A 72,089-nucleotide genomic window follows, 5' to 3' on the forward strand; every position below is an offset into this window, starting at 1 on the left:
TTGCAATATGACATTACACTAGATGTTGTCTGAGGCTTCAACAGCAAGCAAGTTTATTAAACAATGGAAGAACAAGTAAATGGTAGCAGTAAGAAAACATGCAGGAGTTTACAGTACTTTTTTTCCAGCTTGCAATGGAAAATAATAATTTATAACTAGCATATTAAACTAAAAGTAATTCTTTTACACGGCATGTTTTTTCTCGTAAAAATGGAAGTTATGAGGCCTAACTACGTCTCTCCATAGTCTCCAGATAGACAAACTGATCTGAAAAGGATAGGATAATAAATAATTTCAAGATACTGAAAGGGACCTACTGATGCTAAATACCAGTCCTAAAAGGAGCTGCCATTCAAAACGAAATTTCAACAGATCACATGTTTGTATTTGAACTGAAAGCTTCTCTCCTCCTGTGCGCACAGCCCTTAAATCAACTGACAAACGGGCATTACAAATGTATAACGTTAAGCTGACACAAGAACTTCTGAGAGTGAAGCTCGTTTTTAAACCCCTTATGCACACCGACAGAAGTAAGCAAGCTAATATTACGCTAAATCTGAAGAGGGAAAAAGTCTTCATTTTGTTAAAGGTAATCCTGGCAAACATGCTGAGGAAACCAAATTACCTAAGGGGGTTGTTAGCAGTCAACAGAATGTTAAAAAAAAAGTGGAAGGACAGCACAGTGGTTAGCACTGCTGCCTCACTGCAAGGGCAGTAAGAAGTTTAACAACACCAGGTTAAAGTCCAACAGGTTTATTTGGTAGCAAAAGCCACAAGCTTTCGGAGCCTTAAGCCCCTTCTGCAGGTGAGTGGGAATTCACTCAGCCACAAAAGCTTGTGGCTTTTGCTACCAAATAAACCTGCTGGACTTTAACCTGGTGTTGTTAAACTTCTTACTGTGCTTACCCCAGTCCAACGCCGGCACCTCCACATCATCACTGCAAGGGACCAGGGTTCGATTCCGGCCTTGGGTGACTGTCTGTATGGAGTCTGCACGTTCTCCCCACGGCTACGTGAGTTTCTTCCGGGGGTTCCGGTTTCCTTACACACTCTAAAGATGTGCAGGTTAGGTGGATTGGCCATGATAAAGTGCACCTTAGTGTTGCCAGATGTGTAGGCTAGATGTATTGGCTATGCTAAATTGCCCCTTAATGTCCCAAGATGTGTAGGTTAGGTGGATTAGCCGTGAAGTCTTTAAAGTTTTTAAAAAAGTTTAGTTATTAGTATCACAAGTAGGCTTACATTAACACCACAATGAAGTTACTGTGAAAATCCCCTAGTCACCACACTTCGGCACCTGTTCAGGTCCACTGAGGGAGAATTTAGCATGGCTAATGCACCTAACCAGCAATGTGAAGCTATGGAGGAGAGGGCCTGGGTAAGATACCCTGTCAGAGAGTTGGTGCAGACTGGATGGGGCGAATGGCCTCTTTCTGCGTTGTTGGGATTCTATGACTAAGGAATGCACAAAATGCACCTCCTAAAAACTGGAATGGCCTAAATTCACTCAGCACTCTGCAGATGTTAAAGGAGACATTGACCCATCAGCCGTGGAACAGGCTCAAATCTACAGCTTTAAATAGGAAAGGCTGGTCTGGCTTCAGCACTTTCACCTTATTCATTAAAGTCACGGAATAACTCATTTATAATGTGTGCATATACTGCAGACTTCTTTAAAAATTCTGCATTGAGAGGAATTAAATTATATTGTGGCTAGAACATTTCATTCCTGTCCTTAAGATGCTGATAGAAGACCACAAATTAGGTAGTCAATAATCGAAGCATGTGTACCAGTCTGTTTAAAGATTTACCACTCTTCCTGTATAAAAAATGGTGATATGCAAGAGGACGTCAACTGTTATGTAACTGTAAAGCCTGTTGATTTTTATCTTGCGTAGCAGGTTAGATGGGTTTAGTCATTTTCATGGTCTAGCAATATACAGAAGACAAAACATTCAACGAATACGTTTCTTTATTAACAATGGTGAAAATAATAGACATAAGGTACATTAAGATGAAGGCTAAATTGAATGGTTTTGACCAAGAACAACTTATTGCCCCTTTGAGTTTTTACTTGATTGTCAAAGCATGAGGAGTTATAGCAAAGAATCACTTTTCCAGTGGATACTTAACCCATTCCTCCCATCGCTGGTCAACCCTTGTTATTATAATTCTCATCCAACTCTATTATCTAGAACTCCCCCTTTCTCAAACAGCTAACAGGCTAAATAAACACAGTGTGGTTAACTGTTTATCATTGACCTCCTGTGTCTCTTTCCTTGGTGCCTTATAGCATTTCTGTCTGACCAAAAGACATCATTCTATTCGGCGTATCAAAGTAAAACCGGTGTTCTGACCACATGAATAAATAAATATTTACAATTCCAAACCCCACATAACATTTACTTGCTCAGTATAAGAACAATGACACTGTTTGAGAGATACTGAGTTTCTGTATAAAATTTTATCTTAGCACCAAGAACATTGTTATATGAGACTTGTTTCAATAATTTTGCTTTGTAAAAGATTAACCCTAACGTTCCAAGTTCTGGATTGTTTTAGAATTATGGGGTTTGTTTTTAAATATTAAGACTGTAAACCGTTTTCCAAAACTTTCCCATATTTATTTCCATTGAAACTTATCCTGTCAGTAACAATTGATTCCTCTGAAATGCAGTTTTGCAATCTGAGACGTGATTTGCATCACCATGAAAATTATTTTATCTCACCTAGAATTTAGCTAGTGCAAGTAAGAAAATCATTTGCCATTTTTCCTGGTTATTCAGTATGTTTATACAGAGGCTGTCTCAGTATGCGTGCATTATTAACATACCTTTACTCCACTTAAGAGGTTGTGCGAACATTCCATATTGATTCTCCTTGGTGAAATGATATGGTTATATCTGGCTGAGATGGGAAACTCTGCAACAGTATCCACAGAGTATGTAATCAAGTAGATGGGTGCTAACAGCTTCAAGAACTTGATAACTCAGTGACCATCTTATTTTGTGCTGGTCAGATTTCTATTTCTCTGCTGGAGCAGATTGAGTTTTGGATCAGAGCAGCAATTCCTCGCTTAATGTTGTAGTTGCAATTCCTGAAAGTGCAACTTTAAATGAAACAACTTTAAGTGAATCAGATTTTCCTTTTACGACCAATGTAAAAGATGCAGTTAGGTCTGTAAGACTTTTCTCAAGAGAAAAGCATTAAAAATTATCCCCTACAAGTTGAAATACTGCACATCCCTAAATTTCTACATCAACACATGAAAAAGCTTATCAAATCAACTTAAAAGTATTGAAGAGATTTGCTAGTTCTTTCTACTTACCTCCTGCTCACCATTCCTTCCACTGGCCAACCATCCCACTTCCTGACTAGCTCCTGCTCGATGGCCTTTCTCACTCACTGCTTCCCCGTCCTGAACCCTCACTATGAACGGGGGCGCAGGAGAGGGATGGCAAAAGCGAGATGAGGTGCGAGCCAGAGGGTTTGCGGAAGGAAACGGTGACAGGGAAGGTTGGGGAGTGAGAGAGTGTCTGGGAGCAGCAGAGAGTTTGGGAGCAGAATCGAAAATGGCAGCAATTGGGTCACAAGATGCTACATTGGTCCCAGCACAAAATGAAGCTAAAGCAGAAGTCTCAGCACTAAGTGCACATACCAGTAGCATTACATTCACGATGCTAAAACAGAGCGACTGTGAATGAGGCAACGTACATTGGGGACTTAATGTATTTTCATACGCTGCAGAGAAGACTATCTTTATAAGTAATTTGTACAGAGAATCTGAGAGAGCTACATATGGTAGCTTGTACGTAATGTAAACGTTGCAGTGCTGCACTGTACCTTTACTTTTATTTATCATTTTACCTGCAGAAAGTGACTTATTCAATATAAATTAGTCTAGTGATATGGGCATTTTTCTCATCTAATATGATAAGAGACATTGTGGGTATCTTGTGTATTCTGTAGTAAGTTACAGGCCGTAATTTTACCACCCCGCCCACCACAGGAATCAGAGTGGGCGAGGGGCAGACCATGGAAAGGTCCGTTGACCTCGGGCAGGATTTTATGGTTTCGGGATAAGCGAGGTGTTAAAATCCCACCCACTGTGTTTGGATTGTACTAACTAATTCACAGAATCACAGAATTTTTACAGCACAAAAGGCCATTTGGCCCATTGTGTCTGCACCGGCTCTCCGAACGAGCATCATGACTTAGTGCCAATCCCCTGCCTTTTCCCTGTACCTCGCACATTGTTTCTGTTCAATTCTTTTCTATTCAGTAATGAATAAAAGGCCGATTTTAACTTGGATGGGAATCAAGGTTAAAAGGGGCTAGATTGTTGCAGCATGAGGCCTGGGAGATTTTAACCGTGGGCCCAGATTTATACACCCTATTAGGGTTCCCACCTGGAGCCAGGAGCCAAAGTTGGTGGCTGGGGGTGCATGTGAGGGTGAGGCCACTACATCTGCTAGGACCCATCCAAACAGATCCAGCTGGATATGTAACAATATTAGTGAAGTCCAAGGATTCACGACTGAATGAAAGGAGTGGGGAAGCCCATGGCAAGGAAGCCCCTAAAGCATCCATATCAGACCATCCATAAGAAACCGTAAATATTAACAAAAAAATACCAAAGTTTCCTTTTGCCAGGGTCCTTTTTTGCCACCTGTTTTTAATGGCAGGCAGACAGTGTGATGCTTAGTCTGGTCTACCATGGTTAAAACGCCATGCACATTCAGGTGATGTAATTGGGATTGATGTAGTCCTTTGAATCTGGCACTTTGCTGGCTTTCCATGGCTGATCCCAGTAAAAATGGAGAGGGAGAGGGGACACATTGGGAATGCGACACAAAGATTTGCTCCACCATCTTTACCCTTCCTCCCACAATGTTCCTACTGAGGTCAGGGTGCAAGTTAAACTCAGCTCTACAATCTTCAGTTCATAAGTGACAACTTATGGAAACTGTCAGTCTAATCATCTATTTGAGCAGAAGTGTTGAGTAAAGTCTGTAGTGTAGGAACTATTTCAAGTAAAAAGAGGCTTAGTTAAATTATTACAGTCACCACTAAATTTGAAGAGCTGCATTTCAAAGCATTTACACTGCGCTCCTGTTCAGAGTTCATTCTTAACCAAATAAAAATGGGTGGGGGAGGGAGGAGGGGAATCATTTATACTTTTAACAGAGGCACACTCTACTATCAACAATTCAGCTGCATGCCATTTTCCTTCAAGGGAAATAAAATTTGAGTATTTAATTTATAAAATTTAAGTATTTAATTTATGGCTTTTAGTTGTAAAACAGTCGAGAGAGTTATTCCTTTGCATCAATATCGCGAAAGAAACAGTTTCTTAATTAAACAATTTATGATCGTGACATAAATTTCTTACTTCCCAAACAAAAGACCTAAAAATAATAGATCACATGTCTGAAACTTTACAATGATCTCTAAATACTTGAAACGTTCTTTTTAAATTTTAATAAACTAATATTGTGGGTAAATTGATGATCAAAATTAGTTTCCACAATTTTGAAATTAAAGAAGGGCCTTGGGATGTTTTACTTTAAAGGCACTACATAAATATTTATAAAACTTTTACTGAAAGATTTTTTTGCACTTAATACAGAATTAGATTAATTCTGTGCTTTTAGTTCTTTTTCTTCATTAAAAGGCAAGTCTGTTCAGACAGACCTGCATATGGATTAGCAATAACTTGAATCTTTATTATAATATTTACCTTTACTGTAAGTAATATTTCATATAAATCACTCATCATAATTAGAGGACAGACCTCTGAGTAATACTTCACAAAAGACTGGAGGTTTAATAGGAGAGAAAGATTCAAAATATTTCAACCTAAAGCAATTCCAGATCAGAGCTTGCCTAACTCTGTCTCCTGCACCCCACAATGTTCTTAGATGCAAGCACCATGTGATAAAGCAATTTTTTCAGGTTACCCACGGTAATTGGAAAAAAATATGATAAAAGCATCATGATTATGAAACGTATACAGTTTAGGAATTGCTGAAAAAAGAGGCATGTTTTTCATCTTGTGCTCATCAGGACAGAATCGCAAGAATTCTAAATTTCAAAGAGAGCAACAATTCATGCTGCACAAGAGAAGAGTGCCGATTGGCAACTGGACTCTGATTGGTTGACATTGCCATAGAGAATTGAATGAATTTAAGCAAAAGTTTGGGGGAATCACAGTTCGCAGGTGCATTCTCCATCGCAACACCTGGACCAGAGTCCATTTGCCAACCAATTAGCACCCTTTTCTTATGCTGCATATATTTGTTGTTCCCTTTGAAATTTAGCATTCTTGCAATTTTGTCCCGATGGATGCAAGATGAGAAAGTTTGGCAGGATGCCTTTCTTTTTCCAAGCAATATTACTAAATTTAGGAATGAAAACTTGTGCCAAATTAAAGGGGAGGTAATGAGAATTTGGTTCATTAATACTAGAAAAGAAAGCTGAGGAAAATACATTGCAATTCCAAATATTTATGACGTACGTTTCACACCCAATATGTAATAGTATAAAATTTCATTGTTTGCCCAAATGCAATTCTGTTCTAAGTTATAGTGCAATTTCCATGTCCAATGTTCTTGGCAATCTGGCAAGGTCGCAACTGATTTTGATATTGAAGTTATATATGTACAAAAGAAATAGAAGTCCAAACATTGATTCCTTTTGGATCTCATTCAACACTTCCCCCAAGTATGACAAAACGCCTATCATCAGTGCCGAGATTACAACTTTCTGGGAAGCTTTTCCCATGAAAGGTGCTACAGAAATGAAAATTGGTAGCATTGATTCAAAATTTCTTCATTGCAATAGAATTAAAAGTCTTTCAAATGGAACTTTGTCAAATTCTTTCAGAGTCAAACAAAATTATATCACTTTTGATTCTTATTATTTGGTTTATTTATACCCTCTTCAAAAGAAATTGAAGAGGTTTGCTTGGGAAAATCATTACTTAAAAAAATTCCAAAATTGTTTAACTTGTCCTTCAAAATGACTTGTCCTACCCAGTCTTTAGGATGGGTTCCATTATTTTGGCTGGAAAGAACTGGCTTTGTATAATACCATTCATAATTTCAGGATAAATAGGCATGTATGGCAGCCAATTTGCCAAAGTTCCATAAACAGAAATGGATAATGAAAATGTTTAAATCTCTGGATTGAGCTTGAACCCACAGTCTTCTGATTTGGAGGAAGGATTGCTATCATTAAGACAAGGCTGAAGTCTTTAACCAGTTATTGTATTAAGGATACATTTTGTACCTTTTAAATATTATTGTCCAATGGACTCGGGTGGGAAATTACTCATTTCTACCAATTTCTTATTTGCTGATGTCCCACTTTAAAGCTAGCTAGGTCAATGGGCATATCAGAGGTGCAACTCCGTCAGAACTGAGGAAACAACATCTTGCCTGTCATCTCATTTTGTTGAGAAACATCAAATCATTAGCAAAAGAAAAAGAATCCAAGGCTGGAGAATGGCTAAGATGCAACTTTCTACACACCAATGATTCACTGCCATGGACAACACCAGCGCAATGCACTAGACTAGTCCCAAGTAACAAGACGTGTAAAAGTTACCATCCTTACAATCAGTTAGAATTTGTTTCTTTTAGTCAGCCAGAGTGGCACAGGGATACTGTAATTTATAAATCAACAAAACTGAGGAAAGAACAACCTACAAAATGTTCCAGCAGCTGAACCTCTGCCACCTCAGGGCTCAGGACTCTGGATTTGCAGCTCAGGACCTGACAAAGGGATCACCAACCTCCAACATTAAGAGTCCTGCGAAGCAGAACTGACCAAACCAACTGCAAAATATCTACCTGTCAACCATGGAAAGTCCTGGAGGGAATAATCTGACTCTCGCAAACGTTTTGGTGAGTCTCTCGAGAATTTAGGTCTTTTTTTTCAAATTGCAGATGGAATCAATGACATATAGGTGTCAGCATCCCCAATGGATATGTGAGTGATGATCATACTTCCTCTTAAGTAGACCACGAGAGCTGTAATGGTTCAAGTGATAAAGACCATTGCATAAGGTCAGTGACAGCAGCAACTGCCCACACCTGACTTTCCACACTTGATGATTCTAACATAAGTAAACATAAGTTATGTTCCAATTACTGGAGAAGGATGTGATTCTTGTCTTGGATACTATCAGTAGAGGATGTGCACAGATGTTTTTATTGTGCGTGTAAGCAAAAATGTGAATCTTGAAAAAACAAGGGAACAAGGGGTGAAGCAAGGAGAAAAGCTCATCTATGGTAATGCTGGTCTGTATTTTATGCGGACTGAACTAAACACAATCAGGCAGTCACTGAGTACAACTTCAAGAACACATAATGTGAAGACGATTTGTTTAAAAAATGGTTAAAAATGTTCATATTTTTCCACACAAACCACTCAATAAACAGATCAAATCAGGCAAGTCAACAGAAATGACACCCTGAGCTTATTATCATCTGTACTCCGAAATTCATCATAATACTGCATCTTACAAATAAAAAGTCAATACGAAATTGTTTTACAAAGATATATCTTTGGGTGCACACTGCATGATGGCAAAAAAATGTGCTAAAAACCAACCTTGCAACCTCACAACAATCACTACAGGTAGGTACAGAATACAATAAAAACACATCTTAAATAAAACAATATATACATTAAATACGTTATAACCTTTTTCTGTCATTCCCCAGGCAAACATTTCAGTGCATATTTGAAGCACTAGCTATATCGATATAAAGAATTTACAGATACATTTGTACAGTAACATGAACTGCTGGTGCCCTGATGACACATCTACTCCATCCTTGGTTAAATACTGTTTATAAAAACTGTACATTTTAGTCTTAAAAAAACATATGTATTTATAATAACACAACATGTATTGTCACTGCATAATGAGGTGACAAAAAATGGATCAAGAGCTGTTGACAGCATTGCAATTTCAGCGATCTTTGCTGACTCCAAGCAATTATAGAGCTGCCAAAATACACACTGTATGGCATATCAGTACCATGTTTCTTGTGCGGGTCTTGTACTCTGAAGGAAAAATGAGTGAAGAATTAGTGTGATTCTTTTCCCTAATTATCCCTAATTTTGCCATTGCTGTCATCAAAAATGTACTGTGCATTTATTTTTCCCATCAAGTACCCAGGTTAAGCACAAACCTTTTAAGTGGCATTTAGAACTTCTAACTTAGAGACAGCAAGCTCACTGATACTTCGTGGTAAAAAATACGCTCTAGAGACAATGAGGAATGGCATTTTAGCAAAAAAAAACATCGGTGACAATTTTACAGTATCTTAAATGGAATACATATTAGAAAGCTTTATACAGTGCACTTTTAAATTTTGAAAGAGGAACCATACTGTTTCGAAAGCGTTAAAATGAAAGATCACAAAATCAGAAGTTATATTTACACTGTACAAACATTATACGTACCAGCTGAATAAGTGCATCCAAGAATCTCATTTTTGTAGCTGTCTAAAAGATGGATTGTGTATGAGAGAAGAGTCAGCATTTTGCAGCCAGTTTTTCATATTTTTTCAAATGTGAATATAGCAACAGCTTCTTCACTGCAGTTCTCAAAGTGCAATTCCTCTGTCTGCATCCTTCTGCTTACCTTCCCACAATTCTTTGTGATTGTCTCTGCAGGAGTCCATCTTAGTACTCTTTAAAGCCGAAATGCAGTTTTCCTGAATAAGTCAGTTCACAACAAAACTCTCCAATGAATTCATGCAGACTATGTGCGTTCCTAATTGCTCCACAAAACCCTTGATCCAATCATCCTGAAAAAATTAATGATTTTACTGTATAGCACGGTGTCCCATCACAGGATAAAAATAACAAATTTACAGTTTTCAAAAATTGCATACATCTAATGTTACAGTCTAATAATAATAGGATAAATATAAAAAAGACAACTAGACTTGCATTTATATTTCTTTCATTACCAATGGGTGTCTCCAAGTACTCTGTAGTCAATGAAGCACAATGAAATGAAGCAATTTGTGCACAGCAAGCTCCACAAACAGCAAGGTACTAATTACCAGATAATCTGTTTTTGTAATGTTAATTGAGGGATAAATATTGGCCAGAACACCAGGGATAACTCCCCTGTTCTTCACTGAAATAATACGAGATCCTTTATGTCCACCGGTGGGGGCAGAATGGGCTTTAGTTTAATTGTTCATCTGAGGGACTGCACCTCCAGCACTTTCTCAGTAATGCACTGGAGTGCCAGCCTTGGTTTTTATACTTAAGCCCTGGACTGGGACTTGAATCTGGAATCTTTTGTATCAGAGGTGAGAATGCTACTAAGTGAGCCACAGCTAACACTTATTTTAACATTAATATTTAACATAAATGACAGAATTAAACTGAAAATTTTAACAACTCCCATCCTTCAAAGGAAATCTGTATAGATGTGAACTGTTCGGTCCAAATGGTCTGGAACCGCTTTGGGGTTCAAGTCACAACACCTACATTACTTATATTTATTCATATTGAGTCAATTTCTGTCTCTCCTCCCACCATGACTATCGGCACGTTAACTTACAATCGCTTCTAGCCAGCAATTTTCCAATAACATTTCCTTGATTCCAAAAATATACCCCCAGCTCTGTGGAGCCCAACATCACTGCCAACGTCATGTTAAATAGCTCCTCCGATGTCCAATTTTAACTGTCAACAACAAAGCTGTACTTTATCACGATTTAAACCAAAATTGCTATGTTATTGATTTGAGCACTTTAGAAACTTTGTTAAAGTTGTTTTTGACTCCACAGAATGGAAGAAAGTTTGTTCAAGTAGCTAGAATATGGGGGTATATCTTGTTATAATTTACTGAAAAAATTATTTTGCATTGGTTCTGAAATAAGCACGCCAGCTTAAATGAAAATACATGGAAGCAGGAGGAAATAGCTGTCAGAATACAAATTTCCTTGCAGGGATGTTACAAGTGAATGGTAGATATGGAAATATAACCTTTTTAGTACAGCAACATGATTTAGTAATTTAGCCTCATCAATGTTGTTACAATGCACCTAATAACTTGTTCTAATTCTATTTGCCTGAATTAACTTTTCTGCACTTCCAGTGACCAATGTCCAAAGATGTGCAGGTTAGGTGGATTGACCATGCTAAATTGCTCCTTAGTGTTCCGAGATCTGTAGGTTAGATGGATTAGCTATGATAAATGAGTGGGGTTATGGGGATAGGGTGGGGGAGAGGGCCTGGATGAGATACTCTATCTGGGAATCAGTGTAGACTCAATGGGCCGAATGGCCTCTTCTGCATGCAGGATTCTATGAAGCCTTATTAAAGGCTACGAGAAAGATCTGTAACTTAATCTTGGGTCTTTGTCAATACACAGGTTGATTTATTCTCTTGTGTACATGAAGTGCCCCTTCCTAATCATCCAAGAAAAACTAGGAACTCATTGCACGAATAAAAATTGATAGTAATAGAAAAAACTGCTCCTCTTTAATGCTGAATTATGAAGCAGTTTCAGCTTTCCATCCATGAAGATAATACTTTTAGAATACATCATTTTCTATTAGTTGGGTTTATACCACACAGACACAATATATTTCATTGCCACAGTAAAATTATATGGTCAGTCTTCCTTGATCAATTAGGTATTTTGATAACCATACTATACTTCACCAAACTACAATCAGGCATTTTATTTGTGAGACATCTTGCTGTGTTATGATGATATTATGGACAAGAGTACAGTATCCCTTTAAAAAGGTGTCTCCAGTTGTTTGTTGATTTATTTTTATCTTCAAAACAAACACAGCCAATGAATCTTGATTTTAAAATGGCAAGTACTTTCTCAAAACAAAACCTGTCAAGATAATTACAACTTTGTAATCATATGTTAATTCTCTGCAAGATGGACAATTTAGGTTTTGTTGTCATTCGTAAAGTGAGTTTCCATTGTAACTCTAACCATATATCAATTCAAAGTTCCACGATAGTCATAAAAAAACTCAACGGTCATTTGCCCGGTAACAAGTGGATTAATAAACAAACACAAATGGAAGAAATTCAGGTGCCATCTTTTCTGGTTACCACAAAGCAATGAAACTGCTGAAGTTTTAGACTGACATCTGTGAGGAAGAAGATATCAAGGGCGATATTTTACTCCGTGTGAAGCTGAATAAAAAGAACCTGAGTAAGCATGGAAACAGGGTAGGTGTAACACAGCAATGGGCTTTTCCTCAATTTTATCACAATTTTTGAGAATTGCACTGTTGCCAAAATCACCTGAAATTTATACCCACTGTTAAATCAAGAAGGGAACAGAAATCCTGTTGCACCATACATCCATTATGGGATAATTCAGCAAGGAACAGTGGTGAATTTGCAACCCCAAAGTAGAGGGTGTCACTGAGTGTATGAATGAAGCCATTAATGCACCAAACAATTATGCAGCATCCTTATAATAGTAAAGGATATTATTCCAATATGCAAATATGTGACCATTACCAAAATGTAATGCACATCAAGATGCACTTCCTGGGGAGTATGCATGATGCTTTGATTCTGAAGCAGTCACATCATCTTAGAAGGAGTTGCACCCTGGAAATAGAAGTGATACAGTGCAACCATGGGCAATAAGGTTTTTGCACAATCCTTTTACTCCAGCTGAGATCAGACACAGCAATGATCAATACTCCAGGTGTCTGGACTGCTTGTGGGGATGGGAAAAACTGCAATCTATTCCAGTGAAGCTGTGCAGAACTATCATAGTGTGGCCACATTGCACATGGAGAGAAGCTTCGTCACAGACTTTGAAGAGGAACAGAACCCAGGCGTGGAAAGCCAGGAGGACAACCCTGTGCAGGAACCACCAATAGTTGATGAGCTGAAGTAGACAGATGCAAGAGGAAATGTAAATCATTTCTAAAAACTTTGTGGTTCAGACAGCAGCTACTATGTTGGGTACATTAATAAACAGGAAACTGATAGTTGATTTCCCTGTTTAATTTTGCTGAAGAACTACATAATTTCTGTTTGGTCTATGTTTGAAAAAAATAATTTCCTGTACTAAGAGACAAAGAGATATAATTTTATTCAGTGAAAAAGTGCATGTGATTAATCTGCCATGTGTTTTTTATGATGTTTACATCTTGTGGTTCATATATTTCTAGACATCATTTTTCCACGTTCTGCTGCTGAAGGTGTAATAGTGGTGGCTTGTTGCTGATTCAATTGATGAGATGCCTGTGATTCAGAAGACCCAGTCCTTGCATCTTGGAATAACTCTGATTGGCCTACTTGAATGCCAGAAATATTGATGTGGATTCATTGCTCTAAGAGGCAATGCCTGGAGCTATTTTTGTAGCCGGTAGCCCAGAATCGCTGTAATTATCACCCTGCTCCTATGTTTTTCTATATATATCACTAATGCATCTGAATATTTAACAGTGGACTCTTCAAATCCCTCAGACACGACAACCATTAGTAAAGAAATTTGTGGACCCTATCTCAATATCACCACCTGCCTCTCTCACAATTGGAGCCAAACCACTAATGAAAATGAGTCTGGTTCCTGCATATTGTCACGAGGACATAAGTTTACATCTACAACATCTAGTGTCTAGAATCACTACACAGCAGGACCTGGGAGCAGTGTTGAAGGAATAGGCATAAATGAATGGTTGTAAAGAGGCAAGTGAAGAATCTGGAAGTTTCATTTTGGGGTGGGGATAAAGAAGAGTTCCAGCATAAATTGGGAAATGGTTATTTTTTTTGTAGGGGTAGGGTCAGTGAGGGAGGAAGTGCAAGCATGAATTGAAGGTGAGAGTGCGCGAGATCGAACTGAGGTGTTACAGGGGCAAGAGCACCAATTTAAGTGACAGAAGAAGAGTTACAACTTTAACCGGGGGAGGTGAGGAATCCAACTTCAAATTTTTAAAAAAAGTACAAGTTTGAGGTAGGTTTGGAGGGGCAGAAGAGTCAGAGGTTAAATGGAGAGGGGGCATAGAATATGTATGCTTTTGGGAGAGTGAAGGAGGAGGAGTTGTTTTGATTTGAGGGCAGACAACTCTGTATACAGTAGGGTTGATTTTAATAAAAGCAAAATACTATGGATGTTGTTGATCTGAAATAAAACAGGAAGTGCTGGACAAACTCAGCAGGTCTGGCAGCATCTGTGGAGTGAGAAACAGATTTAAAGTTTCAAGTCCAATATCACTCTTCTTCAGAACCCGGGTTCTTCAGAAATTAAGATTGATTTTAATTCCATCTTCCTGGTGGAAACTGGGCAAATGGGCAGCTAACAATGAGCATGTAGCTTACCCATACAGATCCTCACTACTTGCAATGCTGCTCTGCAGGATTTTGCAAGCAGATGAGATGCTCACTTGAAGCAAATTTGGTCCAATTAAATCAAAGTAATCTGATGCAATTTTAACAGGGGCATGAGCAGGGTGCCACTGTGACATTTTGAACATTGGTCAATAAGATTAAGGAGATAAATGTGTGGCTCAAAGATTGGTGTGGGAGGAATGGGTTTGAATTCATGGGACATTGGTACCAGTATTGGGGAAGAGGGGACCTGTTCAGATGGGATGGTCTTCGTCTGAATCGTGCTGGGACTAGAGTCCTGGCGAATCGTATAACCAGGGCTGTAAATAGGGCTTTAAACTAAATAGTGGGGGGAGGGTTCAGGGGTATGGGGAATTACAAAATCAAAGGTAAAGGAGAGGGTACGAGTGAAGGTTAATGATGAGGACATTCATCTAGTTAAAGGAGTCAAGGGCTCAGGCAGAGTAAAAAAGGTGACAAACACAAGAAGGGAGGTGGTCAACGCAGTGCAAGGAGATGGTCTGGGGAAGGATAACCAGTTTGCGACAGGTAGGGACAGAGCGTGCAATCAAAAGAATGCACTAACAAATCGGGTCCATATAAAGGCGAGCATAAAGACACTTTACCTGAATGCACGTAGCATTCGAAACAAAGTGAATGAGTTGATGGCACAAATCAGTACAAATGGGTATGATCGAGTGGCCATTACAGAAACGTGGTTGACCAGGACTGGGAACTGAATATCCAGGGGTATCAGACATTTCGGAAGGATAGACAGGAAGGAAAAGGAGGTGGGGTAGCTCTGTTAATTAAAGATAACATCAGGGCAGTAGTGAGAGACGATATAGGCTCTAAGGAGCAGAATGTGGAATCGTTGTGGGTGGAGATAAGGAATAGTAAGGGGAGAAATTCACTGGTGGGCGTGGTCTATAGGTCCCCAAATAATAACTTTGAGGTGGGTCGGGCTATAAACAAGCAAATAATGGATGCGTGCAAAAACGGAACAGCAATAATCATGGGGGATTTTAACCTGCATATTGATTGGTTGACTCAAGTTGGACGCGGTGGACTTGAAGAAGTTCTTAGAATGCTGTCGCGATAGTTTCCTCGAACAGTAGGTTACAGAACCTACAAGGGAGCGAGTTATCTTTGATCTGGTCCTGTGTAATGAGACAGGTAAAATTAATGATCTTCTTGTGAGGGATCCTCTTGGAATGAGTGATCACAATATAGTTGAATTTCTAATACAAATGGAGGGTGAGAAAGTAGGGTCCCAAACCAGTGTCCTCTGCTTGAACAGAGGGGAGTACAATAGGATGAGGGCAGAATTGGCTAATGTAGACTGGGAGCGCAGACTAGTTGGTAGGACAGCTGAGCAACAGTGGCAGATTTTTAAGGAGATTTTTCTCAGTACTCAGCAAAAAATATATTCCTGTGATAAAGAAGGAATGTAAGAAAAGGGATAACCAGCCGTGGATAACGAAGGAAATAAAGGAGAGTATTAAATTAAAAACCGATGCGTACAGAGTGGCCAAAACTAGTGGGGAATTAGAAGATTGGGAAAGCTTTAAAAAACAACAAAGAACTACTAAGAAAGCGATAAAGAAAGGAAAGATAGATTATTGAAACTAAACTAGCACAAAATATAAAAACTGATAGTAAAAGTTTTTACAAATATATAAAAAGGAAAAGAGTGGCTAAAGTAAATGTTGGACCCTTAGGAGACGAGAAGAGGGATTTAATAATGGGAAACGAGGAAATGGCCGAGGCCTTAAACAAGTTTTTTGTTTCGGTCTTCACAGTAGAGGACACAAATAGCTTACCGAAAATTGACGGTCATGGGACTGTCGGGGGTGAGGACCTTAAAACGATCACTATTACTAAAGAGGTAGTGCTGGGTAGGCTAATGGGACTAAAGGTAGACAAGTCCCCGGGCCCGGATGGAATGCATCCCAGGGTACTGAAAGAAATGGCAGAAGTAATAGCAGATGCGTTGGTTGTAATTTATCAAAATTCGCTGGACTTTGGGGAAGTGCCGGCTGATTGGAAAACAGCTAATGTGACGCCACGGTTTAGAAAAGGAGGTCGACAAAAGGCGGGTAACTACAGGCCGGTTAGCTTAACATCCGTAGTTGGGAAATTGCTAGAATCCATCATTAAAGAAGAAATAGCAGGACACCTGGAAAAAATGGTTCAATCAAGCAGACACAGCATGGATTCATGAAGGGAAAGTCGTGTTTGACAAACTTACTGGATTTTTATGAAGATATAACGAGTGCAGTTGACAGAGGGGAACCGGTGGATGTGGTGTTTTTAGATTTCCAGAAGGCGTTCGATAAGGTGCCTCACAAAAGGTTGCTGCAGAAGATTAAGGTACACGGAGTTTTGGGTAAAGTGTTAGCGGGATTGAGGATTGGCTATCTAACAGGAAGCAGAGAGTAGGAATAAATTGATGCTTTTCTGGCTGGCAGTTGGTGACTAGTGGCGTGCCGCAAGGATCGGTGCTGGGGCCTCAACTGTTTACTCTATACATAGACGATCTGGAGGAGGGGACCGAGTGTAGGGTAACAAAGTTTGCTGATGACACAAAGATGAGTGGGAAAGCGAATTGCGTGGAGGATGCGGAAAGCAGCAGAGAGATTTGGATCGGCCAAGTGAGTGGGTGAGGATCTGGCAGATGGAGTATAACGCTGACAAGTGTGAGGTTATCCACTTTGGAAGGAATAATGTAAAATGGACTATTATTTAAATGGTGAAAAATTACAATATGCTACTGTGCAGAGGGACCTGGGGGTCCTTGTGCATGAATCGCAAAAACTCAGTTTGCAGGTGATCAAGAAGGCAAATGGAATGTTGGCCTTTATCGCGAAGGGGATGGAATATAAAAGCAGGGAGGTCTTGCTGCAATTGCACAAGGTACTGGTAAGGCCGCAACTAGAGTAGTGTGTGCAATTTTGGTCCCCTTATTTGCGAAAGGATATATTGGCCTTGGAGGGAGTACAAAGAAAGTTCACCAGGTTGATACCGGAGATGAGAGGGTTAGCTTATGAGGAGAGATTGAGTAGATTGGGCCTGAACTCGTTGGAGTTTAGAAGGCTGTGGAGAGATCTTATAGAGACATATAAGATAATGAAGGGGCTAGACAGGGTAGAGGCAGAGAAATTCTTTCCACTTAGAAAGGAAACAAGAACTAGAGGACACAGCCTCAAAATAAGGGGGAGTCAGTTTAGAACAGAGTTGAGGAGGAACTTCTTCTCTCAGAGGGTAGTGAATCTCTGGAATTCTCTGCCCATTGAAGCAGTGGAGGCTACCTTGTTAAATATGTTTAAGTCACAGGTAGATAGATTTCTGATCAATAAGGGAATTAAGGGTTATGGGGAGCGGGTGGGTAAGTGGAACTAAACCACCATCAGATCAGCCATGATCTTCTTGAATGGCGGGGCAGGCTCGAGGGGCTAGATGGCCTACTCCTGCTCCTATTTCTTATGTTCTTATGTTCTAACTTGGGGCAACCGACGAGGAAGTATAATGCAGGACTCCTACCCCACCTTCTTAATGATTGACATCCCTACAAAGCCTACAATGCCAGTAACTTATGCTTCACATTATGCAGCCCCATCTTCATGACTAAACACGGACTATCTGAGATGCTGCTTGATCCAAGTGTGGGTAATGATGTTTTGTGCTGTACTGTGAAGTATTAGATTCCCCACGCTCTGTAGAGAGAGCAGATGACACATTATTAGTACTCAAGTAAAACCGGCATTTTCGATACATGCACTATGGAACACTTGTGTACAGTGTTCGGACACACTCATGTAACAGGAGAACACAAGATGAAGACAGTACGTACCTTGGAGCTAGTGATCCTCCAACCTTTTGTAAATCTTCACATTCTACAGCCACCCTCCGTGTTATTGCCACCATATAGGTGTCGTTAGTGGCTGCTGTTGCAATTGGGGTCTTGTTCCCTTTGTTACCCTTGTGTTGAGTGCAAGTTTTGCCTTTAAACATAAGAGCAGTTGAATTCAGAAATATTTGGAACGTGCAAGGTTTTCCCAGCAGCACATCCTCTGCCATTCTGGTAGTGTAATGCAATTTGCAATGTCTCATTTTAAGTTGCACCAAATTCTTCTGAACATTGTGAGATTACAGATTTTTTCATCCCAAGTACAAGCAGACTTCTTGTGGCAGGAATCAAAATACAAGCTATTGTATGTCAAGGCGACTGATTCCAAAGTTGCTTACAAATCAAAATCACAATTAATCAACAGCTTATTTGACTAAAAATTGTCTTCTCTCAGGAACTTGTTCAGCTCTCTTAAAAGGCTTCTTAATTTCAAGGATGCCACATTCCCTGGCAATGACTCTGAAAATAAAATATTTTTGGCGTGTCATAAGGAGGCGGCGAGACAGTTTTAGCACTGTTGTAAGAGTGGTGCAGCAATAGTGGAAGAGTAGTTGGGGATGGGTGTGAAGTTGTTTACGAGGTGTTGTGGGGAGGGGGCATTAGAATTTGCAGTATGGCCACATTTGGCGGATATTTGGAATAGTGGTAACTGAGGTTGAGAACATTGACGATGAGGGTTGCTTAGAGTGGGAGTATTAAAAGTTGATCCTAGTCAATACATTAACTAAGGGAGGTTGAGGGGTGCTGCTGTGAAAAGTGGTACAGGCACGTCTGTGCCTGTGAGTGGGACCTGGATATAATTGTTGAGCACTTACAGCATCTTTTTTTATTCCTTCAGGGGATCAGAGTCCTGCTGGCAAGTCCGGCATTTGTTGTCCATCCCATTTTGCTTTTCATGATTTAATGCAGCACAAAAAAAAATCATTCAGGTCATCTTGCCTGTGTAAGCTCTTTGAAAGAGCTATCCAATTAGCCTTACACCCTTGCCCTTTTGCCATAGTCCAGCAAAAGTTTTCCTTTTTGACTATTTATCAAAATCCCTTTCCCAAGTTATTACTGAATTTGCTTCCACCACCCTTTCAGGCTGTGCAATCCAGAGCATCGTAACTCACTGCATAGAAACATACCCTGTTTCTTATAGTCTGCCCTCTTGCCAGAGAAAAGAGTATCTCCTTATTTACTCTATCAAAACCTTTCAAAAAATTTGAACACCTCTATTAAACATCTCTTCAATCTTCTCTGCTCATAAAACAATCCCAGCTTCTCCAGTCCCTCCACATAACTGAAGTTCCTCATTCCTGGTACCATTCTAGCAAGTGCACCCTCCAAGGTCGTCACATTTACCCTATATTCTGGTGCTCAGAAATGAACACAATAATCTAGCTGAAGTCAAACTTCTGAGGCCCTAAGCTTTGGAATTCACTCTGTAAACCGCATTTCCTTACTATCTCCCTTCCCTCCTTTAAGACATTCCTTAACACCAAACTTTTGATCATCTGCCCTGATATCCCCTTATATGGTTTGATGTTAAATTTTGATAGATATGGTACCGATGAAGTGCCCTGGGACATTTTACTACATTTAAAGGTGCTATGTAAATGCAAGCTATTGTTTATAAAGGTTAATAAGTGTACCCATACACTTCACATATGCAATGCTATGGGAAATGATGAGTAATATATTGGATTAAGCATACAGTTCCTGAAATTTTTTTCCATCACCTCACATATGTATTATACTTGTCTCCCAATTATTTACTTCATCAAACTTTGCTTCTGCTCTATGCCTCTATTTATAATGCCCTAGGCTCCTGTATTCTTTTTAAAAGCTTCTCAATTTGTCCTGTCACTAAAGTAGCTGATAGTAGTGATGCCACCTCCCAGGTTCACAGTCAGGATTACGATAATAGGTGATTTTGTCATGGACAGATAAAGAGAGGCACTGACAGCGAAAAGCTGTAAGATAGATCAGTGAGGGTGGAAAGCAGAGATACTTGGGATGGGGGAAAGAATGGCCAGAGGTCCTGGGTGGAGGGGAAGCAGCAAGCAACAGGAAATTATCACTGGAGGAAGGAGCAAAGGGATCTGCAATGAAAGCCAATGGAAAGGGAGGGATGAAGGCAGTCAATTTACAATGCCCCATCCTTCCTTCCCCGAATAACTGAAATGCTTTATCAAAGTCGCAGGGAAGCCCACCCAGCACAGCAATAAAATCACATTAAAAATTCAACTCATGGTCAAGGTCAAAATTGGACAGGCACAATAAGTATGCACGTGGAAGTGTCGGTTTGTCAGGTTGGACTGGGAGAGCAGGGGAAATATCAAAAACTTAGGTTGACATAACAGTTTAGGCAGCAGGAGGATCATTCAGAAACAGACCTGGCAGCTTGAGACAGGTGACACGGTAGAACAGTGCTTCCCAAACATTTTCCCACGGTGACCCCATTTTGAAACTTCTTGGCATGATCCAAGGTGCCAACAAAAACTAAACAGCAGGATCGTAGTATTCAATTATAACATTATTCATTATTACATTTTGCACATTAATGATAAACGTACGATCCATCATGTCGGCTTTTACATTATTTTATGAAAATGATATATTTACTCACAAAGCCTAACTGTTCGACTCCAGATTCGGGAAGCAGCGCACCAGTGAGGAGCTCCCCTCACCTCAACCCTCCAACTGCACCATGACCTCCCTCCCCATTCATTGATCTGTGTGTCAGGGAATCTTCCAGTTGATTGATGTGGCATTGTCATATATGTGGTCATTGGCAGACAAATATAATTTACATAGAGTCATAGGTTTACAGCATGGAAACAGGCCCTTCTGCCCAACTTGTTCATGCCGCCCTTTTTTTTTTAAACGCCTAAACTAGTCCCAATTGCCCGCATTTGGCCCATATCCCTCTATACCCATTTTACCCGTGTAACTGTCTAAATGCTTTTTAAAAGACAAATTTGTACCCGCCTCTATTACTACCTCTGGCAGCTTATTCCAGACACTCACCATCCTGTGTGTGAACAAATCGCCCCTCTGGACCGTTTTGTATCTCTCCCCTCTCACCTTAAACCTTTGCCCATTAGTTTTAGACTCCCCTACCTTTGGGAAAAGATATTGACTATCTAGCTGATCTATGCCCCTCATTGTTTTATAGACCTCTATGAGATCATCCCTCAGCCTCCTACGCTCCAGAGAAAAAAGTCCCAATCTATCCAGCCTCTCCTTATAACTCAAACCATCAAGTCCCGGTAGCATCCTAGTAAATCTTTTCTGCACTCTTTCCAGTTTAATAATATCCTTTCTATAATAGGGTGACCAGAACTGTATACAGTATTCCAAGTGTGGCCTGACCAATGTTTTGTACAACTTCAACAAGGCGTCCCAACTCATGTATTCAATGTTCTGACCAATGAAAGCAAGCATGCTGAATGCCTTCGTCACCACTCTGTCCACCTCTGACTCCACTTTCAAGCAGCTATGAACCTGTACTCCTAGATCTCTTTGTTCTGTAACTCTCCAAGGTATATTAAAAGTATTGGAAAAGGGTTTCAAGAACCGTATGCTACATCCAATAAACTAACTAATGATTTCCAGTAGCATTGCATACCTTAATTCAGAGGAGAAACATTTATTAACATAAACAGCAACTTGCATTTAATGTAGTAAAACATCCCAAGGTGCTTCACAAGTGTGTTACCAATGAGAATTTGTCACCGGCTGCATATGGGATACAGTATTAAGGAAGATGACCAAAAGCTTGGACAACTGGAAGACTCCCTGACAGGGAGATCAGTGAATGGGGGAGAGAAGTCATGGTGCAGTTGGAGTGCTGGGGTGAGGAGGGGTTCCTCATTAGCATGCTGCTTCCCAAAGCTAAGGAACATCTTAAAAGGAAGAAAGAGAAATAGAAAGGTGAATTTCAGAATTTAGGGCCTCACAATTTAAGGTCACAGAGGGATTTGAAAATGAGGGGAAAATTTTAATATCAAGGCACTGCTTGACTGGAAGCCAGTGTAGGTCAGCGAGTACAGGGGTGATGCGCGAATTAGTCAGACAGCATGGTCAGTGCAGGCTTGGAGGGCCGAAGGGCCTGTTCTTGTGCTGTAATTTTCTTTGTTCTTGCAATGACACTTGGTGGGAGTTGTGGTACAGGAAACAGCAGAAGCTTAAGGAGGATGGAAGAGGAGAGACTGTCCATGAGTACACTGGAATAGTCAAATTCTGAGATAACAAATACCTGGATCAGAATTTTCAACAGCAGATGAGCTACAACAGGGCCAGAGTCAGGCGATTCTATTAAGGTGAAAAACGCAGTCTTAGCCAAGGTGAGCTTATATCATTGAGAAACAGAATTATGGTGATATGAAAAAATCAAATTGAATTTCTATCACAGTGCATTGCATATGTGTTACATATTTTCAGTGCTGAAGTCTGAGATTGCATTTGTTGTGTTTTGCACTTTGATGACAATGTCCCTAAAAGCTTGACAGTTGGAATCTTTGAACACCCGAGTGACCAGTGCTAAACCTCAGTGAATTTTTAAAAAATTCATTCATGGACATGGCTGTCGCTGGCTGGCCAGCATTTATTGCCTATCCCTAGTTGCCCTTGGGGGGCAATTAAAAGTCACCCACAATCGCTGTGGCTCTGGACCCACACGTAGGCCAGACCAGGTAAGGATGGCAGATTTCCTCGCCTAAAGGACATTAGTGAACCAGGTGGGTTTTTCTAACAATTGACAATAGATTCTTAATTCCAGATTTTTTTTATTGAACTCAAATTCAACCATCTGCCGTGGTGGGATTCAAAACTGGGTCCGCAGAACACTAGCCGAGTTTTTGGATTAATAATCTCGTGAATTAGCTTGATTATTCTCGGCCATTGCCTCCCCCAATATTCCAAATGTCAACCACAGGAAAATTTTCTTGGACTTGTAGTAGTGCTTTTATCTGCACCAGGGAGCGGGACTGATTTGATTTGATTTATTATTGTCACATGTATTAGTATACAGTGAAAAGTATTGTTTCTTGCACAGTATACAGACAAAGCATACTGTTCATAGAGAAGGAAAGGAAAGGGTGCAGAATGTAGTGTTACAGTCATAGCTGGGGTATTGAGAAATATAATTGAACATTGCTAAAGAGTTTAAAAGAGTTAGAATGGAGTTTAGAAGCATAGAACGAGAGCAAAAGACGGAATTAGAGGGTATGCTGGACACAGCTTGCAAGAAGTTGCCTCGCTTCTGCACCATCTTGGATCAAAGTGGATCAAATTGAACAGGAGGTGAGGCAATATGAGAGAAGTCAGGGAGAATTGAGGGCAGAAAAATCACAGTCAGGACTTGGTGATTGCAATAGTTTCAAAGGACTGCATCTCCCAGGCAGAAGGAAGCATGGAACATTTGGAAATCAAATCAAGTCAATCCTCATCACTGGGGTGGGTCCTTCAGCCTTCAAATCCACTTCAAGCAATGCTTGACACCAGCAAACTGCTGGCCTGACTTGCATCCGCAATTGCTGAGGGGCTAAAAATGAGAAGTATAATGTGTGACATCAGTGCATAATTATGGAGGCTGCTGTTAGTTCTGGCAGAAATTTCCAAATATGCAAAAACAAGCTGAGACTTGGAATTGAAGGTTCCTGATCCACTGTATCCCATGGCCATGGCTGGAGAAGCGGAACGGGTTTAGAAAATCCTTCCCAATGTGTTCTTTGATAAATACTGGAGCATTATAGTATACAATGGTAAATGTGTTACTATAATGCACTATTTTAAGCATTATTGAAAGAAAACAAAATGTAGGCAAAACAGAAAATTGTGGATAAAGCAGAGAAAATGGAAGAGATAAACCATATAATTCTTTTACATAATTGCAGAGGTTTATGAAAAAAAACTGAATGGGATTTATAAGAAACTAAAATGGAATTTGAAGTGTTTTATAATTTTTTTCATTCAATGTACACAACATACATAACATTTGTACACAGTAATTTGCACAATGGCTTCAATATTTAAATAAAGCATTTCATTTGTGGATTGAATGAAAATATGCACCGAACTTGACTGTCTGACAAAGGATGTGTCCTAAAGCTAAAGGTTAGGGGCTTAGTGTTCAAGTTCGAGATCTGTTTTCAAAGAGGATTGGAGTGTTGCAACCTGTTTTGTGAAGTCACATGTGTGACAAGTGGAGATGTGGAAGAGCATGGGGCATAGGGAGAAGGGAAGGAATGGTGCTCTGAGTGTGAGGAAAGGTAATGGTGAATTGGTGGTTAAGAGTTTGGATTGAGTAAAGAAAGGTTAAAAAGCTGATGTCCAGTCAGTATCTCCAGAGAGTTTGATACCAAGAGGTGATACGAGATGAGAGGAGAAAACAGTGGTAGAGAAAATTGAGGCAAACCATTTGGTAGATACTGGAGACAGCAGTCTTCAGATTTAGAATAGGTGTGAGGGCCCTAGTTCAGTTATAGGAAAAGGATTAGGTGGCCCAGTACAAGTGGGATGAGAAAAAAACCTTTTAACCAATTCAACATTCAATGCAATCCAAGAGAAGCCCTCTCCTTTGCTCCTCCCTTTCCACATTCCCACTGCTACTAAAGCTTACCCCATGCCTCATGCATAAATAACTTAACTCAGGGCTGTGCTTTGCAGTTTGCGTCACATGCAACCAAGATGAACTTCCAACGGTATCTTCATGCAATTACTAAGACTGGCTATTTCTACCTCCATTTCGTTGCCTTACTTTGCCTGTCTCAGTTCATCTGCTGCTGAAACCCTCATGCCTTGTTATCTCATGATGCAACTATTCCAAAGCTCGCCTGGCTGCTCTCCAACATTCTACCCTCCATAAATTTGAGGTCATGCAAAACTCTACTCTGTCTTAACTTGCAGCAAATCCCATCCCCCTTCAGCCTGTGCTCACTCATCCACACTAACTCCCAGTCAAGCAACGGATTAATTTTAAAGCTCTCATCCTTGTTTTCAAATCCCTCCATGTCCTCATCCCTGTTTATCTCCGTAATCTCCTCCAGCTTCATGAAACTCCAAGATACCTGCATTCCTTTAATTCCAACTGGTGTATCCCTAATTACAATCACTCCATCCTTGGTCGACACATCTTCAATTGCCTTGGCCCGAAGCTCCGGAATACCCTCCTTACACATCTCCACCTCACTTTCCTCTTTGAGACACTCCTTAAAAGCAATTTCTTTGACCAAGCTTTGGATCATCTGTCCTTGTGTGTCTCAGTGTTATACTTTGTTTTATAATGCTGCTGTAAGCATTAAAGGTGTGATATAAATACGTTGTTGTTTTTGTTGGCAGAGCTGTGATTGAGATGCTGAGGTTTTGCACTAGTGGCTCTGGAATCCAGCAGTCACAAGATGGGTCACCCCAAAGTTCAGAGCAGAAGAATGAATGGGAGTTTGGAGAGCACCATAACTCTGGTGGTGTTGAAGGTGTCCTGGGAAGTGCAGAAAGAGACCCAAGATTTAAGAACACATAGGAGAGAATCCTAAAGTTGGGGCCTCCCTGTCAGGGGCTATTGTCAGCAAAGTGGAAGGAGTCTGCAGTTAGGCAGGACTACTGTGTGGGAGTGTTTTATCGATCTGCAATTACTGCTTGTATTGCAGGATATAACAGCGTTATGCATTGCACTCTCTCAGCAGTAGGCATTAGTGCATGCGGCAATTTTGGGAGAGGCCCAGGATTTGACAATGCAGATGGCAGGATGATGGTTTGGGTTGTGGGGACACAGTGGAGGCTCAGACAGCAGGTGCCCTCCCATTCTCCACACCATCACCCTCCCCAACCACCCCACCCGGCCAATCTCCAACCACTGGCAGTGTAGTGCAGGATAGCATGATAATGACAGAAGTGGGAACTGTGGTCACAGAGGAAACAGGAATGGCTGGAGAGAGACGGAGCTTGGGGTGGGGGTGAGAATTCTAAACGTTGCTGATTGTGAGGATGGGGATCTTCCTCTTACACCCTTCCAGTTTTTTTGTTCAAGCACTGAGAAGCAAGTGTTCAGCTTTTCAGGGTTATAATACCTCTCATCACAATTGTTTTAAAGCACTTGCAATTATTTATGGTCCTTATTCTGCAATTGTAAATAGAATCTAACAAATTGATGCTATTTTCATCAGGAGAATAATCGCAACATGAGCTCCAGTGGACTATATATTGGAATTAAGGATTACATTTAAGCAAGAGGTGTGAGATTAGGCAGTTGGGTCAGCTTAAGGAACCTACATTTTTGCCATGATAACTGTATACAATTGCTGGCAATCAGGCAACACTGCAATGGGGGAGGGGAGGTTGCCATATTGTTTGTGCGCATAAAGCTGAAGAGTTGAAGTTAAAGGCCAAGGGAAGATAAACAAGGAACCAAACTAATATTTTTAGCCACACACATGGGCTGGGACTTGGTCTGTGCTAGCCATACAATAGCAAACACAGTGGGGAACTGAGCAGGGGCTGAACGCCAAGGGAGTTCCACCTACAGTGAAATACAGCAATTCTGCACATATTCTTTCCTTTACAGCAAGTGTAAACTGAAATTGAGATGGAAAGGCAACCGAGAAGAGGACGTGCTCATCCTGCTGCCGCTAAATGTTCAGCAGCATATAAAATCCAATTTTTCATATGGGGGTGGGGGTGCGATTACAGTGTCTGACAGGTGGCTCCCCAGTACATACATGGGGATTGTGAATACACTGCAGTTTGAAGGTGGCACTCATCCAGTTATCAGAAAGCAGGCTTGCTTCTGTTATTGAAAAATAAAAATCACTAACATGGATGCAAAGCAATTGGAGAGTTTCACACACATGAATCTTTTCAGATTCAAATATGTGCAAGTGTGTTACCTCCACATCAGGATGCATTCTATCATTTTTATATTTTGCTGCAACTCTTCCAGTCATCACACTTTGTATTGCTATCTTCCAAACTTTCGTAGTGGTCAAATTTGATTTGGCCAACTCAGTGATGTCTTGCCAAGTTGTTTGTGTCTCTCAAAAAATAATCGATGGCGACCCCAGCCTCAAACAGTCCTTGCTTTTCATGAACATGCTGTTATTCAGGGCCACTAGGTCCCCAATCGCACATTACATTTCAGAGGATTTTCATTTTTTGGTGTGCTGCTGTACAAAATATGTGTCATTGATATTGGTTAAGGAAGGGAACTGTTGTAACGTATGGAAATGCAGCAACTAATTTGCATTTAGCAAGATCGTAAAAACAGAAATAAAATAATGTGTTTTAGCGATTTTAGCAGGACATGAAGTTCCTCTGCTCTGCTGTATTGTCTTGATCTACTTTGAATGGTGTCATGGTGGTATCTTTTGTGTCCACCGAGAGAATATATGGGGGGTGGAGAGAAGCCTTGTTTTAACATCTTACTTGATGCATCAGCTCTGACAGTGCAGCACCCACTCAGTACTGCAGCTGAAGTTTCAGGTATCAGGATTGGGATTTGAACCCCCAGTTTTCGAATTCAGAGGTAAAGGTGCAAACACTGAGCAAATGCAAGCAGCACAAGTGCTAGAGAAGTGTGAAAGGCAACATAATTACACATGCATCCTAACTGACTGATTTACTTGTTGACTGCCGCAGGTCTGTACAGCACAAACTCCACACTCCAAAGATGTGCAGGTTAGGTGGATTGGCCATAATAAATTGCCCCTTAGTATCCCAAAATGTATAGGTTAGAGGGATTAATAGGGTTACAGAAAAAGGCCTGAGTGGAATCCTCTGACAGAGAGTCGGTGTAGGCTTGATGAGCTGAATGATCTCCTTTTGCACTGCAGGGATTCTATGAAAATCATCCATAGCAAAATCATGTTTATCTGCCATTTTGATTTGATCCATGGAAAGTTTACACAATTCACAAAAAGGGGAGAGATTCACAAAAGTCTTACATTTAATATCGCTCAAAAAGGAGTTACATGAAGCACAAATGAACATTGCCAAATAATAACCTTCTATTGTTCCAGTCCATATTAAATGTTTCAATGTCTCTCTTTTAAGACATTTGTTTTTGCAAAAAAAAGGTACTCAACATTTAGGTGTAATACTCTTCAGCCTGAATGCCTAAAGAAAGTGTACTAACACAGGGGAGGTAGAGGGGGCGGGGGGGGGAAATAGCAGGACAGAATTACCAATGGCCATTGCAGTTCGGAACTTTTTGTCCCAACTGCAATAAAACATTCCTTCCTGTTATACTCCAAGATTTCAGAAATTGCACATTGAACATTTTTGGAATAAAATTTAACGCTTTTTTAATTCTTTCCCTTTGCCAGAAACAAAATTAAGAGTTTCCATCAGTAATTTGGTATTCTCCATGACCCAGATTCATTCACTTTGTTTCTGGATCAAATCCAGACTACTCATCACTTATTTACCAGTTTATTATCTATTAATTGTTTTACAACCAAATCATCTTCCATTAGAATGGTGCAGAAAATATACACAGAATTTAGGAAACACTGTCCCTACACCAATTGTTCCCATTTGTTAATGTAAATCTTCTGAGTTGGCCAGAATAGGTCAAAATTTTGATTTGATGAAATTAATTAGATATGCCAACTTGTATCTAACCTTCAAATTAATAACCCACCCAAAGCACTTCCACGGGAAGATTATAAAGAAACATTTGACACCAAGCTGCATATGATCTTGGGGTAGATGGTCAAATGCTTGGCCAAAGAAATAGATTTCAAAAAGTGTCCTAAAGGATAAAGGAAAAACAGAAGGCAGGATTTTCTGACCCCTTCCCTTTCCCTCCACACCTCCATGGCGGGTTTCCCATGGTGGGTGTTGGGGAAGGGAGGGGGCATCTGCCGCTGGCGGGATCCTCCTGTCCCGCCAAAGCCTACGGGCTCCTGCATGACTCGCTTGCCCCGCTGCCAGGGAATCTAGTTGACTTTGATGGGACCAGAAAATCCTGCCAGTGGGAAGTGGCTGAAAATCCCGCCAGTGGGAAGTGGCTGAAAATCCCGCCGAGAGAGATGGTGAAGCTTAAAAGAGTAATCTAAAGTTTGGGACCGAGGTAATTGGAGTCGTGGCCAACAATGATGGGGCAATTAAAACTGGGAATACACAGGAGGCGAGAAATGAAGGAGGATAGATATCTTGTTAGGTTGTGGGCCAAGAGGGGATTACAGGGATAGGGAGGGGTGAGGCCATGGAGGGATTAAACAAGGATGAGAATTTTCAAATCAAGATGGTGCTTTACAATGAGCCAATGTAAGTCAATGAGCACTGGGGTGATAACCCACAAATAGGTGAAGGCATGAGTTAAGGCAGCATAGTTTTGGGTGACCTCAAGTTTGTGGTGGGTGGAATGTGGGAGATAGGCCATTGGAATAGTCAAGTTCAGGGGTAACATCACGAATGAGAGTTTTGTGCAAAGACTGGGCAACATCGGGTAATTAAGTGTTCATAGCGATGGCCTAATCATAAGTTTGGAAGCTTGGAAGTTTATCTTGTGATTGAATGTCAGACCAAGATTGCAAACAGACTGACTTAATCTGAGATAGGGTGAGGAATGGAGATGGTAGTTGGGGAAGAGTTTGATCTCAACTGAAGTAGTTCTGGGCACCACACATTAAGAATTATACAACAGTATTGGGGAGGATACAGAAATGATTTATGAGAATGGTTCTGGGCATAAGGAATGTCAGTTACAAGGGCACAGTGCTGCAACTGTATGTCGGTGGTGGCGGGAGTAAGTGTTTAAGATGTTGGATGGCATGCTAGTCAAACAGGCTGCTTGTGCTGAACTTCTTCAATGTTGTTGAAGCTTCACTCATCCAGGCAAGTGAAAAATATTTCATTGTGCTCCTAACCTGTGCCTTTGTAGATGGTGAAAGGCTTCAGGGAGTCAGGAGATAGTCACTCACAGAATACACAATTTCTAACCTTATGTAGTAGCCAGAGTACTTATGTGGCTTGTCCACTTAAATTTCTGATCAATGGTAGCCTCTCTGAAATATTGAAGAGAGGCAGATTTGGCAATAGTAATTACATTGAATGCCAAGGGCATGTAGTTAGAATCCCTCTTCTGCAGATAGCTGTGTCTGGCACTTGGGCAAAAAGTCACTTGCCAGATATCAGTCAAGGCTGAATGTTGTTCAAGTCTTGTAGCATGTGGGCATGGACTGCTTCATTACCTGATGAATTGTAAATGGAATCGAATACTGTGATCAGCAACAAACATTCACTTTTCTGATCTTATCAGGAGAGAGGATCATTGATTAAGCAACTGAAGTTTGGACCGAGGACACTACCCTGAGAAAACTCCTGCAGCGATGTCCTTGATGATGAGATGATTGGTGTTCAACAACCAAAACAATCTTCCTTTTTGTTATGTATGACTGCAATCAGCAGAGACTTCTCCCTCCTCTCGGCCACCTGGTCGTCAAACTTGGTCAAATGCTGACTTGATGTCAAGAACAGCTACTTAAACGTCATCTTTGAAATTCAGCTCCTTTGTCTATGTTCAATTTTAAAACTTCAGGCCCAATATCTTTCAAATCAATGGAGTAATTGGAGGTGAAATTAAACGTCATGATCACAAAAGCTCAATTTCCCTCCTTTAACTCTGAGGAAGAGGATTTTAATTAAACTCCTTTATACCAACTTTTCTTTTTTGGCGGGGAGAGAGAAACAGTTTCTTTCTTCCAGGAATAAATACAGGAAATTAAGCATAGAACCATAGAAACCCTACAGTGTCGAAAGAGGCCATTCGGCCCATCGGGTCTACACCGACCACAATCCCACCCAAGCCCTACCCCCATATCCCTACATATTTACCCGCTAATCCCTCTAACCTACGCATCTCAAGACACTAACGGGCAATTTTAGCACAGCCAATCAACCTAACCCGCACATCTTTGGACTGTGGGAGGAAACCCACGCAGACACGAGGAGAATGTGCAAACTCCACACAGACAGTGACCCCAAGCCGGGAATCGAACCCAGGTCCCTGGAGCTGTGAAGCAGCAGTGCTAACCACTGTGCTACCGTGCCGCCCTGTGATCCAATTTGGAATCTTCCTTGTTATTCATTAGCAGTGCTAACCACTGTGCTACCGTGCCGCACTGTGATCCAATTTGGAATCTTCCTTGTTATTCATTTTCAAGGCAAGACAGTACAACACTCTGCAAAATCATGGTCATGACTGAAAGCATGCAAGGTCTTCTCACTGATATTGTAGCCAGAATACAGCATACGTATTGGATTAAACATCAAGTTAAACACAGATAAATAATGAATAGAAAGGCATAGGTTAATTAGGTCCAGCCTTTCCCCTCAGTTTTAGAAGCAATAGGAATGCGGTTGACATTTGTTGTGAAAGACAAAATAACAAAAATGATTGGTTTTTGCTGGCTTGGGGTGAGTGTTGGGCACTTGGTTGAATCAATACGTTTTCATCCAAAATCCTAAATGAAAGCTGCGCTTAGACATATTGAGTAAGGAGAAATAATTAGATTATTAAACATATACACATATTTTAGGATTTTGTGTAAAGAGAAAAAAATGGTATCCTAAATTGGAATATGGAAATACAATCCTTCAGTTTTACATTAAACATAATCTATCACATTGTTTATAATAAACATTATTATACAGAATGCATTCATTAATGTTCCTGGAACATATGGAAAAACAATGCACTTCATAATAAGAAACAATTTTTAATACTGGCTAAATCTAGGAAACGATCAAGGAATAGCATGTTCTTACCTAATTGCACTGATTTTCTTGCAACGTTATCAGAAGTCACTGTGAAGCATTTCCTGTATACATCTCATCCTGATTTTGGTCTAGCAGTAAGCCCATTGCCGCCTGTCTACGACTTCCTTGTTTGTCTGTGTAATTATTGTCCACGTGTATAGAAGAATCACTTGATGCTGGCGATGCATTTGCTGTAGTTAACGTGGCACTAGCATAAGCAGACGTGCTGTAATCTATCGCAAGCTTCTGTGATTCTTTGTCAATTTGTGCTACTATGTTTAGAGGGATTATTTGAGGTCCAGTACTGGGTAGATTATTTCTTCCCTGTATCCCAAACAAGGAGATGTCAGCTTCTTTCTTGTTCTCATCCAATGAGCCGTAAGTAGTAGAATTCTGCAAATATCTGGTGTTTGTTTCCAAAACAACTGGATTATCAGGTTCAAATTGGAGCTGTGACACCGGCATATCTCTGCTGACTGCTGATGTGGTAGGAGCAACATCTGTTCCTGAGCTGGTTTCCAATGCATCATAAAAAGCTGGATGTTTTTTCCCTTCATTTAACTCTAGATTGTCTACATATCCTGGGGTGCGTAAACTAAAAAAGTCTTGGTTATCAGACAATAGCCTTTCATGATCTGGATTGATTGAATGTTGCAATGCTTGGGCAGATATCTGTTGCTGAGGGCTTTGAAAGGGTTCCACTTCTAATGTAGTTTGCTTTAAGTCTGAATACAAAGGAACACTGTCTTGAGCATCATTGCCGGGAAATCTTGGTGAGAAATTTTCATCAGGCATTGGTGTTGAACAGCCAGAGGAATATAAGCTACAGTACTCTTTCTGATCATTTTTCTGAACTTGGAAGTTTGGGGCATTTGAAAGAGTTGGGGGCATACTGCTATCTGCACCATAGCCATAATCTAAACCACAGTCTGTGTTATCAGAGAATATAGGATTTGTTCCTTGAGTTTTCTGTAACAGCTTTGATTTGCGGACAACTTGTTCTCTCCTATTTGGAGCACAAAGGCCTCTTGTATTCCTCGTCTGTCTGGGTATTGTAGCCTTTCTAGAAGGAAATGGGGGAGATGCTGGAAAAACCAACTGAGGGGGACTGGACATATCAATGCGTTTGCGTCTTCCATAAACAGCTTTTGAATCACTGGGGAAAGGTACATGATGGTTCCACTGACGCTTGGAACCAACCTTTGGTCCAGCTCTTTCAACAGGTACGGTTTCATCCCAGTCCATCATTAATTTCTCTAAACTTGAGAGACTGGATTTCTCTTCACTTGCCATATTACTACAAATATTCACACTTCCCTCAGAATTCTCAAATGATGTATTCAAGTGGGATGATGATTCTGTAAAGGTCTCTGGAAATGGCCTTAGCTTTACTTTCTGAGGTGTATAGTTTGAAATATCCAAGATGTCTTTTGATTCATTCAGGTTGTAATCCAACGCTGGTGAGTAATGATTATTAAAATATGCCATATTCCCATCGCAAAGATTAAAACTGGATTTACAGCTCAATTGAAGTCCTCTAGAAAATGCCATCCTGGAGGCATCAGCTGATAATGGCAATGAATTAAAATATTTCTGAGATGTGTGGTCCATAGAACAGGCTGCATCAGACTGAGTCTCTGAAGTTAAAGATGCTTGTAAAATCAGAGGACTGTGGTCTGGCCTAAAAGCATTAAATGAAGAAACCTTATTAAAATGTAGGTTTGAACCAATTGCATGTTGGCTGTATGTATCAGTTGAGGTGGCTTGAGAGGAAGTAACATTATTGCTTGCATCGTAGCCAAATGTACAATCTCTGTTACCCAGAAAGTCAAGACCAGAATATTCTCTGGGTTGCTGTATTACATCTGAATTACTGAAATTTGAAGCTTTTGGTCTGTAATTACCAAAATGAGCATAGTTATCTGGAGTGTGTTGACATGAAAGTCCGGCCTGTCTCGAAGGTGGTGGCTGAGGAGCAATTCTTTGGAAAGTTTCTGTGTCAGAAGTATGATACGAGGAGCCATAATCAACACTATCTGAATTATCTGGAATCATCTGTGGATAAGCCTGTCGTGTTTGATTTGCATGTTGCTGGCTACCAACACAATTAGGAGAACTGGTTTTATCAAATCCTTCTTGATAATGCGCTAAGTGTCTTGACGGTTGTGTTGAATTGCTGGCCCCAAAGCTTCCAGTTATGTTACATGATTCTTGTCCAGTTTGCGAAAATGACAGATCCATCAAATCTGAAGAATCATCTGAATCAAGTAGAGAACGAAAATATCCAGCAATACAACCAGGACTTTGTTGAGCAACATTGCTTTGGGTGGAGGATAGACAACCCATCAAATATCCATTTCTTGACCCAGAACTTGACTCCCAAATAGTATTGGGAAATGACTGTGTTGACATACCAGGGTAAGATGGATACAAACCATTCCGGATTTGCTGCTTTGAGGGATAACCTTGATTCATAGTCCAAAAATTTTCATTTTGTCTTGCCCATTCTGAATTTTCAGCATTCATGTTCCGAAAAATTCCATGCTCTGGAAATGGAAGTGCACGCTTGTATGGTTTCCTCCTTTGAACTGGCTTCTCTTTCATTTCTGTACCCCATTTGCATTTTCTCGCGTACAATTTTGTTTCACCTAAGAATATACGTTTTCTCTTTCCAATACCTTCAAAGAAATCGCTGAAAGTAGATGATGATTCTGCAAATTGTCCCACTTGCCTTCCTCGTGAACAACCTGCTTTTCCACCCCTCCTTCGAGTACCTGCTAATGTACGATAAAACTGAGACATGTCCTGATGCATAGAAGCCGATCTCTGAAATGATCCCGGGTCACTAGGAGACCAACACCTGGGTGGTGAGCATCTACCCAAGATCAGACTTTGTTTAGTTAAAAAGGCCAATTTGGACAAAACATCTGCATAGTCTGTTGTATTGTCATTGGATCCAGCAATATACGTAGGTTGTGGTGGAGAAAGTTTATGATGTCTTGGCTTTCTTTTCACATGATTGGTAGCTTCATTGCTACCTTCAGGTAATACTTTCCTTGGTCGACCTCTTTTTCTTTTAATGACGACAGGAATATCACCTGTAGGTAACGCGGCTGCCATCTTGTTCCTCCTACCTTTCTTCACTGTTGGTAATGCAGTTGTGTTTTGCTCTGGCATAGTAACATGATGCGTTTTGACTCCTGCACTCAAATTGTTGTGTGTTAAAAGTTTTTGGCACATTTTTGTTTTTCTTTCTGCATGCATCAGGTACTTCTGAATATTGATCTTTGTTAGTTTAACTAACATCTTACGACTTCCTTTGCATTTAGTTTTTGGGTTCTTATTGAAAAGTGTCCTTTTAAGAGGCAACCGAGAGGTTGCTCCATAGTCTTGACATCCTTCTGTGGATGCTGAAGGAATGGAAATACTCTTACAGTATTTTTCGAACTCAATTTGTTCCAAACTATTTTCTCGATTATATTGGATCATTGTTTTTTTCCTCAGCGCATACTTTTTACATGTTGTTTCAGCTAAAAGTAATCCAGCATTTATCTCCTCTTCATTCTGGTTGTTGTGTTTCAGAATCCCAGCTTTCGAACTTTCACACTTTACGTGGTGTCGATGTTCAGGCACGCTGTACAATGATGACATATTTTCAAAGAAGCTATTGTTGTTAGGTGATACTGCAGATGAGATCAGAGCTTCGATTTTAGAATCTGTGTTGGCTGGATCAAACTTTTCAAATTCAACACGCCTGCGTTCACAATGGTCTGAACTCTCCTTTCTTTGCGTACTATCCATTGCTTGCCTTCTGCTTGCCATCTGAGATTTAGATCTTATATGCAGGCTTTCTTCTGGGCTTCTAATACTGCTAGCAAGCACAACTGAAGAAAAGAAACTATACTGTAATCCTGTCTTTTCATTTTTTGCTACTTTGCTTCCATTACTTTGAAAGGTGCTGGAGTCAATTTTAAGTGTACCACAACTGAGCTTGATGCCATTATTTTGCATGTCATTAGACAAGAGATTTAAGTCTTTCATGATATCTCTTAAAGTTACTACAGGGTACAAATTATTTTTGCCATTGCCACATTTGTTTTTCAGCAGTGCCACAATGTTGTTAATATTTCTTTTCCCAGTTCCCATTGTAGCATTTGGAAAACTTCTATGGAGTGTATCAGTGGACACTTTTTCTTTTGCAACTTCACTGGTTTCAGCTTTAACAATGCTGGACTTGTCTGATCCTATGTCTGACTTAAGGCTTTCCTTGTTATAACAGATTTTTGTTTTCCTAGTCTGACAAATACCTACTGAATCCATTTGAATCCCAGTATCTGGTTCTTTATAAGTGTATGTATTTGAATACTGACCATCTTTTACATCTAGAGACCCATTGGCCAAAGGAACACCTTCGGTTTCTTCAGAGCCATTACAAGGTTCCTTAGAAGCGGACATTTTTATTATGGCTGGTGATTTGGTGATGTGTGTATTCTCCTTTAGTACAGTTGAAATGGTTTACTCTCTGAATGTTAATGTTAGCAGCATTGGAATAGGTGTTGGTTTGTGAACTCCTACACTTTATGGAAGCACCTATAGTTAAAACAAATTTAAAAAAATAAAAACCAGGCTGGTTTATTTTAAACTGCCTACATATGATCTTGCTATTTATATATGTAAACATGTTTACACATAAAATATAAAATGTTGTAGATTATAGTGGCATATAACATTTGAAATCGAAAGAAGAAAAATATTTTGTCAGATTAGCCAAAATAAGAGCACACAGCTACATTTTAAATAACGCATTCTGTTGTTCTACTCAATTTAAGGTTCGGCTCCTGGAATTAATTTATTTATTAGGGTGTTTGATCATATGATGATATTTTAGTTAATATCAGAATAAACCTCTTGTGCTAATTTGATGTGATTAGAGCTTCAATTTGAAAGCTTTAATTTAGTAGAACAATTTTAAATGAGTCTGATATGTCACAAGGTTATCTACCTCAGGCATAGCAATGTTCATTATCCAAATGATTGTATCCGTTTTATATCATGGGTCTATTTTTGATTCTGCCAATAGGGAAGACATGTGTCCTTTACTTTTCAATTTTAGTATAAATTAATCTCATGAACATTCTCCATTGGCAAAGGATATAGTTTGGCCTGATGTATAATTTTTACACAAATGCTTTATGCCGATTTAAATCTCTAAAGGTCCTAAAACCAGAAAAGTCTGGGACATGCATGAAAGAGACTATTATTAAAGAAATATTACAATGCCTTGGTGAGCATTCTTCCTTTTTCCTTCACTTCACGTTTCCTTTACAAAAAGTTGGTTATCCCACAGAAGTCCTAATAAGGAGGGGGGGAGGGGGATTTTAGCTCATGCCATGCTCTTACTCCGCCTTAAAAATATCCAATGACACCACCTTCACAGGCAGAGAGCTCCATGGTCACACAACCCTCAGGAGAAAGAAAGTCCCCTCATCTCTGTCTAATTTTAAAACAGTGCCCTCTATTTCTGGACTCATCCACAAGAGGAAACATCCTTTCCCCATCCACCTTGTCAATGCCATTCAGGATCTTATATATTTTAATCAAGTCACCCTTCACTGTTCTAAACTCCAGTGGCAACAAGCCCAACCTTTCTAACCTTTCCTCATAAGTCAACCTATTCATTCCAGATATCAATCTAGCAAACCTCTTCTGAACCACCTCCAATGCATTTACATCCCTAAATAAGGAGATTAAACTGCACACAGTATTCGCAATGCCCTGTATAATTGAAGCATAACATCCTTACCTTTATGTTCAATTCCTCCTGTAATTAAGGATTTCATTCCATTAGCTTTCTAAATTACTTGCTGTACCTGCATATTAACCTTTTGCAACTCAGGCAACAGAACACCTAGATGCCACTTTACCTCAGAATTCTGCAGCCGTCCATTTAAATAATATTCTGCTTTTTTATTCTTCCTTCCAAAGTGAACGTCACATTTTCCCACATTACACTCTACTTGCCAAATATTTGCCCACTCACTCAACCTATCTCTAACTATCTGCAACCTCCGTGTGTCCTCTTCACTTTTCATACTTTCCTTCCCTCATTTGAGTTATTGACATAGATTGTAAAAAGTTGAAGGCCAGCAAGACCCCTGCGGGACAACACTCATCACATTCTGCCAATCATAAAAAGATCCAGTAATGTATCTAGTGTTTTCTGACAGCTCGCTAATCTTCCAGGCGAATATGTTAGGCCCTACACCATGAACTTTTATTTTCCACAATAACCTTTGATTGGCACATTATCAAATACCTTCTGGCAATCCAAGTACAGCACGCATATAGGTTCCCCTTTATCCACAGCACTTTACTCCTTTAAATAACTCCAATAAATTGGTTAAATATTTCCCTTTCACAAAACCATGCTGACTCTTCCCGATTACCTTGGGTTTCTCCAAGTGCCCAGCTATAACCTTCATAATGATCAATTCAACACCTTCCTCAAGCTAACAGGCCAATGGTTTCCTGCTTTCTGCCTCCCTCCTGTCTTAAACAGAGGGGTTATATTCGCTACTTTCCAGTGTGATGGAACCTTTTCAGAATTTAGCAATTTTTGGAAAATTAACACCAAAGTAACTACTACCTCATTAGACGCCTCTTTTAAGACCCGAGGATGAAGTCCATCAGGACCCGGAGATTTGTTAGCCCGCAGCTCCATCAGTTTGCTTAGTACAGCTTCCCTAGAGATTGTAATTTCACCAAGTTGCCCTCTCGCTTCCACCTCCCGATTTACAGCTATTACTGGAATGATTATTGTATCCTCTATAGTGAAGACAGAAGCAAAATATTTGTTCATTTCATCTGCCATTTTCTTTTTATCTATTAACTCTCCAGTCTCATTCTCTAGAGGACCCACACTCAATTTACTTACTCTTTTCCTTTTTAAACACCTCTAGAAATTCTTACTATCCATTTTTACATTTCTAGCTCGCTTCCTCTCATACTCTAATTTCTTTCTCCTGGTTAATCTTTTATTCATTCTCTGCTGTTCTTTATATTCTAACCCATCACCTGACCTGCCACTCATCTTTATGCAGTTATATGCTTTGTCCTGAAGTTTCGCTTAATTTCTTTAGTTAACCACAGATGGTGGGTCCTCCACTTAGAATTTTTCTTTATAGTAGGAATATAGTTATTCTGAGTACTCTGAAATATCCCCTTAAACATTTGCCACTGATTCTCTATTGTTCTATCCTTTAGAGTAGTATTCCAGTTCACTTCTATGGTTCTAATGCATTTATATCCTTTCTTAAGCAAGGAGACCAAAACTATACTCAGTACTCCAGATGCAGCCTCACCAATGGCCTGTACACCCCCACTTTTACATTCCATTCCCCTTGCAATAAACAACAACATTATATTTGCCTTCCAAAATCACTTGCTGTGCCTATATACTAACTTTTGGCAATTAATATATCAGTACACACAGATGCCTCTGTACCTCAGAGATCTTTAATCTCTATGCACTTAAGTAATATGGTGGTTTTGTGTTCTTCCTGCCAAAGTGGACAATTTCACATTTTCCCACATTATACTCCAGCAGCCAAATTCTTGCTCATTCACTTAACCTATCTGTGTCCCTTTGCAGATTCCTCGTGTCCTCTTCACAACTTAATTTTCTGCCTAGCTTGCTATGAAGCAAATTTAACAACTTTATATTTGGTCCTGTCATCCAAATCATTGATATAAATTATAAATAGCTGAGGCCCCAAAACTGAATCCAGCGGTACTCCACTTGTCATATCTTGCTAAATGGCCCATTTATGCCTATTTTCTGTTCTCTATTAGCTAACCAATTCACGATCCATGCCAATATATTGCCCCCTACACCATGAGCTCTTATTTTATGCAATAACCTTTGATATGGCACCTTATCAAGTGCCTTCTGGAAATCAAGTACAGTGCATCCACAGTTTCCCCTTTATCAACGTTGTTTGTTACTTTCTCAAAGAACTCCAAATTAAGTCAAAGTTGATTTCCCTTTCACAAATCCATGTTAACTCTGCCTGATTGCACTGAGAATTTCTAAGTGCCTTTCTATAACCTCTTTAAACATCCCAGAATTTTCCCCACGACTTTGGTTAAACTAACAAGTTTGTAGTTTCCTGCTTTTTCCTATTTAAGAGTAAATCAGCAAAACTAAATCAACAAAATAAGGGACAAAATAAAAAGGCAGCCCATTAAAGGGATAATGCAGTTGCCTGCATTGTCTCCCTCAATATTAAAATAGATAATCTTGGGTCAATTCATAGAAACCCTATAGCACAGAAGGAGGCCATTTGGTTCATTGAGTCCACACCGACTCTCTGACAGAATATTTTTTTCCAGGCCCACTACCCTTCTCTATCCCCATAACTCCACATATTTACCATGGCTAATCAATCTAACCTTCACATCTTGGGACACTAAAGGGCAATTTAGCATGGCCAATCCACTTAAATAGCACATCTTTGGACTGTGGAAGAAACCCTCACAGACATGAGAGAACATGCAAACTCCATACAGTCACCCAAGGCTGGAATGGAATCCTAGTTCTTGGCGCTATGAGGCACCATGTCGCCCAAACGTATTGTTATCAAGCCAATATGCTGCCCATACCATAAAATGGTTGGATCTTTCCTAACATACAGCCCCCGGTTTCGTCCTACCTGCCTGTTTCATTAAACTCACCACCCCAACCCCTCACTACTGTGTTAAACCCTCCCTACCTGGATTACCTGTCTCTAGACCCATTTCTTCTTTCTGGTTGCAATGCCGGCAGTGCCCACTAATGCATTTTTGGTGCTGCTAGGGTCTCATGGAGATGCCGGCCAATTGAATTGGCTACCAGTTCCCAAGGGCGGGACTTTCTCCACAGTGAGGGGCAGAGTCCCACTCTGCTCCTATTTAGCTCATCCATCAGTGTCTAACTAAGCAAGTTAAAGATAGTATTAGATTGAAATAAAAAACATATGGTCATAGAGTCAGAGAGTGCAGAAAAGGCCCTTCAGCCATTAATAAAGAGGGAAAAATTAGCCATTCCTTCCCCCCCCCCCAATAATATTCTGCCTTGGAAATTTTGGGAAACTAAAACCAATGCATCTAACTCAGCAGCTACTGCTTTTAAGACGCTAGGATGAAATCCATCAGGGCCCTTTCTCTGATGATTGCAATTGTTTTAAGTTCCTCCTTCCCTTTCAGCTCCTGATTCACAATTATTTTGGTGCTGTTATTTGTATTCTCTACAGTGAAGACAGACTAAATATATGTTCAATTCATCTCTCATATCCTTATTATCTATTATTAATTCCCCATTCCCATTCTGTTATTTGTCATTTATATTAATGATTTGGATGAGAATTTAGGAGGCATGGTTAGTAAGTTTGCAGCTGACACCAAAATTGGTGGCATGGTGGACAGTGAAAAAGGTTATCTAGGATTGCAACGGGATCTTGATCAATTGGGCCAGTGGGCTGACGAATGGCAGATGGAGTTTAATTTAGATAATTAAATTTGTGTCCAGCGGGTGCCACCCCTATAATCACACTGGTTCCCCAACACTTGTGACAAGCTTCACAGGCAGCTCTCATGGTAGCGAAGTTACCAATACACTCTCGGAATAGTCCACACCACAGTCATTTAATCTGACTAAAACCTCTTAAATGGGCTTTTGGTGATACATTTTGGTAGGTCAAACCAGGGCAGGACTTACTCAGTTAATGCTAGAGCGTTGGAGAAAGTTATAGAACAAAGAGATCTAAGGGTGCAGGTTCATAGCTCCTTGAAAGTGCAGTCACAGGTGGACAGGGTGGTGAAAAGGCATTTGGCATGATTGGTTTCATTGGTCAGAATATTGAATACAGGAGTTGGGATGTCTTGTTGAAGTTGTCCAAGACGTTAGTGAAGCCACACTTGGAATACTGTGTACAGTTCTGGTCACCCTATTATAGAAAGTATATTATTAAACTAGAAAGAGTGCAGAAAAGATTTACTACGATGCTACCAGGACTTGATGGTTTGAGTTACAAGGAGAAGCTGGATAGACTGGGACTTTTTTCCCTGGAATGTAGGAGGCTTAGGGATAATCTTATTGAGGTCTAGAACATAGAACATAGAACATAGAACATTACAGCGCAGAACAGGCCCTTCGGCCCACGATGTTGCACCGACCAGTTAAAAAAAAACTGTGACCCTCCAACCTAAACCAATTTCTTTTCGTCCATGAACCTATCTACGGATCTCTTAAACGCCCCCAAACTAGGCGCATTTACTACTGATGCTGGCAGGGCATTCCAATCCCTCACCACCCTCTGGGTAAAGAACCTACCCCTGACATCGGTTCTATAACTACCCCCCCTCAATTTAAAGCCATGCCCCCTCGTGCTGGATTTCTCCATCAGAGGAAAAAGGCTATCTATAAAATAATGAGGACGTAGATCAGGTAAATAATCAACATCTTTTCCCCAAGGTAGGGGAGTGTAAAACTTGAGGGCATAGGTTTAAAGTGAGAGGGGGGAAAGATACAAAAGAGTCCAGAGGAGCAATTTTTTCACAGAGGGTGGAGAGTGCCTGGAATGAGCTGCCAGAGGTAGTAGTAGAGATGGGTACAATTTTGTCTTTTAAAAAGCATTTAGACAGTTACATGGGTAAGATGGCTATAGAGGGATATGGGCCAAACACAGGCAATTGGGAATAGCTTAATGATTAAAAACTGGGTCGTCATGATGTGGAGATGCCGGCGTTGGACTGGGGTAAACACAGTAAGAGTTTTAACACCAGGTTAAAGACCAACAGGTTTATTTGGTAGCAAATGCCATTGAATGGCATTTGCTACCAAATAAACCTGTTGGACTTTAACCTGGTGTTGTTAAAACTCTTACTGTAAAAACTGGGTGGCATGGACAAGTTGAGCCGAAGGGCCTGTTTCCATGCTGTAAACCCCTATGGCTCTTGAGGCCCAGTGCTCACTCTGTTTAATATTTTCCATTTTAAATACCTGTAAAAACCAAAAACTCTTATATTCCTTGCCATCCTTTTCTTGTACTCTAATTTCTTCTTCCTAATGAATCGTCCAGTCATTCTTTGCTAATCTTTATATTCTGTCCAATCTTATGACTTGTACCTCACCTTTGTGGAATTATTTGCTTTTTATTTGAATTGAATATGCTTTTTATTTCAATTTAGTACTATCTTTAACTTCCTTAATTAGCCACTGATGGTGCACCCTTCCCTTGGAGTCTCTCTTTCTCACTGGAATGTGTCTATTCTGAAATGACTTCTAAATGTCTTCCACTGCATCTCTAAGCTATCCCTTAACCTAGCTATCTTCATCCAATTCATATTGTCAAGACATCCAGTAAGATATCCCTGTTTCCAAGAGGACATAGGCAGATTTTTAAAAATCTTATGTCTTTTATCTTCAGGATTTTGACAGCCATCACTTGTTGGACCTATCACTTATAGTATAGCACAAAGAAAATGTGGATAGACTTGCTATTCTCTTGAAAGAAGGACAATTCTCAGAAGCAGCAACTGAAGAAGAAGTGACGTACCAGAATATTTTCATTATTTATTTGCTTTTCTCCCCTTCATGTTTTTTATATTCCTTCACCCTTACTTTGTTTTGGGACCTGTCTTAATTTATTTCCCATCAAGTTTCTCTACCTTCAATCTCATGTCTCTCTAACTAGCCATTGGGAAACAGCTGTGGACCTTCAGAAACTGAAGAAGTTTCTTGAAGGGCAGCGAAACTTTGATATGTCAGTAACTGAATAAGGTGAAATGAAATGCAGAGGAACTGAGAAAGAGAAGAGACAGTTGAAATGATTCCGCTAATAACAATCCTGAGTAGGTATGATAATCACAGGAGTGTATTTGAAGTTTACCACGCATCCTTGCATTCTGGGGACACACTGGCTGTTAGAAATTCTTTTATTTTACTTACACTGATCCTAACTCCAGTAGGACCAGTGCGCTAACATTTCCCACGTCTGCATTCCAGCCCAACCAACCTTCTGTACTTCAGATTTCCAACAGCACCTTATCTTGATTTAGCCATAGTTTCCTGGCTGGCATCAACCCTTTTCCAAAAAGGAAGAACATGGGTGAGATATTTTATAGTGTCGATCTAATTGGGTGATATGGGAAACATGGCACAGTTATCAAAAATATCCTAAAGCCAGTAACTCAAGTTTCAAAGAGAATAACCATGCCTTGATAAGAAGTGTGGACTGAAACATAATTCTTCTAGAAGCTCCTTTCAATCTGGGTTCCTAAACATGTCAAATACAGTGAGCATACTAACTCTGGCATATCAGAGAACCAAAGATGGAAGATATGCCAAAACAAAATTGTTCAATGTGGCATATGCAATACCATCTTGCCATTACTCATAGGTCACTGCCAGATATTGAATACTTTGTACAGGTACAATACATCAACTCCTGTGACTCCTAAATCATCTGAGGAGATCACTGTTGGAAATCCAAAACCATTGCTTCACACTTCATTTTTAATCATCTGTTTATGTCCCTTATGATGTGGAGACGCCGGCGTTGGACTGGGGTAAACACAGTAAGAAGTTTAACAACACCAGGTTAAAGTCCAACAGGTTTATTTGGTAGCAAAAGCCACACAAGCTTTCGGAGCTCTTAGCCCCTTCTTCAGGTGAGTGGGAATTCTGTTCACAGAGCTTATAAAGACACAGACTCAAATTACATGAATAATGGTTGGAATGCGAATACTTACAACTAATCAAGTCTTTAAGAAACGAAACAATGTGAGTGGAGAGAGCATCAAGACAGGCTAAAAAGATGTGTATTGTCTCCAGACAAGACAGCCAGTGAAACTCTGCAGGTCCACGCAACTGTGGGAGTTACAAGTAGTGTGACACGAACCCAATATCCCGGTTGAGGCCGTCCTCGTGTGTGCGGAACTTGGCTATCAGTTTCTGCTCAGTGACTCTGCGCTGTCGTGTGTCGCGAAGGCCGCCTTGGAGAACGCTTACCCGAATATCAGAGGCCGAATGCCCGTGACCGCTGAAGTGCTCCCCAACAGGAAGAGAACAGTCTTGCTTGGTGATTGTCGAGCGGTGTTCATTCATCGCAGCGTCTGCATAGTTTCCCCAATGTACCATGCCTCGGGACATCCTTTCTTGCAGAAACTGATAGCCAAGTTCCGCACACACGAGGACGGCCTCAACCGGGATATTGGGTTCATGTCACACTATTTGTAACTCCCACAGTTGCGTGGACCTGCAGAGTTTCACTGGCTGTCTTGTCTGGAGACAATACACATCTTTTTAGCCTGCCTTGATGCTCTCTCCACTCACATTGTTTCGTTTCTTAAAGACTTGATTAGTTGTAAGTATTCGCATTCCAACCATTATTCATGTAATTTGAGTCTGTGTCTTTATAAGCTCTGTTTGTGAACAGAATTCCCACTCACCTGAAGAAGGGGCTAAGAGCTCCGAAAGCTTGTGTGGCTTTTGCTACCAAATAAACCTGTTGGACTTTAACCTGGTGTTGTTAAACTTCTTACTATGTCCCTTATGACAGAAAGCAGGCAGATGAGCTGCTCCAGGGAACTAAGAAGCATGGCATTAATCGATTCCATTTTCCCTGCAATTCCTGTTCACAGTGTGATTTTTCAGGCTTCTGAACATTAGAGAATATAGCAGGACGATTAAAAGTGGGGATAAAGTCATTTCTATTTTTAAAAATCATCAGTCTAAATTATACCAATTTTCAGGAAATGCTCAAACCATATCTGGGTTTCACTGAAGCACCCATAGACCCTACTAGTTAGAAACATAGTACCAACTGCCCCAACTCATTACAGATTGAATTTGGGTTGGATTCAAGCCCAGGTATCAGAATTGTAAGGATGTGATGCTAACTCATTATGGCAATCATTCCAAAGCATATTCATTTTTTGATCTATAAATATCAAAGATTATTGATACCTATTTTCCTGAATAATTTCAAGGAGTTACCTACCTACCTACATTAGAGAAGGATGGCTGAGTGAAATAGACCATACAAAATAATGTAATTATGAGGCGTTTTGGTGCTGGATAGAGGTACTGAAGAGCAAAATTTTAACTGGCTGTGATTCACTTCTATTGGAAAACCATGCTGTGGACTAGAATGAATCATCTATCCCCTTCGACTTTGTTAGGTTTATTGTAGACAGATTTAAGCAACAGAGTGTCTCAGTATAGACTTTCTGCTCTGAGGAACCTCTCTGAATGAACAAATTATATTCTTTGTTGTGATCCAAATGGCTAATTTTCTTCTGGTCTGGTTTTGTAGACAAGAGCTCTGGCTAAACACTCAAGCATACTTCAGCTTCCATAAGTAAAGTGATCATGGCATCCAGCAACTCTTTGAAATGGTCAGCCTTTCTGAATCCTCAATAACCTATTCCAAACTTAACCTTTGTACAATAAATACAGTTCAACATAGCATTGTTATGTGATTAAAGAGTTAAAAGGTTAGGTGATTGATCAGGTTTAGTACTGATGCTGGGGGTGCCGACAAGACACAGTGATCTTGAACATCCATTTCTTTCTATTCTATAAAATCTATTGTGCAAGTCAACAGTAGAAGGCTGCATAAGTCTAACTGCAGGACATTGAATTTCCTACTTGTTCAATGAATAAATAACAGCAAGGATCTGAATGCTTTATATTTTCTCAACTGTCTTTTTTGTGTGGGGAGGGCTGACAGAGGAAGGTGTCCCCGAGTGACTTTCAGCAGGTCCTTCCTGGGACTTAGAACCGGATGGACAGAACGAGATGGACAAAGTAGAGTTGTCTACAGCAGTATCAATGATATTGCATTATCTCCTACCAAGGACTGTGGTCAGGTCAATAATGGCTGCTATGACTTAGCTTCCAAGTCTTTTATTTGATGCAAATTGATATTTCATTAACGATGCAGAAGCTGGTCACTGGGTGAAGAAAAACTCCAATTTCCACGAACATTCATTGAACTGCTTTTGGTCGTAAAGTTTACAGATGAATTTAGTTCTACCATTTAGTTGTCATGGAATTTAAGCCACAAATGCAAACAAATATCAATAATGCTAATACTTCATTCAGATATTCTGAATGCTGTAATCTTGACCCTATAGTTTTGGGCCCAATCCTAAATTCTAAAGATAACTGCTATAATTCTGATAGCTAGTTAGAGCAGCTGACTACTTTATTCACAACTTCCATAATTGGTTGGAGTTCTTCTTAGAAAAAAAGAAAAGCAATATGAAGTCTATGCTGATGAAGGTCCACATTACATCTGTCCTTGATACAGATGCTGACTGATTTACTGAGTCTTTCCAGCATTTTCAGATTTGTTTCAGAATCTGCAGATTTTTTGCTTTTTAGCAAAAACATGAAGGTTATTCACCGTGAAACATGAGCTCATAATCTATTAATTTCTATGGACACCAGAAGTTTTTTTTACTCTTTAAATGGGATGTGCGTGCTACTGGCAAGGCCAGCATTTGTGACCAATCCCTACTTGCCCTTGAACTAGGTCATTTCAGAGGGCAGTTGAGAGTCAACCACATTATTGTGGGTCTGGAGTCACATGTGGGCCAGTGTTGGGGGATACAAACATCAACTGTGTATTGTTCCCATACCTTTTCTGATCCTTCCTTCAATTAAGTTCAGTATTCAAATGTGACATTGTCATGCTTGCTACTTCTACCTGAATTAGAATGATGTTGATAATTGTTTGAAGCCCTAAATATCCTGCATCCTGGACAGCTTTATAGAACCATAGAAAATTACAGCTCAGAAACAGGCCTTTTGGCCCTTCTTGTCTGTGCCGAACCATTTTTTGCCTAGTCCCACTGACCTGCACTTGGACCATATCCCTCCACACCCCTCTCATCCATGAACCCGTCCAAGTTTCTCTTAAATGTTAAAAGTGACCCCGCATTTACCACTTTATCCGGCAGCTCATTCCACACTCCCACCACTCTCTGCGTGAAGAAGCCCCCCCTAATATTCCCTTTAAACTTTTCTCCTTTCACCCTTAACCCATGCCCTCTGGTCTTTTTCTCCCCGAGCCTCAGCGGAAAAAGCCTGCTTGCATTCACTCTATCTATACCCATCAAAATCTTATACACCTCTATCAAATCTCCCCTCAATCTTCTACGCTCCAGGGAATAAAGTCCCAACCTATTCAATCTCTCTCTGTAATTCAGCTTCTCAAGTCCCGGCAACATCCTTGTGAACCTTCTCTGCACTCTTTCAACCTTATTTACATCCTTCCTGTAACTAGATGACCAAAACTGTACACAATACTCCACATTTGGCCTCACCAATGCCTTATATAACCTTACCATAACACTCCAACTTTTATACTCGATACTCCGATTTATAAAGGCCAACGTACCAAAGGCACTCTTTACGACCCTATCCACCTGTGACGTCACTTTTAGGGAATTCTGTACCTGTATTCCCAGATCCCTCTGTTCAACTGCACGCTTCAGAGTCCGACCATTTACCCTGTACGTTCTTCTTTGGTTTGTCCTTCCAAAGTGCAATATCTCACACTTGTCTGCGTTAAATTCCATTTGCCATTTTTCAGCCCATTTTTCTAGTTGGTCCAAATCCCTCTGCAAGCTTTGAAAACCTTCCTCACTGTCCACTACACCTCCAATCTTTGTATCATCAGCAAACTTGCTGATCCAATTTACCACATTATCATCCAGATCATTGATATAGATGACAAACAACAATGGACCCAACACCGATCCCTGTGGCACACCACTAGTCACAGGCCTCCACTCAGAGAAGCAATCCTCCACAACCACTCTCTGGCTTCTTCCATTGAGCCAGTGTCTAATCCTTTATATTCATGCTCCTTTTACAACTTCCTCACCATCAATCTTTTGTAACCCATTACAGGCAAAAAGACTAAAGTGTCTTATGTTTGGTCATCAAATGCCACCCCATCTTTGACCAACAGAGGGGACAACTGTAACTGTGCAAGTCAAACGTGCTGTTTTGTTCATAGCTTAGTCTCTCAAAAGAAAATAAATAAAATGAGATCTTCTTTAATTAAGTGTTCTAATTATGGGTCAAGTCATGAACAGCTGAAACTCTCTATGAGTGGGAGGCAAGTTAACATATTCATAAGGCCTACAGCCAACTGGCGAGATGATGAACTGATGAGAGAATTTTAAGCTTCCTTTGCTGCTACTGCCATGGACCATCAGCAAAATAGCCATATAACCATAGATAACTAACTGAATAATAAAACAAAGATTCTATAGGAAGATTTTAAGTTGTACAATACAGACTGGAGAGAGTCATACATTCTGTACAGAAGCAAGGGTTTTATGCTTTAAAGCATCAAATGAAAGAGTCAAGTGAAGAGATAACAGGCCAAGATGTGAAGGAGACCTGAAGTGAAGGACAACTCATGTTATTCTTTGTAATCACCTTTATATCATATAGCAAATAGTAATAGATTATTGAAAATTTAAAAGAATTAGACATTAAATAAACATTGGTTCTTAGACCTCTATATATTTATATGCGTCATTCAAAATAATATTTAATTGTGCTTTATAAAGCTGCGACATGTAATAAGGGAAATCATATTTTAGTATCAGACAAATTAATTTACCTTAAGCCCTAAAAAAAACCACTTGTTTTTACTCCTGGTGGCAATGAGGCATGACGTATGCTAGTGTCCATGCCCCTCCCAATCAGGCTCCCATCCTCAGCTACGACAAGATGGTCAGTGGGAACTAACCCCTTCCCCCTCCAAAATGATAACCATTTGGTAGAATTGCTATTAGCCTTCCAGTTTCAGAGTGACAAAGTGGTGCACTGGCAGATCACCCTTTTGCCTTCTTAATACAATGTATGGCACGCCTAGCCTTCATGCAACCCAAGTCCCACACTATGTAGGTGCCTCTGAAATGTCTCAGCAGCATAACATTGTAAAAACAATTATTACCAGCAGTTCAAGAAAGCAGCACACCTCCATCTTCTTCAAGCAACTAGAGACATGCAATACAAACTTGCCAGCATGCCTTAAGCCATGAGAACAAGTAAAGGAAAACAAAGAGATTCAAGAAAGGGAAATGAGGAGTAAACATAGTGTGGGCACATTAGTTGGGATGAGGTGCCTCTTCCTTAAAATGGTAATGTAAGATGTCCTCAACACTGGCATCAAAATGATGTACATTATTTGGCTGGCAGATAGCAGTATCAGATATCAATATTCAAACTGAATCTTACTGCTGCTACCTGCAGACTGCCCATACTTAGCTATAGCCCAATGCTATAGCTAATCCCACAGCAATTATCAATGGAAAGTCAGGGAAGAATGGGTTTTATTATTGATCGAACAAGAATACACATCTTTCCACAAAACCTATCTAGCGTCATCTTAAAGAAACATTAGCTAAAATGTCTAGTTAAATATCACATCTCCAAATTAGAAATCACAGGACACTTTCACTGATTTTAATGCATTTCGCTTAAAATGCTGCATCAGCTGCATGAGAAGCTGCTTAAGGGGAAATATATACTTTTCATTTATGTTAAATGTAAGTGCTTGTGAAAACATTGTCTGTCTCAGTTTATTGTCAGTATTATTTGAAGTAAGTTGTAAATTAAATATTCAATATTAAAGACAAATCTCAAGCTGAACAAATAATGTGTGACATGTTATGCTTATATTAAATTTGTTGAATGCAGCAGTTATATCTGAAGCGCATGTTGCAATGGTAGAACATTTGTCGTTTTAGTTTCAATGTCTTTGATTATCTAGGTGGAACTATCTACAGTAGATACAATAAATAAAATGATTTAAAAATGAGAAACATTTAGGGTTTGCTGAAATGTTTTTCTTCCCTTGTCTTGACATTTTTCTTTGCACTCCTAAAAGCTGGGATTCACATTTGGGCACAGTTCCATGGGAATGGGTCACAATGGACCACTTAACATCTGTGTTTGGACAGCAAATATGGCAGACATTCAGACAAAAGTGGATGCCACCTCCATGCCCAACTGACCCTGTTCTCACCCAGTAACAAGTAAGATTGGTTAGAAAGATCAAGAGAAACTCAGTGTCCATTCACACACAGATAAGCAGTGGATAGGAAGAAATGAGAACCTCTAGCTGATTTTTCCCTCTCTTTAGATCATGGAATGAGGGCAATTACCACCCTTCTCCTGCTGTTCTGGCAGAGCTTATCTGACAGAAAACAGGGTAATAACCAAATGCTGGACTTCCCTGATGCGGAGGGATCAGTCCCACATCAACACCATGCAGTCTGTTTATTACAAAATGACTAAGATGTCATTAATGAATAAATTGAATCTAAATGCTGTTGATAATGATGCGCTTCATGGTGATCCACAAAGCCTAAGGGAGTGAAAAAACTTTGTATCTCATATATTTGTATGAGGTGTACTGTGATTTGGAATGATACTCTGAAGAAAAAGGAATGTGCCATAAGCATAGGGCGGGTTTCCCGTACAACTCACCACATGTTTTGGCTGATGGCGGGATCTACTGGTCCCGCCGTCGTCAACGGTATTTCCCGTTGGATGTACCCCTCATTGCCGACTAACCTGCAGCGAGGGTGCACCATCGGTGGACCGGGGGATTCCGCTGACATGAACGGCTGGAAGACTCTGGCCATAGGCTTTGAAGGGAGCCAGGAACTCACGGCTTTCCAATACTAACAAATATTCCTCCAATAATTTGGATCAACTTCCTTATTTTGTGCATGACTGGAATCAAAATTAGAATGTTTGAATTGGAATGAGCTGGTTGTAGGGAAAGATCAGCACATACAGATTTGGATCAATGCTGTTGATGATGGTGTGATGGTTCTGAAATGTGATTTTCTTCCTTTAAAAATAATCATTTTTAAATTCCTGTTCTGATAAAATGAAAATCATTTCATGGTGAACAACCTTCTCTGCACAGCTCTCATTCATTATTGTCCAACACTAATCAAGGACGCTCACTTTCTCTTTCTGTGTTCCCAACTGTACAGTTGTTCTACATGAGGAAAATAAAAGGAAAAGGACAGAATTCCAGTCCAGATTTGGGAGCAGTTCTGTGGACAGAACAGGGAGGGCAGATTGGACCCAAGCAGAGAAGCTAGATCAGCCAAAGTAGCAGCATGAGGGCTACAAAAGGAAAGAGGTTTTGCAAGTCAGCCAGGGTCAGGCAAGGGGGCTGAGTAGGCTTGGTAGGAGGGAGTAATCATCACATAGCTATGCTCATTGTGTCCTGTCTTGAAGCAGTCATTCAAGTCAGGCACAAAGTGAGACCTAAGAGGACAACAATGCCTGGTTGCTGCTCATGTAGGGGACACGAATGCGGTTTTTTATTTTACTAATGTCCTGCCATGTAACTGAGCATGTAGGATGTACACCCTATTAATCTTGCTCCCCGAGACTTTTGAATAAGTCATTAATTTTGGCACAAGACTACTTTCCATTCTGCAGTTAAAGGACTCCCTGATTGACTAAAGCCTATATTCACCAACTCTCCCAACTCAGTTGTCAAAATAAAGAACTGATTACCAAAAGATTTCATGGTTTTGAAGCAAACATTTCAGCTATTTATTCATTTGCTTTTAGCAGGAAGAGAAGTAACTCCAATACACTCCTTCACAACCGGAAATGTCGGTATTTTGAAATAAACATTCCTAAAGTGCAATTGTTTTAAAACTTCTTGAATAAACTATTAATAATGGTGACATTGAGATTGAATGAATGTATTTCAACTACACTCGGTCTGTATTTTGTTATCCACCCAATATCTTGTCTAATACAGCCACCTATGTTAGATTGCTGTACCTGTCAGAAACATTTCTTGTCTGATTTCACTATTAATATGTCAGAAGCTTAGCAGTGGATAAATGAAAGCAGAGTTAAGTAAGTTCACTTTATCTGTCTAAGCACAATTTTAGTAATTGTCTCAGTTTTTTAAAAAAATGTTTGAACAGCAAGGTTGATTTGAGAATGATCCTGGATTAAAATTCTTAGAAACTGGCCTATGAATACTTCTGTTTATGGTTGACTTTGAAGTTATTTTATTGGTACTCCCAAACATCAGGAGGTTTTTAATGAGATAAAACTACATTTTAAATTGATTCCTGTTCCATAATTTGCCATTTTTACTTCTGTAAAGATCGCAATTCCAAATCACAATTTAAGAGCAATTGACATATCTGGAGAAATAATATTTGGAGACATATCTGGAGAACCTCAATTTACGTACTAATGTTAAGAAAACCCCAATGTGGCACTGGACATCTAAATCACCAAAATTAACTTGGCTTCAAGACTTGCATAAAAAGTAAAGAGACGCTTACCTTTAAATGCAACATTGCTGCTACTGTTCAGTAAACACCTAGGAAATGGAAAAAAATAGAGTAGATAATTTTAGTATGCAAAAGTTTCAAATCTCAGGAGGCTATACTATCAAAAGCTAAATAAATTTTATCCAATTGCATTGGTCTCGTGGGTAGATTGGATCTGAATTAGAGGCAATTACTTTAGGTTAGAAGATTGCAATTTTACTGTTTCAGTGACTGATGAGCAGGCTAGGAACCTACAATTTCAAAAGTGAGATGGTATGTACTCTTAGAAAATCCAAGTGACTAATCATGACCACAGTGAATATACGCACATACGGGTAACCAAGGCGGCAAGTGGAAAGAAAATAAATCCATATTGATGTAACTGAAATTAAACTCAACAAAGAAAAACAACAGAAAATCATAGCCATAACATCCAAGACCATCATCTTAACACAAGCCATCTCACAACCGCAAACTCCTGTTTCAGACTGTTTTGGGTGAAAGGTAGGCAATATGACCTGCCCACAAATCGCTTCATTATTTTATGGTTTCAAGCAAAATGGAAAATAAGAAACTGCAACCCCTACCCTACAAATTCCAGCTGGAGATCACCTAGAAATAATTTTTATTTTTAATTTAAAGCACAAGCAAATAAAACATTAACTTCAATTGTCCATCTTCTGCCACATTTGAAAAATGTCTATCAATTTTTATTCTTGATCAGTTATATATTGAATATATATTTTTGAGCTCATCAGGCTAAAGCCAAAATTTTCTAACCACAATGGCTTTACATATTCCATCTAATATTGTCCTTCTCTGAACAGTGGCCCTAATCTGGCTGCCACTTCAATGCAGTAATCTTCATATACAGACACTGGTAATAACAATCACTGTATATTGGCTACCTGAATTAAGATTATAATGTATCCAAGCAATGAGACAAAGCCTCTGTATTTGTTAACAACACCCAAATTTTGCTACCATTGTGTACAAAAATTGCCCTGGATTCTCAACTGCGCATTTTAAAGGATCCTTGTAAGTGTATTTTCCTTACAATATCTGACAACTTTCACCTCCAATGACAACACATGCATATTCTGAGCAGCCTGGTAGAGTTGTGGTCACAGCTCCACTGAGGTGCAGGACTGACAGAAGTAGATATTCCAATACAAAGAAATGGTGCTGAACATTTAAGGAGTGTTAGCATCTTTGATGAGATTACACCCTCAGTTACTGTGAGCAAACAATGTATCATTACAATATATAGACACACCTTTGAGCTCCAAGCCATTGTGTCAATTGCAGCATTCTCGAGTTAAGGAGTTACTAAAAGGGGAGCTGCAAATTTGATTGAAAACTAAAAGGGTAGAAGGAGCAGAAATTTGGATGACAGGTAACATCATATGCATCTGAAACTTAAAAGGAACCTTAACTTAAATATCTCATCTTCTTCAAAACAGTACGTTGGGATTGTTGACGTCCATATGAGGGTCATTTGTTCCATCTCATCCAAAAGATTCAATAGTGCAGCACTCCCTCAGTACAGCACTGGAGTGCCTGCCTTGATTTTTGTGATCAGGTCCTGGAGTGCGACGAGAACCTACAACTTTGTGATCCCATTAATGTTTATTCTTATTGGTTGATATTCAACATTGAGTAATACGGTTATTATGAAATCAAAGGTGGGCACTAATGTTGGAGGCGATCATCAACTTATGGTGGCACAATGGTTAGCACTGCTGCCTCACAGCGCCAGGGACCAGGGTTCAATTCTATTCACCGTCTGTGTGGAGTTTGCACGTTCTCCCAGTGTCTGCATGGGTTTCCTCGGTGCTCCGGTTTCCTCCCACAGTCCAAAGATGTGCGGGTTAGGTGGATTGGCCGTGCTAAATTGCCCCTTAGTGTCAGGGGAACTAGCAGGGTAAATATGTGGGATTATGGGGATAGGGCCTGGGTGGAATTGGTGTCAGTGGAGACTCAATGGGCTGAATGGCCTCCTGCACTGTAGAGATTCTATGGTTGCATGATGTTTTTAGACTTATCTTTACAATTTTCAAAACTATCAGTAAATACGGGTAAATTCTGTCACTGAATGTAATTTTGTGGAGTTGAGATTATAAAATGGTAGTGTTTTACTTTATGGTTATTTAGTATTCTATCGGACATTAATAGCATTCCATCCTCTTTAAACTTGAGCTCATCAGAAAATCTCCCATTCACCCTCTCTCCTTGACCTAAATTGACTCCCAGTCAAGCAAAGGCTTCATTTTAAAATTTTAAAAAAATTCAAATCCCTTTGTGTCTTATTTTTCGCTCCATAAAATCTATGTATGTGACCAAGGTTTTGATCATCTGTCCTAATATTTCTCAGGTGGTTTGGTTTGTAATTTTGCTCTGAGGCATCTTAGAATATATTGTTAGATTAAAATCATCCAGAATATAAACTGTTGTAGAACTATGGACTTTCATTATTTAATCTTATAAACATCTTATAGATTCAGGTTAGTTCTCTAAGTATTATAAATTATTTGTCCTCTATGAATGGCAGGCAAAACAGAATGAGTTACTTTTCTTTTCTGACAGTTTTTAAGATGTTAACCAAAAATATGTAGTCAACAGTGGGTTGAACTGCGGTGGAAGAAGTCAAAGAGAGCTTTAAGTGAGGCCAAGACTTGAAAGGTGCCACATTGGGGCTTGGGAATATGATCTGCAGAATTATACGGAATAACTCAATAATTATAATACAGATACGTAGGCTTGCCTACAGTGGAAACATGAAATAGTAGTGCTGACAGATATGTCATTTAACAGGCATTAATACACCCTCAAAAGAGTGCAGGCAAGATGCAAATAGATAACAGCAATGTTTGAAGATATTAAATTCTCAGTCGAGCTGTTTCAGCCAATACGTTTAAGTATTTCTTCAAACTTCATAGGATAAACAGTGCATCAATAGGTATTGAAATGACAGTTGCCATGGTTATTTGAACCTTTCCAGCACTCAACTCTGGGACAAAGCATTGCAATCTTATTTATTTTAACAGTTAGCTAATTTCAGTTACAAACATATACAAAAGTTCAATGAAGAAATTCAAGGTCAAATGAAACCTGAAGATGAAAGAAGTAACCAAAATATTCTTTTCTATTAATTGGATGAATTCTGCCAGTTATGTGTAGCTTTGAGGGACTATGGCCATAATGTTCTTAAAATACCACCACCATTACAAAATCTCCCAAAATTTTTAAAAATTCATTCATGTGTTGCTGGCAAAGTTGGCATTTATTGCCTATCCCCTTGTAATTAATTAGTTTGTTAGGCCATACCAGAGGGCAGTTAAGTGTGGGTTTGGATTCACATTGCAGTGGGTTTGGAGTCACATTTAGGACAGACAAGGTACGGTGGTCAGATTTTCTTCCCTATAGGGATTTTATTACAATCTGGCAGTTCTATGGTCATTATTACTAATACCAGCTTTTTATTTCAGATTTATTTAATTAACTGAATTTAAAGTCCCCAGTTCCACGGTGAGATCTGAAGTCATGCCTTTGGATCATCAGTCTAGGCCTTTGGATTAATATTCAAGTCATATAAGCACAAAGCTACCATACCCATAACTTCCATCCCCTCCACCTTCCGCCCCCAAAAACAATGAGGTGCCAGGGTTATACAACAGGGGATCAGAAGGTGGTTAAGTTGAGGGGAGAGCAGAGAGAAGAGGGTTAACCTTAGGTTGTTTTATTTGAACAATGCTAGGACATTAAGCATTGTTTTTGGCATCTCTGAATAATAACTGATTTTGGAGAGGTATCTCCCTTTCTGGTATCGGAGTCTCAGTGCTAGTCTCTAGAATTGCCAAAGCTTTATTCCATTAATATAAAAAAGCACCGAAGTTTATCTTAATGTTGACTGAATTAAAATGATTTGTGATTTTTTAAAAAATTACTTTTAACATGGAAAACAGTATGTTGTTCACCCGCTCCAAAATCAAACGCTTATTCTACAAATATAATTTCCTGTAAATTCCTGACATGACCCTAATGCACACACAAAAAGCATTAGGTTATTTTCACTGAATATTACAGGCAAACATATTTCCTGGGCTTTCATCTTGCAATAATTATATACTATCCCTCAGAAACATTTGAGCTGCAGTATGACATAGGAACGAGCTGTGCATTTTGAAAGCTGTAAAATAAATCCACCATTCAAAGGGTTAATGGCCATACTTTCATAAACAGATTAGTCAACATTTTCAAGTGTCTTGTGAAGGGATTCCAACTTCCAGCACAGTGCCCGACACAAAATCGAACAAATATTTATTTTTACAAAAAAACAGCATTTAGTCTTTAATATTCCAGGTGCATGAATTTATACACACACACATACAGGATACATCAGACATAAAAATCTACTAAATAAAGCAAACCCAAGTATTACTAACCTTTTCTCAGTTGATTACATTTAAAAGCTCCAGGGAAAAAAAATCTAGAAAAAAACAGCTGCATTTTATAGCCCGGAGATAGAATTTTGCACTCTTTGGTCGCAGCTACTTTAGCTTTTTCCTGTTTTATCCATTTATTAGAGGTTTTATGTAATTTTTCTTTGTCCTCTGGTGTACTGTAGGTGGTTCTTGTTATGTAAGTCTTGTCACTACACATTGCAGACATTTTCACAAAATGCAGACCCTACTGTCGAGCTTGCTTCAGTTGTTATTACCTTCTCCCGATCCATTTGTTATGCAAGTTAAAAATCCCTGCTCTGCAACATTTTGTGCCATGGAACGTTTTCTCTCTCATCAGTGTAGTGCTGGCACACGGTAGATCACAAATGCTTTCCATCCTCCACAGCAGCTGAATGACACTTTCTTGACTATTATTTCTTTACGAATGACATGCCACTGAGCAGAGAAGACTGGTAGATTTTTTTTTGCAGGGAGCAATTTTTACTGAGCATGAAGATTAATTGGCAAATGTGTTTGTGAAAATTTCCACACAGTGCCCACCTTCCTGGATGAAGAGGGCTACAGAGAGACACCCTCGAGGGAAAAACAAATGGAAATTGAGAAAAAATACACACACACACACACACACACACACACATGCACAGCTTGGTTTGAAAAAAAAAACTTGGGAAGAAAAGCATTAATTTGAAACACATCAGTGTGACATCTGAGATCAATTTCCTGCATTGCCTCACTCACCAAATGTAGACGAAAATCTATTATTTATCTATAGACTATAGTGGCCTGGTTTTTTCCCTTCTCACTTTTTGCTTCACACCATATTACCAATTTTTAAATGACAAAATCCTCTTCACAGATACATCATGAGAATGCAATAATAATGAACTAGGCCCATTAACAAAGATATTGTAAAAAATAAAGGTTTCATTACCTTCAGCCCAGTACCATTTGTTCTCAAAACTGGCACAAAAAGATGCTCATTAAGCTGGAAGCCATCTGGCTCTAAGTGCTGTATTACCGAAGGAGAATTCTGTAAAAAAAAAAGTATAAATGATACAGATGGGAATGGCCAGTTTTCTGTTAGTGTAGGTCATTGTTAAAGTCTTTTCTGTAGAATAAAAAAACTGAAAACATTGAATCATTTGCGTAAAAGACCAGTCCTTTACAAATGTAAATTCTGTGTGCAGTGTAAACAAATGAAATCGCACTGCAGTCCCACTTTTCAGCTGGAATATAACATTTATAGGTTCCTTCACTTAAACCGGGGTTGGGGGAGCGTTGGTGGAGAGAGAGAGAGAGACAGGGGGTCTGGAAGGGGGGAGGAGAAGAAAGAGAGATAGAGAAAGAAAGAGAGGGAGTGTGAGAGTGTGAGAAACACACATATATATATATACGTATTTGAACACATGTTTGTAATTCTTGTGTGTGATCTATAGCCAGACACCAGAAAAGACTACACAATTAAGTTTGCCTCATCTTTCTCTCCTCCCCCCTCAGTCTCCCAGAGGTACAGCATGCTTTTAATTTAAGACTCTGAACACTGCCAGCATTTTAAACACCACAATTTTCCTGTTATTGTCCTCAGACACAGGCACTAAAATGCATACACAGTCAAAATAGACCACACAAATACAGTGCCCGTCCTTCAGTCTATACCACATTCCACCGGCATCTAAACATTCCTCCATTTTACTCTGGAAAGCTGGGATGGGGAGCGGGGAGATGTTGATCGTGCTTTTTAGGTTCAAATACCTTCTAAATAATAAATCAACTACAATTTGTCATAAAATATTTATTAATAACAAAGAGCTGACTGATGGAGTTATTTAAAAATTAGACACTTTGATTTACTTGATGTTTGCAGTGATGCTGTGCTACACTGTATATTCAGAGAGCCATAAGACTGCAGTTCTCGACAAAAAAAATCATTGGGTGGGAGAGGGTTATGCAATTTGCCCTCCGAGCCAATTATTGGAAGAGCATCAAGACTTAAAATGAATACAACAAAAATGGATGTTGTTAAGAGTGTCACAGTTAATCATTTGTTTCTCAATGACTCGCTTAAAGTACTCCAGCTCCAGATTCTTAAAGGAGTCTTCTCATCTTGCAATGTATAGACACGGACACAGTACTCCACTGGCCTACCCAAAGTAGCAAAGAGAGCAACTGGAAGCCTGTTGTAATTTTCAGAATGTTTATGAATAGTTTCAAAGTTATGGTTCATGTCACATATTTGAAGTACTTCCAAAACCCCATAATGACAATTACAGCAAACTTCATCATCACTGCACTCAAAGTTCCAAAACTGCTCCATGAAATTTCTGTCATGCAATTATACTGTTAATGTATAGTAAGCCGCATACAGTTGAAAAGTTATTCGTCGGAACTGGCTCAGTTGGTAGAACTCTCATCTGAGTCAAAAGGCTGTGGATTCATGCCCCCTTGACTTGAATCTTGAGCACAAATATGGTTGACACTCCCAGTTTAGTACTGAGTGAGTGCGATATTGTCAGAGGTGCCACATTTTGGATAGGATTTTAAACTGGGCACCCATGCTGACACTATGTTTAAGAAAGCCCACCAATGCCTCTACTTTCTCAGAAGGCGAAGGAAATTTGGCATGTGACCTGCGACTCTCACCAAACTTTACAGCTGCACCATAGAAAGCATTTTTTCTGGTTGAATCACAGCTTGGTATGGCTCCTGCTCTGCCCAAGACCACAAGGAACTACAAAAGGTTGTTAATGTAGCCCAATCTATCACGCAAACCAGCCTCCCATCCATTGACTTTGTCTACACTTCCCGCTGCCTCGGCAAAGCAGCCAGCATAATTAAGGATCTCACGCACCCTGGACGTTCTCTCTTCCACCTTCTTCCTTCGGGAAAAAGATTCAAAAGTCTGAGGTCACGTACCAACCGACTCAAGAACAGCTTCTTCCCTGCTGCTGTCAGACTTTTGAATGGATCTACCTTGCATTAAGTTGATCTTTCTCTACACCCTAGCTAAGACTGAAACACTACATTCTGCACTCTCTTGTTTCCTTCTCTATGAACAGTATGCTTTGTCTGTATAGCGCGCAAGAAACAATACTTTTCACTGTATGTTAATATGTGACAGTAATAAATCAAATCAAAACCATGTGTCCTCTCATGTGGATGTAAAAGATCTCATGTCACCCCATAAGGGCAGGGGAGTTCTCCATGAATTCCTGGCCAATATTTATCCTTCTACTAACATTATCATCATTATCAATTGCTGTTGGTGGGAGCTTGCTGTGCGCAGATTAGCTTCTGCATTTCCTGCATTTCAACAGTGACTGCACTTCTAAAAAGTGCTTTATTGGCTGGAGGTTGTCAAAGGCATTGCATAAATGCAATTTTTTTCCCCTTTCCTTTCTCACAGCTGTGTTTAATTCCCAATATTTAACAGGCAATGCAACACAAACGTATGGCTTTCAGTTTGCAAGTGACATCTCGTCATTAATATACTACTGGTCACATGATGCTTGCACATTCAGCAACCTCTCACTTACATTGTTATTGGCTCAATAGTTTTGCCAAACATAAAACAAGTGCATTGATCAAGAAACCAAATAGCAAACCTCTGTGACAGCATCCAGCCCAAACAAGAAATCACAGAAATATATGTCCTATTTAAAATAGCAAATATCTGAGAAGGAATTAAAGACCACAATTCAATCACTGAGGAACTAAAACATTCAGAGCTCTGTATGATCTTTAGCTGAAGGAAATGTCTTTTATGTACTTCCAGATTTCTATTAATATATATCATTATTTTCCACTTTGTTGTATTACTTTTGCATGATCAATTCAGTAATAGCTCAACAGAAAAAGGGTCGAAATGATCACAAGGGTTTTTTAACGGTAAAAGTTAAACTTAAAGGGCAACTTTTCAAGATTTATGGTACCAGGTACGGGGTGAGCGATCAATGTACTACCACAAACTTCCATCATGACAACCCTGTGATATAGAGGCCAGAGATGTTCCCCACAGATACTGCAATGATACCGCAGAGCTGCTCCCAACCTAGGTGACTGTATGATTCACGCAACTCTTCTGCTTCTTGTTACAATAATTTGGAGGCAGAGTGCATCAATTTGCGCTCCCGAATTAGAATTCACTGCTGTCTCCTCAGAGTCACATGTGAGAGCTTGAAGCAGTAATGATTGGTGGCCTCTCGTCCTCCAGCCTCCAAGGGACGGGAAAGACATGAAGTGCCAGTAATGCTGTGCTACGTACCATTGGACAGCTCAAATCCCCACTGCCTGGCTGAAAGCATGGCTGAGTTGATGTTATTGAATGTGACACAGAGAGCATACAGTACACACAAACCCTCAGCTCTCTTAGAGGAAGGAGGCAAACACGCCACATGTTCATGAACAAACGAGTCCATTAATAGTTTAATATCTGTACACAGATTGCGAGTATGTCATTCTTGACACATTTGAGAATTCAGTGTAAGGTTTTTTCTTCCTTGAACACAGTATTTTGCCTTTTTTCCCCCGAACAGGAAAAGGAAACTTGGGTTTTATTTTGTTTTTGCCAGTAGTACTTTTTTGCAGCTCATGCCAGGACAACGTGTTTTGTAGTTTGATGGAAAACTTAAAAATTTAATCGTGAAGCCTCGAGGCTTTGTTAGTTCCGCTTGAGTTTGAAGCTGAAAAATCCAGCTTTCTATGCTTCTCTCAATCCCTCCCTATCTTAACTCTCCACCGCCCCCCACATCCCCCCAAAAAACGAGTTATAGTTTTACCTCCCCTGCTGATTAAATTCTTGATGGCTGAATCGTGAGCCAGTGTTCGAGGGTTCTTCATTTCATGTTTTGGAAGCCACTATCTGAACAAAAAAGGCTGTTTGTTGAGGACTCATGAGATGCACAATTTTGTAATTCGTGTACAAAACTGACAAATAATAAAAGATACAAAGATTGTGAACACCTTATTAATTTAGTGGTACCACTACAAAAAAACCTTCCCCTCCCCTTTACTGTTTGTTTCATGGAGCAATGAATCTTGTTTGTGTCTGTCACTGATACAGAACATTAAACAGAACTGAGTCAGCCATAAAGTGAAATGGAGCTCCCTCTCCCCACCTGGCTATGCAGAAACTTTCTCTGCTTTCTTAATACAAGAGATTTATGTTTAGCATGTGTTAATTAATTATTTTGACATTAGTACTGCTTAATCACCAAGGAAAAAAACTGCAGGGCCAGAAAGGCACACAGACAGGTTACACCCAGACACAATGAACCAATTACCTAATTGGCACCATATGGAGATACAGAGGCATGAGTCTCACTGGAAAAGTCTGGAGAGAGTAAACTCAGGAGCAATGTTGGATTGGTCAAGAAGAAATTTGAGTCACCATTTCTCTGGCGCTTCTGAATCATAGAATCCCAAAATGCAGAAGGAGGCCATTCGGCCCATCAAGTCTGCACCGACCACAATCCCACCCACGCCCTATTCCCGTAACGCCACTTATTTACCCTCCTAATCTCCCTGACACTAAAGTCAATTTAGCATGGCCAATTAACCTAACCCGCACATCTTTGGACTGTGGGAGGAAATCGGAGCATCCGGAGGGAACACACGCAGAAACGGGGAGAATATGCAAACCCCACACAGACTGTGACCCGATGCCGGAATTGACCCAGGTCCCTGGCGCTGTCAGGCAGCAGTGCTAAACACTGTGCCACCATGCTGCCCTTTTGCACCAAGTATCTGCATCTTCCCTTTGTATGGAGAGCCTCATGATGTTTCAGACACACACACACACACACACACACACACACACACACACACAGTGTACCTTGATCCATAAATATTTTAACAAAACATCCTTTTGGAAATCTTAATGACTAAAAAAAAAACTGAAGCACGCACAGTGGATGGATTGGATTGAGAGAATCATGATCAGGATTGAAGAAATTGTTATCGCATTGCTTTGCAATGGGTGGACTGAACAACAAAACAATTTAGGTGCTCTGTAAGTTGTCTTTAGGCCAAGAATTCTGCACACCTGCAAAAAGGCGACGTTACTAAATCACGCTTGGGATTCAAGTGCAAATTGCTGTAGTAACTATATATCTTTGATAGGTCAACTAAAGAGAAATATTCATTTAATGTTAAAATCTGCTCAAGCCAAATTCAAACTCACTCAAATTTTGAATTTGTTTAATTATTTATCAGATGAAGGAGCTATTGTAGGTGTTAATATGAAGCAGTCTGCCACGGTCATGGCAAAGGAACAGTGATGTGTTCTTTGTTGCAATGGCAACTGAAACCTCAGCAAATAGAGAGGAGCCTTTGGCAATATGATTTTTGAATCATACATCATAATCTAAAATCTTTGTAAAGCAAAAAAAATATCCCACGTACGTCCAACATTGCAGTACATCACAATGCAATAATCACTTAAAATTAACATGCTAATCAACACATATAGTACTTTTAAATGCATGTGATCTTCAAAGCCATTTTAAGATTCAAATATAGCTTTATGCCAGAATGGATTAAGCAGGTAATGTATAGTGCAGCTGTACGCATCCTGAAGGCATCACCTGTCATAATGCCAATGTTTTCATGATTACAGAAAGAATAACAGATACCTAGAAGCAATTTAAAGGCTGTAACCCAATCGAGACATTCAGATAATGTCATAAACTAGGACAGTGAAGGTCTAGTATTTAGGAACAATAACTGAAGGGCGGGATTTGGCTACTCGCCTTTAGTTCACTTTCAGATTTAAGAATATTCTACATACTACTTCAGATTTTTTTTTAAATCATCCAAATTTATTGTCTTAGTTGCAGTCTGACCCTAACCAGTGTTGTTTTACATTGAATGTACAAATACTGATATAAATTAAAGAATTTTACAACACAAAGTTCAGAGTTCCTCCGTTACATATCAAACAGAGAAGGATTCAACTTTTTAAACAAATGCACAGTTTAAAGAACCAAAAGCTGAAAGTGTTGGAAACACACGGTAAAGGAATTACAACCTATACAGAATGTACACACATTAACATTTTGATGCAACTCTTTATCAGGACGAATAAAAATGTTCTATATGGAATCAGAACTAAAAGATGGAAAAGAAATGCGCGCACACAGTAGAAAAACAGGAAGAACAAGTGTTAATCACAAAAGAAAGACATGATAAGACAAGTATGAATAAAGCTAATAAAAGAATTTCAAGATTTGAAGAGTCAAAGAGGAGAATTGTAGAATTCTGGGAGTGGAAAGGGTCTAATCAGAGAGATTGGCATGATCCACAATCTCTGGGAGTGTTTGCTCCCTAGCATGGGGGCAGGGAGATCTTATGTTAAGTTGGGGAGCTAAAGGGAAGCATTTCTGCTCCTCCTGGTTCACAAGCAGTGCTGCAAAGGCATCTTCTCTCCCCCCCCCCCCCCCCACCCCCTCCCCACTCCAGTGGTAGTCCATATCTAACTGCACCTGCTGAGTTTCCTGAAATGGAGCAAACCCGGCTTCCCTAGGTTAAACTGGCTAAGCAGGTTAGGCTTCCAGCCTCATTAACTGGGACTGCCTTGACTGCTCTATGCCCTGCCCCAGGACAGGCTGTACATTGATAGATTGCAGCCAGTTTCCCAATATCCTTCCAACCTTCACTCGACCCCACCCAATCAATCCATTAAAATTCCATCCACCACCCCACCCAACTCTAATTGCCGAAGGGCAAGTCACGGCAGCTAAATAAGCAAAACTGACAAAAAAAATGTTTGACACAGGGGCCTGAAGAGAACTAATGAAATCCAACATCAAGGGACATAGATTCCTCCATCAGGATGATGTTCACTAGGCAGTCCTCACCTCACATGACAACCAATCTTGTCCCTCCCATTAACACATCCAGTTCACATAGTCAGAATCTCCTGCCGTAAAGAAAACAGAGGCTATAATGATATGTGGTTATTGAAGTCAATGTTAAGTTTAGGGAGCTGCAGAATGCTGAAGATAAAGATGGGCTGTTACACTTTGAACTTGCTTAGCCAGTTTAATATCAAGGCTAAGATGATATCAAGCAAGATGAAAAATTACACCGAAAAAATCTTCTCTTGCCACAAATTCTGAAGTGTTTCCAGCATTCCTGGCTTTTGTTTCTGATTTGCAGGCGTCTCCCCTCAACTTCCCCTCCCTATGTTTACAGAAACCCATTTTAACCAAGCACTCCCTCTGGTCACACAACTAAAAAGCTATGTTTCACTATCACACTTTAATGGCTACCTGACAATGCAAATGTCAGTGAGCATTCCACACATTGGTACAATTTACATTAGAAAATGGTGGCACTGTGGCAAAGAGATACATTATGGCAGTGGCCAGAGATTTTTCTTTTAAGGAGCTTGCATTCACGGACATACTGTGCAATGTTTCACATAGCCTGATACTCTACTGGCACCGAGGGTAATGCACATGCCATGGAAGGTGAGGAGCAGCATCTCACAAGCTGGGTTTATTCTCAGACCCCAGAACAAAGTGCCGCTGGGAGGAAAGCTGAGCTCTCAACCAACTTTCGAGGCCACAAATGTGATTTCACACAAGTTTAGGCCTCATCCGGAGTAGTGTCCAGCTCTAGGCATCATACTTGAGGAAGGATGTGAAGGCATTCAAGAGCGTACAGAGGAGATTCACAAGAATGATTCCAAGGATTAACAACAGTAGCTTTGAGGAAACATTGGAGAGGTTGGATCTGTTTTTTCCTTGGAGAAGAGAAGGTTCAGAGGAGATTTGATGGAGATATTCAAGATCCTGAGGGGTATGGGCAGGATAAATAGTGAGAAACTGTTCCCTCTCAAGAGTACATCAAAACTAGAGGGCACAGATTCAAAATAATGGGCAAAAGGAGAAGTGATGTGAGGGTGGTTGGAATCTGGAACAAACTTCCTGAGAGGCTGGAGGAGGCAGGTTCGATTGAGGTATTCAAAAGAAAATTGGATTGCTAACTGAAAGAAAGATTGTGCAAGGTTGCAGAGATAAAGCAGGGGAGTGGAACTAAGTAAAATGTCTTCAGAAGGCCACTGCAGACTCGATGGGCTGAATGGTCGCCTTCTGCACTGTAAAGAATCCACGATTCTGCAAGGTTGAAAATGTAAAAAAGCCACTTGTATGCAAGATTTATCGAACAATGCTATTTCATCACTGCCAAATCCATCCATTATAGAATGCAATGCGAACCATTATAAATAATGGTTCGCATTGCATTATTTTCAGAGGTTTGAATCCAGTTTATCACCATGGACTTGCTAGCTCTGCCACATTTGGGACAACCTCCACCAATTAGTATCGAGCTTTATTCCTGAGCTGCACTGTGAATTTCTTGTTTCACCTCCTGAGATTACCCATTCTCCGAGCAGGAGACAAATTCTGTGTTCCTTTTCTAAGCATTGCATCATTTAATTTCTAGTAGCAGATGCCCTTGAGTATCATAGATCTAATGTAATAGGAAAAAACAGGAAGAAGCAACAGAGTTGAGAGGGGGGAAAACATTCTAAGAAACAAGGGACTGAAAGAATGAGATAAACAAAAGGTTAGAAAGTCAAAGAAAAACAACAGTGAGAAAGCAAGAGATAGTACATGGAAAAAGAATGGCTTGGATTTTCACCAGGAAAGGGGAATTCCTAAGTCCTGCCCACAAACGTGGCACTTCTCATTTTCATTGCAGTGGGGTGCATTTCACATATTTTGCAGAAGGAATTGGCTATTTAAATCAACAGCTGCCCCCACACTAATTGGATTTTGATAACCTAGGAGTGTGAAACCCAAAGTGTGCAAAGTGGACCTGGTAAGAGCAGGGTCTGAACTTGGCAAATTTATTTGGATAGCTAGTGGACGTGGAGAAGTCGGCTGCACTTGTGGAGTTTGCCTTAAAATTCACAATGGCACAAAAAATATTCTAACTCCCTTAACCCAAGGGAGTGGGAAGGTGAGGCTCCTGGTCTTGCAGAACAATTATTGTTGCCCCTACTGATTCATGCACTGAGGTGCCAGGAAGAACATTGCACTGGAGAAGGGTGCATAATGTTTTGTGTGAAGGAAAATGGAAGATGGACATGACTCCCTTGCACACAGAGGCCATGGAAGCCAGTCACTGACCAACCAGAGGGAGGGCAAAAGGTCAGGAGGGAGAGGCTGCTGCCCACACACCAGAAAAGAGGTGGCAAGGCAAGACAACCAGATATTACTCTCTGGGAAGGGTGTACAGACCTTGAACATCGTTCCTCAATATGACTGAGAGCCAGAGTCGAAGGTGACCAACGCTAAGCTGTGAGGTGATGACAGACATATGGTACATGGTCCAGCAGCAATTCGAGCCACAATCCATCAACCCCCATACCCTGCCAAGTGGCTGTGAAGGTAACCATCACTCTCAGCTTCTGTTCCTCAGGGTCTTTCTAGGGATCATCAGGAGACCTGTCTGAGATATCCCAGTCCAACAGCACACAGCTGCATTAAAGCTGTAACTAATGCTCTGTTTGTTCTTGTGGGGGATCACGTTAATTTCCCCATAGATTTGGCGTCTCAGACACAAAGAGCCACAGTTTTTGCCCAATTAGCAGGCTTCCCTCAGGTGCAGGATGTTATTGATTGTGCCCATGTTGCCATAATGGCCTCAATTCAAACTGCCTTTGTCAACCGGAAGTCCTTCTGCACACTGTACAGATGGTTTGTGACCACCACAAAGTTTTCCTTCATGTCTTTGCAAGGTTCCCTGGCAGCTGCCAAAACTTGCTCATACTATGAAGTTCCCAATTCTCTCAGCTATTTCAGTAACCAACACTGATCCATGGTTAGCTTCTAGAGGAAATGGGCTAACCCTGAAGAACTTGGATATTGACTCCCTTTAGGAACCCACAAAGAGAGACAGAGTGTAACTGCAATAGTGACCATGTTGTCACCAGAAGTATCATCGAGTAGGCCATTGGCATTTTAAGATGCATTGCAGGTGTCTCGATTGCTCAGGTGGAGCTCTGCACTATGACCCAGTAAGGGTATCAAGGATAGTAGTGATGTGCTGCATATTGCACAACATGAAGGAGCAAACAAACGAATGACAACGCCATGGGCAGAGCTCCAACCTCTGAGGTCGTCCGCTTGATTGGCACCCCATCCACAAATATTCACTCGCTCCATCACCGACACATAGTAGCAGCAGTGTGTACCATCTCCAAGATGCACTGCAGGAACTCACCAATGCTCGTTAGGCAGCACCTTCCAAACCCACGGCCACTACCATCTAGGGTAGGGCAGCAGATACATGGGAACACCATCACCTGCAAGTTCCCCTCCAAGCCATTCACCGTCCTGACTTAGAAATATTTCGCTGTGCCTTTACTGTTGCTGGGTCAAAACTGTGGGTGTACCTACATCACAGGGATTACAGCGGTTCAAGGCAGCTCACCACCATCTTGTCAAGGGCAATTAGGGATGAGTAATAAATGCTGGTCCAGCCAGCGACACCCACATTCCATTATGAAGAAAATATGTGGAGGAAGCTCTTGCCCACTCAGAAGAGTCCTAAATGAATGAGAATGAGGCTGCCAAGAGGAGGCCAGAGCTACTGGTAGCATGGCCTTGTAGTCAGGAGAGTGACATCGTCAGACAGTACTTGTGCAAGAACAGATTCGAAAAGGGTCCCCCAATATTACTATTGCCATCAGCCAGTCTCTGGTGACATACATCCAATAAAGAGACAGCCCCCCGCCCACAAGGGAGAGAACAGTCATCATGGAGTTGGACTCAGTCACAATAGTGCTCAGTGGGCAGGAATGGGAATCCTTAGGAGTCACCTTCTGGGGAACAGTATTTGTCCAATCAGGAGCAGATGTGTAGAGTTCCCTGTGGCAGTGGGAGCATCAGCACTTTATCAGAATAAAAATGTAGCATGAAAATGGTGATGAGGCATTCAGATTACAATGTTCACTTTCACTTGTGTGCTTACATGCACTAACCATTTTCATCCTATCAAGGTTACTGGTAAGCTTTGGTGGAGATAATGGTCATGATTCTCCATTTAAAAAACTAAGTGCGACTGCCAGCGGAAAACCGGGGTGTTTTCTACTGGCGCTGGCAGCATCTGACAAATGGTATTCAACCACCTTTTAGGGGAAATAATCCCACTGTGAAACACGCTGACCAGCCTTGCTTCACAAAGATTTTGGCGCCATCTATAAAGGGTGCCCCGATCTCAGATTTAACTGACAGGCTCCCAGACACAGGCCTGATCTAAAAACTCCCCCATTCAGAGGCCTGACCACCAACAACCCAAAATGAGACACACACTGATTTGGGCTTAGCAAAGGTCCTGACCCCACTCAAGCTCTCCCCAGGCCCTGTTCCCTGGCAGTGCCAACCTGACAGGGACACCTGCCATCCTGGACATGATAGCTTGGCAGGTGACACGCTGGCATGTGTCACAGGGGAGTGGTATCAGCCCCCTCTATGACTGAAAGCAACCTCCAGTGCAGTCATGTTATTCCAGCATGAGAGGTTGAAGAAGGCCCACTCTCAAAAGGAAAGTGAGCCAATGTCTTCAAAACAAAGTAGGAACCCGTGGGAAACAAAAACAAACAATGCGACTGCCTTCTGTGAAATAGCCTGGACCTGTCAATCAGGAGGCTATTAGAGCGTGAAATTGAATGTAAACAAAGCATTTCAAAGCCTTTGAGCTCTCCAGGAAAGCTCAGAGACTAAATGCAGTATTCAAGGAATGGGGCTCAGTGACCAGCTGTGGTGAAAAGAGGAAGTTCTTGAGGCCTCGTGAATGCAAACTGATTGTTTCCACAATGAACTGTTTGATCTGTTCTGAAGCTGTCAATCACAGCAGTTCAAAGTGGCCAGGCTGCACCTGCAGTTCATTTAGGCTACAAAAAGGAATCCCCCATGCAAAATTTACATTTCCTGCCAGTCAGAGGACTCCAAAGGAGTCTGCTCACACCTGGGCCTTCTGGGAGAGAGCAAGGACAGTCCCTTCTGTAAATAGGAGTTTTGCTGTGATTTGATAGGTTTCCGGCTGCCCAGGGGCCTGGAAATTCAAGCCATTTCAAAGGTTTCACAATACACAGATAAGAGTGAAGATTTTTTAACTGAAAGCTGCCCGAGATCACCATGTTGTAATGATCGCCATATTCCCCAGGGATTGAAGGAGCAGTCCAGCCATGAGACCCCCACCCCAGCAAAGTGTCCCGAGGTCAAACCATTCCCCCAGGCCGTTTGGGGACCCTCCCTCTGCAGCCTGGCAGTGACAGAGGGGCACATGTGCACATAACATTAACCTTGCCCACCCCCTCAGCGTCCAAGGCTCCAGGTCCACACTTGTCAGGGCCTTCCCTGTTTGGTGTCCACTGGACATTCCGCTGGGGGACGGTGGGAGAAACATGGGAGGCCAAAGCAGCCAGACACAAGCCCATTACTTATATTGAATTGACATTTAAAGAGTATTCACCAGCTTCCCGCCAGCTCTGGGTTCCACCCGCCCCTTAGTATCCAAAGATGTGTAGGTTAGGAGTATTAACCATGGTAAATGCACAGGGTTACGGGGATAGGGCAGGGGCGTGCCTGGGTACAATGCTTTCTCGGAACTGGTGCAGACATGATGGGCTGAATGGTTTTCTGCACTTCTATGGTTCACCGAACAAGAAAGATGCCTCCTCCGAGGCTCAGGGATATCACCATGGGTGATCAGCCCCCAGGTTCTTTGAGAACCCTCCCGCTGCAGCCTGGCAGTGGCAGAGCGGCACATGTGCACATAACGTTATCCTTACCCTCCCCCAGAGTCCAAGGCTTTTTATCTGTGTCTAAGTCGTCCAACCCTCATGGGCCCACCTCTAACCTCTCACTGGGTCACCTGGACTCCAATTTTAACTTTTAGCCCAGCCCCCCTAGATGGAATATCAGGAGTTCAAGCCAAGATCTTTTTTTTTAAGAAGAGGTAGGGTTCACGGAGCCGGAAATTCTCCTATCTCTGTGCACCCAACACAGGAGCAACAATTTGGGAAGAGGTGCCTCATGGAATGGGAACTGGTCCCAACCAACAATAGAGCTCAACTTGTACATGGATGTGGTAGTATTTTATTGGAGAATATAATCAATCAAACTACAGAACTTTTTCATATAAAACCAGATATCAAAATCACAGACTCAAAAACAAAAACTCAGCATCACATGTTCAACAGCAAAGTG

The 72,089-nt window shown here is 40.4% G+C and overlaps 1 protein-coding gene across 3 annotated transcripts; it reads right to left on the minus strand.

Moving 5' to 3' along the window:
* Positions 1-1,900: 1,900 nt before the first annotated feature.
* ahdc1 (AT hook, DNA binding motif, containing 1) lies at positions 1,901-36,740 on the minus strand. Of its 3 annotated transcripts, XR_013500461.1 has the most exons (3): positions 32,018-36,740; positions 9,478-9,824; positions 1,901-9,075 (listed from the first exon to the last, which is right to left on the minus strand). XR_013500461.1 is itself a non-coding variant. In XM_078238311.1 (2 exons), the coding sequence occupies exon 1, from the start codon at positions 36,461-36,463 to the stop codon at positions 32,054-32,056; it is 4,410 nt and encodes a 1,469-aa protein (XP_078094437.1). In that variant the 5' UTR covers positions 36,464-36,740; the 3' UTR covers positions 1,901-9,824; positions 32,018-32,053. The 3 variants fall into 3 exon arrangements, 2 of the variants coding, with proteins under 2 accessions (XP_078094437.1, XP_078094438.1); XM_078238311.1 differs by having other exon boundaries at positions 1,901-9,824; XM_078238312.1 differs by lacking the exons at positions 1,901-9,075; positions 9,478-9,824 and adding an exon at positions 18,324-18,359.
* Between the last annotated feature and the right edge of the window lie 35,349 nt (positions 36,741-72,089).

Source organism: Mustelus asterias, chromosome 21 (assembly GCF_964213995.1).
Source record: "Mustelus asterias chromosome 21, sMusAst1.hap1.1, whole genome shotgun sequence".
Lineage (NCBI taxonomy): Eukaryota > Metazoa > Chordata > Chondrichthyes > Carcharhiniformes > Triakidae > Mustelus > Mustelus asterias.

Excerpts from the sequence above, each read along its gene's own strand:
- ahdc1 (XM_078238311.1), bottom strand. The coding sequence starts at position 36,463 with ATGTCCGCTTCTAAGGAACCTTGTAATGGCTCTGAAGAAACCGAAGGT.